The sequence below is a fragment of the Gavia stellata genome, chromosome 31 (assembly GCF_030936135.1).
Source record: "Gavia stellata isolate bGavSte3 chromosome 31, bGavSte3.hap2, whole genome shotgun sequence".
NCBI classification, from domain to species: Eukaryota; Metazoa; Chordata; class Aves; order Gaviiformes; family Gaviidae; genus Gavia; species Gavia stellata.
The window spans coordinates 1146742-1215491 of record NC_082624.1 but is presented as its reverse complement, the minus strand read 5'-3'; the positions used below and the strand labels follow the sequence as shown (position 1 = coordinate 1215491).

Genomic DNA, 68750 nt, shown 5'->3' with positions numbered 1-68750 from the left:
CAAATCGCTGCTGAGAAAATATGAACAAGGAGTTAGAAACTCAAGTTTCCTCTTGCTACATCACCATGGGACCAGCGATAGGCCTTGCTCTTCTCCCCAACCTCCATCAGCATAAGTACAGGGAGAACCTCAGAGAGAATGATCAACAGTGATGCCAAGAAACATAGGTACCACATGGAAAGTTGCTGCCTGGAGTACATACACCCCCTTTTCCAAGATCAGAATGCAGGGCCTGCAGCTGCTTCCCTGTAGAGGGAATGACATCTCTTTACAAGGTTCTTTGTATGGACAGATGCAAAATCAGAAGCCTGTAAGGAACACAACACTGCTGGCTCTGCAAACCTTAAAAACAAAGAATTGAGAGACCGGGATAGGGTGATAAGCCCTTCAGGGCTGTGGCTTCACTTAGACCTGGGGCTCACACAGTCTCCAGGCTGGTGAAACTCCTCGTCACTCCATCACATCAAGCAACTTACAGAAGCACAATTTTTGCCTCTTCAAGGGTTTATTAGAACCATTTGCACAATGCTTTGGATAATTCTGGCTTTTCCTATTGCTCCTTTCCACTGCTAAGTTTATCTCCATCCCTCCTATTTTTGCCATACGATACAGAGAGCCCCTTTCAGGCAGGCATCCTTCCATAGGATCTCCCAAAAGGGGCATTAGCCATGATATTAGAGATGCAAGCATCATATCCAATGCTGCTACAAACCCTCCAGTGCCTGAGTTAGCAGAGACCATTGCATTGCTTTCAGCAGCTTCTCTGGGTGTGAAGCCTCTGCTGGAAGCCCACTGAGGTTCCTCAGCCAGTGACTCCTTAGCTCTACACTCGAATGTCACCACTTGATACGAGTCTGCTGCCTGACTTCCCTTCTCAAGGGAAAGTGGCTGGGGGAAGTGTTAGAAAATTGCCACATGGTGGCCACACATGGTGGCATCTTTGAGCCAGGAGCCACTGGTGGCCATCTCTCTCTCTCAGCTGGTGGCATTCACACCAACAGTGGTAAGGAGCCTCCTGGAGAGGAACAGGCCCCATTCTGCCTCAGGGAGCATGATGTGCTATTAACAATGAGCCATTGCAAGTGAGGAGCAGAGAAAGAGCCATTTTGGATCTAGCATCACTTTCCAGGGCTTGTAGTTAATGTCCGCAGCTACCCAAGACTGTCTCCACTGCTACCTTGATTGTTCCCCCAACTTTATTCACCTAGATGTTTCAAACAGCTTGTCTACATAAGGGAAGTTTCCTCTGATGTGATGATGCTTGGGAACTTTCATTAGCTTTGTTCACTCCAGACAGTCAAAAAAATAAAACCAAGATATTTACTTAAAATGAGTCTTTGCTTTTATAAATAAAACATTGGGGGAATTTCTCTGGGACTGCTGGTAGCTCAGGCCAGAGGACTCTAGAATGTCAAATGTCTTTCCAGCAACTTTATGCTATTAAGTACATAATCGCATAAATACACCATACAACAGCAGAACATCACCAATGATACATGAATTCAAGCACTCCTAAACTAGAGAAAAGCCTAAAATCTGAGTGCCTGTTCTTTTTCCAGAGCTTCTGTGCATAATACCGCCCCATCAAGCTATATAAATGCCGACTATTTTTTTCTCTGAGACAGCTGCCTTGCCGAATGCCCAGAACGGATGATGCTCAATAAAGGAAATAGCTATTCGGTATTATCCTCATTTATCAGTGTTCAGCCAGTGCCTCATTTGTCATTCAAGCCCTGCTCTAGAACCAGAAACTTCTTCACAGGCATTTTCCTATTACCCTCACCACTGTAGTGAGTCAGTCAGTTCTCCCCAAACCCACAACACCCGTGATTTTACAGAAGGGGAACTGATGAGCAGGGCCATTAACTGCAGGAGCTGGCAGCAGCATCTGGCACCTGGGGGCAAAGGAAGGATACAGCTACACATTCAGGGAGTTCGGGAAAGGCAGCAAAGGAGCCAAGCCAGCCGTGCAAATCATGCATGCAGGTCCACGGCATGGCAGGAGTGGGAGGAAAATTAAAAAAGATCCTGTTGTGGTGTATCAGCACAGAGGCACCGAAACAACAGCGCATGGGCAACAGCCCCATTTGGGAGGAAAGCTTCATCCTTATGTAATGCTTTAACAAATAAAAGAGCTGACAGCACCGATTACACTCAAACACCACTGCTGCGGTATGGACCAGGCTCATAAACAGTATTTGCAGTAAAATTTTCTGATCTCGAAATAATTGTGAACTCATGCTATTTTGCAAGAGAAAATTGAACCCTGGCTATTAGCTACGCTACAGCTAGACAATTAGACATCTGAACATCTAGAGACTTATACTCTAGAGGAAAACCATACTTAGAATGCAATCTGTCAACTCAAGAATGAAGTTGTCTGGATCTACATTTTTCCAGCAGTCAACATACCTTTTTTCTTTCTTGGAAGCGTCCCCTTTTTTCCAAATTAGATATAAAACAATCCTTGTAGAGAGGAAAATTTCCCTGTGGCCATCCCTTGTAACAGACAGCCCTGTGAGCATTAGGACAGGGACTGTTCTTATTTATACACTGTGCTGCCTGAAGACTTTGCTTCCGTTAAATAAAAATACATTAATTAATTGCCTTTCCTCCATAAATGTCAGCATGTTCTTCTCCTGTCCCCTACATTTACTTATCCTTCTTAGTCAACCCAGGCGTCCCAACTTTCTGCATCTTATCAGCCCCACTTGAAAGCATTTTCTCCCTCCCCCTTTTCTTTTTCCATCTAAACTTCCCTTCCACTTCCTCTCCCCTTTCCCAAAACCCAAACAAACCCACATTCTTATCCCCTAATAGAGGCTGATTCATGGTTTTGCGTCAGCAGCCACTCTCCTGGCCAGACCCAGCTTTAATTGACACATTTCAGCTGCTGCCAAGCAGTACGTGACAACATCTGGGAAGCAGGGCTGCCATCGGCCCAGGGGCCAGCAGCGTCAGGAACGTGAGACAGGCAAGGGCTGGCGTGACGCAGCGGAGCAGGAGAGGACGTGCATAGTTGTTGCCTTCAGAGATGGAAAGGGAGATCCTGAATTCAATCAGTTATTCCTCAGAGTGCAACACTGGAGCACGCACAAACAAATTAACTCAAATGAGGGAAGAGATATAGGTTAAAAAAAGATCTTGGCTCACAGGCTTTGGGTTTAATCTAGAACATTGGAGGAGGGGAAAAAGCAGTTTTAACAGTACTTTCAGAGCAAGGCGTTCATCCAACACTCATCTCAACATCTCCATGGACCTGCTCTGCACCAACAGCGATCCCTGCCCCTCTTCCTTTCAAAAAACTTTCAGTCCACATGAGGCACACCTGACAATTCTGGAGTATCAGTACCAGCCTGCAAGCCATATTCAGACACTGCTCCTGTTACATTGCACAACAAAAGGAACTGGATATTTGGACCCTGAAACAAAGCAATTAGAAGTCTGGGCTCTTTGTACATTTAATAAGGACTGCGCATAAGGTTCAGAAAGTGAATCCTGACCTTCTGAAGAAGCACGTTTTCCTGCTGCACCCAGGGTACTCCAGATTGCTGCACTACGGAGGGTAATCCCAGGTCCCCAGCTCTGCCCCAAAGCCAGCCAAGGGTCCTGGAGAGCAGATGGAGCTGTTCCAAAGCCGCTGGCTCAGCAGAGCCTAATGCTGATTGCAGTGACTACATTAGCAATTGGAAGCAGTAGACAACAGCAGATTCAGCTAAAGCCTTAATCTGGTTGCCCAGAACAGTTTTTAGTGGACACTGAGATCTGTGAATGCGAAAAAGACAAGCTTAAGATTTGTACACAGAATATAATGAAGTTTATTCATATTAAATACATCTACTTGCATCACTACTTGTCACTACTTGTTCTCCAGGACATTGAGTTCATTCCCACTTCAGGAGACAGACATTTTTTACTTTACATAAAATAGAGCTACCAATCTGTTTTCCCTGAATAACATACCACTGAAGCTAGCAAAACAATACAACCAGGATTTATTCAGTACAAATTATACAGAGATTTTCTTTTTACTGGTTTAGGGAGTTATGCAGAAGGACAAAATGATTCCAAACATATATACAGAGAGCTGGAATTCAAGTGTCTCCAATATCCACACTAGTCAAAACCAAGGTTTTTGGTATTTAGACACTTGAGTTCTGGTCCAGATTCCAATTCTTCTCCCCATATCCATTCGGTTTGTTTAAAATAAGCAAAATCCAACAACAGTCCTTTTAAAGGATAAGCAGATTTTGCCCGAAGTAACAGTGGCATGGGAAACAGATTGCTTCTGAAGAATGCATTTGAGTAAATCAGCTTGGTCCATCTGACAAGAGGGGTTGTGTAGCAAATGCACGACGTGTAATTTGTTTCACGCAAGTACAGTTTTCACCCCTCTTGTACACATCTGACTTTCGTTCCTCCAGACAAGCACAGGACAAGTAGATTGGAAGCATTTCTGATGGACAGAGTGCAAAAGGAGAATTTAACTATTGTGTTTGTCTGCAAAGGTAAACCCAATGATAACCACAATCTCACTGAAAACTAAAATAAACTGTTTTATAAACAGTTAGAAAAACCAAGTATCTTTGCTGCTGAAACTGGTTCATCTATTTTTGGAAAATTACTAGAATTGCCTTACCCAAGAAGAACTTCTTACAAGCAACCAGCATTATGTAACCAAAACAGGAAAAATACAGTAAATCACATGTTCTTCCCACCTAATGTTGCAATCCTTTTGGTCAATTCTGTATCCAAGCCCTCACCCCTCAACTAAAAAACCTGCAACACCTCAAAACCGGGTATATACTTCATCTACAATCTTACAGGCTCCCCTCATATCCAGGGTAACTAACAGCTCTTACCGCCAACCTAATTATAAACGCGATTAAATACACTGTTCAATCATCGAAATCCGGGATATCATCGTAGGAATAGCCCCGGTAGCCTTTGGAAGCGTAGTATGCAATGCGCAGGTGGTAGAAGCCCGGGAGAAACACAAGGATCCCAATGATGAGCACAGGGATAGCACGGTCTGTTCCCTGCAGAGAAGAGAGATGCAAGTGCAGTAAGAAGAGATCTGTATGAGGAGGAGCTTTCCTTTTTCTTAAGTCCTGCCTCAACTAAGGTCTGGCTAGCTGACAAAAAATAAACATTCATCTTAAATTAGAAATATCTCAGTTTTCTTCAGGCTGAGCTCTAAGTCACCTCCCTGGCATCTCCTCCTTCCTACAGGAAACCTTCAACTGAACTTCTCTGTCGGACAGGAGGAGTGGCTCTTGTAACACTAATCACATTACAAAACTGCTGGCCACAGGCTGGGTGCTGCCTGCTTGGCTGAGAGCTTGCTTCCTTATCTGTGCCCCGACTGCTCCTGATACAGCCAAAACAGCCTGTTTCCACAACGATAAGCAGCAGCTGCCAACCATAAAGCAATTCCGTGCTGCACAAGGTAAAAGGAGAAGTGTGCCACAGAGGAGCACCAAGTCAGCTACGAACAACAGATCCCCTTTCAATGGACCATAAATGCAGAGAGATGAGACAAGTGGCGCTGTGTCCTATATAGCTGTCTGGTATCTCCTATGGAAGGTACCAGAAGATCTTTACCAGATGATCCCAGCATGAAGTTTTTCCATAACAGCAAGCTGACCGCCTACAGGGACATAGGATTAAAATGAAACTGTACCCCAGGTAGGACAGAGAAACTCAGCCCTCCCTGGCAGACCTCCAATCCCGCTATGAACCTGCTCCAAACTTGCTAACTGCAGACATCAGAGGGCTCCGCTGCCAGAGAACCAGGGCTGTCAAACACCAGCAAGGCAGTGGAGGGGATTACTTTCTTGCTTACAGGTCTTTTGCTCCGAATTTTTACACGGAACATGATGGTTCATGGCAGGCTTTGAGAAATGGGCAAGCAATGCAAAACTCGTAACAGAAGTGTAATCAAGCCACTTACGCCTTTGCTAATGTATCCTGCCAAGAGGAGGGCTCCTATGATAATAAGGAAGGTCCCAATCATGAAGAGCACGATAGCCAATGCAATTGCCTTGTAGGGGATTTTTGGCGGGCTTTTCTTGAACTGGATGGAAAAAAACAAATATTAAACAGCTTAACTCAGCACAGCTCCCCTCCCACCATGGCAGAGATACGAATCCTACAGCTGGCAGAGATGACATGGGACAAACTTGCAGCAGCTCTGCTGCAGGGCTCTAACAGCCCTTCTGCAAGGAATCCTGCCCATGGAGACAGAATCACACAGAATCATTAAGGCTGGAAAAGACCTGTAAGATCATCATGTCCAACTATCAACCCAACACCGCCATGCCCACTAAACCATGTCCTGCAGTGCCACATCTACACGCTTTTTGAACACTTAACCTGCTGTCTGAGCAAGCGGTTACACCCATTGCTTCCAGATCTGCTCTGATTTTTCACCTCCCTCCAAAGAAATGCATCTGATCCCATTAAGCAAGTAATCTTACTTCCAGTGAAGCTCTACGGGCTTTCTGGAGGAGAAGGGCTGAAGCGGTGGCTTGCAGCTAGTTTTGTACCTTTCTGAGCTGAGACTGCTCTGCTGGAGATGAACAAAAAAGCAGCCTCTCGTGCACATGCAAAGCTATAGCAGCCTCTCCTAGGAGTTTACAGTTAGAGGAGCAGCAGTAAGATGTTTTCTGCCCCACTTTTTACCTGCAGGTCAATATATCCATCATCAGTGCTGGAGAGCTTGGAATATTTAACTTTGCTACTGGGAATCCCAGCAGTCAGATTTGTACGTGACGGCATCATTACAGGGAAGACTGGGCATCAGCTAGAACCTGGAAAACAAAGAGAAGAGCAAAAAAAAAAAAAAAAAATCAGACCAAACTAGATGATAGAGTCTGAGACACGGATCAAGTTTAAGAGAAATAAAAGTGTCAAGCTTGTACTAACCAAAAGGCTTTTTCATCTTTTCAAACAAAGCTTTGTATTTAAGCCTAAAATACAAAAGTATGGATATGGCTGCAACAGGGTTTGCCAATATTTAAAAGCAGTCAAACTAAGGTAGAACTTGTGTTTAAAACAAGATAGCAATTCTAGAATAATATACAATGTATAAACCAGCTCTCATTTCGCAAGGAGATCACACTTCCAGCAGGGAGATGTCTGAGGTCCAGCTATTTCTAAACAGGGACACCAACACATAAACCCAAACCAGAACTAAACAAAGCAGCTTTTCAACCAGACGGATATTTTGCAATAGATCCATTTTGAAAAAAAAAAAACAAAACAAAAAACCCCAACTCACTGGAAACTAGAACGAAACAGAGCTGTCATTCCCAAGACAGCTCGAGTCATGACTCAGAGGAAGGAGCATGACAAGGGGATGGAGTGGTTAGTGGATGAGGTAACGAGAAAACCAGCAAGGAGCTAAAAAGGGTTGGTCACTTGTCTGTCTAGCTGCAAGGGAGGCAGTGTTCAGGGTAGAGCTTTATTTAGTTACACCAGAGCCGTACCCTGCAATTTCACCACGCTGTGAAGCCAAGCCCTGTGGTTTTGCTGCCAGCAGTGACAGTCCCAGGGAGAGGGGCAGAGCCAGTTTGCTTCTGCGCCTTGAAGCCCAGCTTCTCAGGAGTTGAAGCCTGGATCCGGCTTGCCAACACATCCCTAACTCACTGCAGAGCCATTTAACAGGGCCTGACAACTCCTCCCAGCAGCACCTATGCGTTGGGTGTCTGCTCACCCCCAGCCTTGAACCTGCGCTGCAGCCCAGAGCTACGATTCCCAGAAGCGAGGCAGAAAATAGGCTTCCCACACTTCCCAATTTCAATAGCTTTTTTATTTGCTGAGAAAGTATGGAATAAAGAAAATGAAAGTGCATATCCCAACTGTTCCAACAGGAAGGGACAAAGATGCTTTTTCCATAACACTACTTGGCATATAAGGTAATAGCATCGCCTCAAAATATTTAGTCTCCACTTGAACTGAAATCCTTTGTCTCCCTCTTGCTCATTGCTGGCACATTCCCCTGCCATGAGGCTTGTTCCTCCTGTAGTAGATTTGACTTTTACAAAAAACCCAACACCCTTTGGTCTTAAACCCCCACAGCTGTACCTTTAACTTGAACTTTTCTGCTTTTTCTGTAGCAAAAACCAAGCACAGACAAAACATTTCTAACCCCATCGATAATGGAAATAGCACCCACCTACAGGGTGGTAGCACTTGCAACCTCAGCTCCTTACACATCCGTGTTTTTCAGGTCACAGTACTCAAATACCCCCAAGGCCTCTCACATGCTCAGGGGGTAGATGTGCAAGAAGGAAAGAAGTCAAAAAAAATCAGCACATCCAAAGTGTGTCAGATTTCCTGACTCTGCCCCATTTTACTCTCAAGTACCACAGGACTTCTTACTGGCTGCCCCATTATTTACCAGGCTATTCCTAGTGGCTTCCTAGGAATTATTTCCAGTTTTCGCTTGCATAAATTGTCCTGCCCTTCCCATTACCTGCTTATCAACAAGAAAGCAGCTATTAAGGACAAACATAAAAATAAATACTCAGACCTCATCTTTAAGGGCCAAGTTCAAGTCCATAAGCTTCACCCTCCTTGTGCTCTACACTGGTTCAAGATCAGAAACGAGCTCATTGCCGTGCTTTTTAAAAGGCAAATAAATGGTGAATCACGCTTGTAATTCAAGTTTTTAATATGATGCGCTACAGTCATGTTTTAAACAGTCGGAACTCGCAGTGCCTGGGAGAAGGCTCGGCAGAGCGCACTTCAAACCCAAATCCTGTTTATCCACTAAATAAGAGCAATATATTTTTCTACCCTCTCTGTCCAGGGATACGGGAGGAAGGGAGTGTTATTTCTTGCCTTTTCAGGAGCTCAAACCTCACGCCTAATGCAATAAACACCCGACTCCCCTCCTCCAGCCCCAAAATGGTTTCTCTGCTGCTCAACAGGAAGTTCCCAACACGGCTGGGAACTCCCCCCAAACTGCAGGCTGCACACCCTGCCTCACGCAGCTTCAAAACATTAAGAAAAACACATAAAGACAGTTACCTACTGTTTGCGTTGCTGGTCAAATCCATCTCTCCCGCTGCCGCTTCTCTTCCGCGCTGCCCCGGCCGCAGAACTACCCAGGAAGTTTATTCCTGATGACAGTCATTTCCTTCCAGGTTATTGCAGCGGCCTCTTGCTGGCTCAGCTCCGCTGGGTCATTTTCAGCCTCACACTCCAGATTGGCAGCTGGAATCGCAGCGTCCTTGGGCAGGCTGGAACAGAACAGAACAATGTCCTGGGAGAAGGCTTGGCAGAGCACAGGCTCACAAGGGGAGCTTGCCAGTAAATGCAAACACGGCACTTCAAACCCAAATCCTGTTTATCCACTAAATAAGAGCCATCTATTTTTCTACCCTCTCTGTCCAGGGATAAGGGAAGAAGGGAATGTCATTTCTTGCCTTTTCAGAAGCTCAAACCTCACACCTAATGCAATAAGCAGTCAACCCAGGCCCACGTCACGCGAGACCCACCGGAGCTAACCTGTCATTTCAGGGCTGCCTTTTAGATGGTTTCTGAAAGAGTACATTCATACGTATCACTCCTACACATACTTTAAATTAAGTTGATTTTCTAAAGGAAGATCTGGACATAATTAAACTGTCAGACACAGCACAGCCCTCCATTAGCTTGTCTGTCACATAGTTAGCCCTATTGCCAGAAAATTATTTCTAGGACCTGAAACAATATTAGCCCATGCAATGAAATAGCTGGGGATCTACTTCCTCCAACTGCTCCAGACAAGGGAACTGCAGGGATTACCATGGTTCCAGTTCCTCTAAGTTAATAAACTATGCACTTGATTTAGAGCCTGAAAAGCCTATTCTCCTTAAGTTTCAAGGAATTCTCCCTCCCCATTTCTTATTTCTTTTCTCCTTGGTAAGAAAAATGTAAGTATTTAAAGATACAAACTTCAAAAGCTTACTCAAACATGGAGAACCACACAGAGCTTTTACAACCTCCCCAGTTTGTTGGTTTTTTTTTAAAGGAGCATCTTTATTTTGATTATTTGGGAATGGCAACGGCAAAGCAAACATCCAGCCTCTTTAAGGATTTATCCAGAACACAGACAGCACGCAAGTTGAAACACAGGTGTGTAGCTACTTATGTTAAAGGATGTTTCTTACATGAGGCTGCTCCATTTGGTCATCACAGCTGTAAAAATAAGCCTTATTAAACCATTTGGCTTATCTTTATAGTGTGTTTATGGGTAGAATGGCACAAATAAGATGTTGGTAATCCCCCCCTACAACAGGAGGTTGCACCAAGAAGAGTTTGCTTCAATCACTACCCCAGCTTTATGTACATCATTAAAACCAGCATCCTTCCTTATATCAACATCAGGAATCTGATTCTTCGCCGAAGCATGTATTTACTCACTGTACTTGTGGGTACAACAGCCGTCCAACCTGAGAAGCATCAGATTTAGAGTGAAAAAAAGCCTCCTGGTTATCTAAGGTATCCACTACTACTGTTCTGGGCAATTTTGCCAAGGGCAGCAACTCAGCAAATGGCTGAAAAACTGTAGGGCAGCTGAAGATCTTGCTTTTGAGATGTCTTCTTACAGGTATGAATTCATCAGCAAGCTAAGTTCAACAGAATAAACAGGGCATGCTCTGCAGACATGAGACAAAGCTCAGTAACAGAGCTGAAAACCATGCAGGGAGCTATCTGCATCACAGCAGAAGAAAACCACAGTCTAAACCATCTCTACTAATAGAGCAGCACTGCTACTGATGAAGAATCAAAGGCAAGGGCATTAAGAAATCCTGTCCCCCAGCTTTGAGCAGGGACAAGTATCTATCACAATGGTAGCCATACCATTCTGACACAGCAGAATTTGTTTTAGTCAGTACTGCCACCTTGTGAAATTCTTCTGCCCAATCAGTTGGGTTGTCAAGTTTGCAGGCAGTTTATGCTCAGAATCCTGTTGTATTGCTGACTGGTGGGAAGTACACAGCCTCCTAAAAAAATCAGCATACCCACAGCACTTAAGAGCCTGTAAGTACACTTACCACACAGCACTGATCAAGCCAGCTGAATTGCTTTTCAGTGTTTCTTCATTTGTGACACAGGTTCCAGATGGAGGGTAAGGATTTATGGCTAGCTGGTGGCAATACAGTAAGCAAAAAAATCCAGTAGCTGCCTGAAACTGTTTTCAAATCCTGTTTTTATCAAACCTTCAGGGTGAAACATGCTATAAACCTCTCATGTTCATCGAGAAGAAAGATGATCACAAATATTCTCAAGAGAGGAATTGCTGGTGGCACAGGTAAGTTACTATATGTGTCAACAGAAGCATTGAAGGTGTGGGATGAAGGCACCCAACGAACACAGCATGCACAGATCTGTTAGGAGTAGCTTAACATCATTAAGCTGGAAAAAGTAGAGCCCAAACCAGGAAGGGTTTGCACAGCTTGCTGCCAGACCACCCAACTTTCAGTCACTACTACACCACAGCATGTGCCTCCACACTCTGACTCCACCAAGAGCCAGGGACAGCTACAGGAACAGCCCCTGCCAGAGGCAGCTCCAATATCAGCCAAAGCTAATGCATGTTAAGCACAACCCGCTTCACAAACCTCCTCTGCTTTTAAGGAAACTATTTCCTTTAGGAAACAGCATCATGGAGCTATTTGTTATTCACACTGTAACCACACCTCTCCATTTCAACACATCCAAACGATCAAAGCAGAATCTGGTAACACCAGTGTAAAAAAAGCACAAGCTTGCCTGTTGCAGTTTCTTTGAACAAGGGCCAAGGATATGTTAGCACAGTTTGACAAAGCATGATTCATCCATCCACATTTAAACAGGATAAAACCCATGAAATTGTATTCTTTATTTCCATTTTCCAAGTTTCAGTCAGAATACCAGCTTCAAAAATAAATGAAGTAAGGCCAAATAATAGTTGAACAGCAAGCCTAGTCAACTACAGTTCCACAGGTGAAACTCTAGGAAGCATCATCTTTACTCAAGTTAAATATTGCACCCCTTCTCTAACACCAGTTGAGAAGAGTAAGATATTTCACCTTAAGACAGCATCTAAGAGATTATTGGAAGTACAGGAACAGACTAGAAAAAACACAGAATTTCCTATTTCCAACGACACCAGTATAGCAAAATAGTCAGTTGAAAAATATTTACAAAGGTATCTACACAACATGCCTAACAGTGCTCATACGATGCTCCAATGCACTGAGATTGCTAATAACACCATTTCCTCCTCAAAGTCAGTGTCCTCTCTAAAGAGCTGACCAGATCTCCCCCTCAGTCCTACTCCAATTAAGAGCCTTCTTGTTGGTCTTCAATCTTTGGAGCCAGGTAGTATTTTAAGTGTCCCATATCAGCAATCTTGTACTCCACAACTGCAAAAAAGAAAAAACAGTATTCAGAAGGATCTTCAGAAAAGCCATTCGATCAAGAGTTCTTACTGCAGTTCTAGGGTGGCAGCATTCTACAAGGGTATTTTCAAGGAGAGCTGCTTGTACTTACCAAGAGGAACATCTGCAGACATGCTGAGTGTTACTGTAGGTGACAGGGGAGTGGCTTTGGTAAAAAAATTCAAGTACCTCAGAGCAAAGGTCAATTGGACTGGCTCATTCATCTCTATTGTAACCTAGAAAACCAGCAGCCAGGTTAGACCTCAATAAATGCAACAAGTCTCAAATAATTCAGATGCCTCACGCAAAGGCAGCCAGTGCTACTCCCCGCGGGTAAGGACCTAAAGTTAGCACCAATTTGCTGACTCTAATCTGCAAACCGGAGAAATACACCCAGCTTTAGCCTCCAACAGGTCAGAGAATCAATCATATTAGTAGAAACCTCAACAGTGAAGACACCACAGTAACTATGACAGCTTAACTTACAGCTTCTTCCTCTTTATCCACGTTACTGGTCTGTGACAGCTTGATGTTTCCATTGCCCAGCTCTCCATTAGCTGAAAATTTCACACCATCTTTTGCACAGGAGATGACAACTGCATCGCCGATGTGGCTGAGATCTCTACAGATGCGTGCGAACTCAGCGGAAGGCATTTTCACTACACAACTATATTCTTGTTCCTGTGAAGGAAAATGTCACAACTAAACTTCTATCAAGAAGCTTGGTGTAGTCACCACACTCGAGTTTTGTCTAGTCTCTCCAAAGGAAGTTATGTTACAAGCTCAAACTCCAAGTCTGATGTGAACACGGAAGAACACCCCTTTCTAAGAGACAATGTAGTCAGTCATTTGAGCCACTACTTACTGGAATTCCAAGCTGCTCCACATCAAGATCCATTAGCTTCATCTCATAGTCAGAAACTTTTTCCTGATCTAAAGAAACAAAGCACAGTTTGACCAAGTGTTTCCAAGAAGTTATCATCCTGAGTTTTCCCTCCCCCAAGTAAAAACACCTCAATTATGACATTAAGATCCACCTTGTTTAATTAGAGTTAGAAATCTGAAAGCAACCCAAACAGCCTTTCGTAGGACAGCAACCCACCAAGAGCATCTGTATGTGGTCTAAAGAAAAGTCTCTCTTACAAAGAAAATATTGGTCAAGTTGACTAAGCTTACATCTCCAGATCGTTTCAAGAGTTTAAGTATCAGGTGACCCTTCCCATTTCTGAAGTATTTATCGTCATTTCCTCCTCCCCCTGCATCTGAGTGCTTTATGGAGACTAGCTAAAAAGTATCACGGTAGCAAATTAGCTCCCAAATTAACACTCACTCGGTGCTTCAAACACTAGAGCCAACGTATCTGCATTGTCTTCTGCTCGGAGAGTTATGATGTCTTCGTTCCCAGCACATTTCAGTATTTTGGACATGCTGGGAGGGGAAAGATAGGTCACTCACAGGATTTTAAGCAGAGCAAGCACGAACACCAGCCCATCGCCTACTACCGACTGTGAGAACAAGGCTAGCAAGAAGCAGTCAGCACCCTCAGACGCAGCGTAGGGAGCAGTGCAGAAGGAGCAGAGCTCGAGCTCGTCCCCCCGCCACATCTCCCTCCCAGGGCGGCGGAGCGAGGGCCGGGGCGGCCGGCTCGGCGCCATGGCGGGCAGCGCTCGGCCTCCCCTGCTCCCCGCCAGGCTTTCCCGCCACAGCGCGCCGCGCGCTCGGCGCCGGCAGTGACGTCACCGCCGCTGACGGGCCCCGCGCGCGCCGCAAAAAACGGCGCGAGAGCGCTGAGGAGAATGGGGGAAGGGCCGAGAAGGGCTCCGAACGGCCCCCACGCGCCCCGGCAGCCGCTCCCCAGGGACGGCGAGGGCAAAGGCGCCCATTCGCCCCGCATCTTCCCCTCACACACCCCCTCCCCAAGGCCCGGCGGCCCCCCCTTCCCCTCAGGGCCGGGCCCACTCCCCCATCCCCGCGCCCGGGGAGGCCCCGCCGCCGCCACCACCTGGAGAGGTTGACGCCCATGGCGATGTTGCGGTCGCAGCGGTAGGTGTCGAAGCCCTCGGAGCGCAGCGTGAGCTGCACCAGGGAGACGTGCGACGAGTCCATGCTCTGCAGGCTGATGCCGCCCGAGCCCAGGTCCCAGCAGGCCTCGGTGATGAGGTCCTTGAGGGCCTCCAGCACCCGCTTGAGCACCGAGCCCTGCACCAGCCGCGCCTCGAACATCCTCGCAGCAGCAGCGAACGACCACACACACCAAACCTGGGAGCGCCACTGGCCGCCAAAAGCCACTGCCCGCCAAGCACCCCTTTTATACCGGCCCTGCGCCCCGCCCACCGCCGTACCTCAGCCAATCACCAGCGGCCCTGCCCTCCCTCAGCGAAACCCTATCTACGCTCACATGACAGGTGCCCCCCGCTCTCTGGCCAATCCAGGCGCCGCTCCTCCCCTTAATCTTGCCCCCTCGCCCAGCGGGAGCCAATCATCACGCTGCTTACGCGCCCCACCCCGCTCCGGGGCGCGAGCCCGCGTCCCGCCTCGCCGTGCAGCGATGGCCGGCGGGGCCTAGGGGAGGCGGCGGGCTCGGGAGGCCCCGCTCACCCCGCGCCCCGGCTGAGGGGGGGACTCTCTGATCCCTGCAGCCCATCCTCCGCCTGCACCGCAGGGTCAGTGCCACACGCAGGGCCTGTCTGTAGGGACAGCTCAGCGCGCTCTCCTCAGACACCAGGCAGGCCTGAGTGAAAAGCAGCGGCAATCTCCTCTTTAAGACAAATGCGTCACGAATCTTCCAGCGCCCGTGAACTTCCCGCGCGCGGGACTTCCCCGATCGCGATGCGACGCGGCCGCCCGCCCTCCCCCCGGCGGCAGCTACGCACTTGCGCCCACCCATCATGGCGCCGGGGGAGACCGCACATCCGGGTACACCTGGGCGGAGCCAAGCTTGGGCCACCCCCGCCCCCGCATCCATCCCGCGCCGCCGATTGGCCGGCGGCGGCGCGCTGCCCTCGCCCGCCCCCTGGTGGCCTCGGAGGGGCGCAGCAGCGTCGGCGGCGGAGCGGCGCGGAGCGGCCGCGGGCGCGGGGCCGGCATGAGCGAGCTGCGGCAGCGGCTCGGCCGGGAGCCCGGCGGGGCGCGGGAGCCCGAGGAGAAGGTGGGGTGCGGGCCGGGGAGCGGTGGGGGGAGGCCGGGGAGCGGGGCGGCGGCGCGGCGCGGGGATCGGCGCGGGGGGCGCGGGGCCGGCGGCGGGCGCGGCCTGCAGATCGCGGGGGGACCCTCCGCCTCCTCTCGCCGCTGCTGCGACCCCCGTCCTGCCCCGCACCCTGCGCCTCTGCCGGTGCTCTTGCAGCGCCTCGGGGGCCCGTCGCTTGGGTTATTTACCCCCCCGACAGCCCCAAAACCGGCCCCGAACGAGCGAAGCCCGGCCCCGGGGGGATTTTCTGCCGGCGGCTGGAGAACCGGCCCCGGATCCCGCCTTCTGGGAGCGCGGAGATCTGGGCGTAAACTGCTTTTATGGGGTCTCTGAAGTGGGGGTTACAAAACCCCGCAGGTTCCCGTAGGGGAGACTTTGATACCTCCTCAGCCATCCCTAAGTGAGTCCCCTTCCCCGCGGTGGGATGCGTGGTCTCCATCGATACCTTAATGAGGTTTAACGGTTGCGTTTCTCCGAAGAGGAGCCGTGAAAAGAAAACCCGATTCTGTTTTCCTGTAACGTCTCTTCTCTTCCAAACCCAAGCCCAGTTGGATGCTCCGAGCTTGGCAGTCGCTCCGTGAGTCATGTCGTCGCCCTTGTCATCTTTACTCCTGCCTCTCCCCAAAGAGGAAAGGAACAAGAGGAATAAGCGGTCAAGAAAAACTTTGTAAATAATATTTGCAGGGTCACGGAGAGCAAAAACTGGAGGGAAAAGCAGTTCTTCACTGCGTTGCTGTTTAATGTGCATATCTTGGGAGCGACTCCGTACTCGTCCATTTGCCCTTAGTAGCAGCATATTGATGTTTCCTCTGCTAATGCGTGAAGTACGCAATTCAGAGAAGCGTGAAATCATCAGGCAAAATACCTTTTGCCATTTAAACGTCACATTTCATGCTGTTTTGAATGCCAGTCTGACATCTGCTAGGAATTGTACAGTCAGGTTTGAGGAAGCTTTATTGTTCTGATGTGATTAGAGAGGGATCTGGGACAGAAAGCGCTGACAGCGTTCAGAATGGGTTGCCTTGATGTAGATCTGAAGTTTCTGCCTTTTTCGTAGCTTACATGAAGCTGTCTAACATCCAGATTTACTGACCTCTATAAGATGGCTCCTATTTTGTTGTTGTGGTGCATAGGGCAAAGCTGTTATCCTCTAGATAAGTACGTTTGTCTCAGTTGGAATTTACTTTGCAGCAGAAAATCTTCAGGGACTTTTATATTCCAGAACTTTTGTGGGAGTTGGAAGACGTCCCTCAGCAGCCTGGAAGGACTAGTACTGCTTAACCGGTACGCAAACAAACTCCCTCGGCCACGCTGCGATCTTGCTTTAGCTACTTGTGATGCCTTCCTAAAGAAGGTCAGAGGGCCGCTATTTTGAGTGCAATCTTGTTATCTCCAGGCAAGTATGCTTTTTACATATAATGAGCCTTCTGAAGGGCTCCTCTAATATTATCTTTGAATTGATGACTTGAAGCGTCCTTACTAGAGAGAGGGAACATTTATGTCGTACTGCCCATCCTACAGCAGCTCAAATGAGTTGCAAGAGAGGAAAAAAAAAAGAAAAGAAAAAAAGAAAAAAAAAAAAGAAAACGAAAAGATGTTTCCAAGCAGTGAAGAACAGCTCCTCTGAGGTGCTGAAGGCGACGTCTCTTAACAGTAGAAAGTAGGTATGGCAGGCAGAGAGTCTCCCAAAACTGTTAAAATCAAGCCTGGTAGGAGGTTACCTGGTAACAGTAATCCTGCCGTTAGTAAAACCCTACAGCGTCGTGCTTTCCGTGGCAGTAGACCTCAGTGGCAGATTTTTCTTTCCTCCCCTGAGATCAAGCCGTTGTGTTTTTAGTGCTCGGGAAATGCCTGGCGGAGCCTGGGAATAACAGCAGTATAAAGCCACCGCGGCAAAATTGCTCGTGCGCGTCCTATTTATCGGTGGTCTTGGCCTGCCCAGCGCGTTGCCTGTAGGTGTATTGCTGTCGAGAGGGGAGATTCACGTTTCTGCTTTGTTATTCAGTTTGCCTTGCCAAGAAAAATAATTTAGCACTGCATACTGTATTCTACAGAAACCCTTGTGTCTTCTGAAAAGAGCTCTCGGCATATTAAAAGAAATGAGTTAAAATGAGATGTAAACATCAAGGCTGCTTTTAAGATTAGACCCGGAAAATTGTGTTTTGTACATGTTCCCACTTTGCTGTTTTGATAATGGAAAGAGAGAGGTTGGTTTCACTTTCTGGTCCTCTAACCCTTGCACAGTGTCGCAGCTTTGATGTCTTCCTCCCCGCTGGCACAGGGCAATGCTTATGGCTGAAACTGTGCTGCTTCAGTTGAGACCGTTGTGCCAGAACATTTTAAAATCGATTTTTGTTAAAACTGTTGTGCAACACGCAATCTTCGTCTCAAAGGGAACAAGGCAACATGTGTTTGCTCTGATCAGTGAACTCCCTCTGAACTCTCCAGTGAAAAAACAGAGAAACTTGCCCTGATGTTATTTGTGCTTGGTACCCATTTTCTTAGCCCAAAGGACTTAGATGCTGCTAACTGTTGCTGTTAGTGGATGCATGGATATCTGAGATTAGATGATTGAAATGAGTTCTCATTTCTCGTTACCTTACAGATCCCATTCTCCCTTGGTCTTTGTAGACTCGTTCCTTTACTTTGTAGACTCATTATCTAAAACCAGAGGTCAATGCCTTCTCTCCTGTGTTGTGTGCATCCCATTAAACCACATTTTCAGCTTCCAAAGAGGAAAAGTGCAAAAGAAAATTGTTTCACGATGCATGCAGAGCTCCTGAATGCTTCTGCTGGTTTAACGGGATTTTAAGATCGTTTCTCAGTAGCGGCTTGTACTTCGTGTGGCTCGACAGTGAGGACAGAGGGTTTTTTCCTTTCCCGTCCTTCTTTTGCTAGGACCTTGCACTAGTTGCCTGAAATCCAGGGGGAGTCTCGGAGATCCCATGGCCTAGTCCCATGGAAGGGGAGGAGGGCAGGTCTATTTAGAGGCTTATCTGGGCTGTGGATCACACCCCTACATCACTTGTGGCTTTGTTTACCGACCCCTTTGTCACTGGCAATCAGTGTCTTGCTGGAAAATGCTGTCCCTTTTAAGAGAGGTGGCATCTGCAGGAGCAAATGGAAGCGTTCCTTGCAGCCACTGTGCTGGCAGGCGTTTTTGTGCAATGGCCCATGCAGGTGAATTTTTCCACCGTGCAGCGTTTGGCACCTCGTTGCACCCACAGCAGCTGGGGATGCTCATTTCTTACGGGAAAAGGGGTGACGGTGATTGCAGGAGCATTGCTTCGCTGATACGAGGCCTTGAAGAGCAGGCGTGCAGTGTGCAAGGGTGAAAGGTTTCTGTACTTACGAAGAGTTCGATGATGAGGACTCATTCTTTCCAGTCTGGTTTTGCAGTGGACTGACCATGCGACTTTTTATCTGGCTAGATCCGTACCATGTGGTACAAAACGTGAAAGACTCTGGCTTCGAAGCCTCATGATTTCTTGTGCTTCCAGGCATTTTGTAAGACTCCCCTAGTGATCTAAAGCGCTTTGAAGATGCTGAGCTAAGTAAATGCCGGGTGTTTGAACACTGGTGCTGAGTGGTAACAGTCCCTTAGGTCTGCTTGGGTGGGTGAAGGGTAGATGTGAGCGGCTGCCTGGTGCGTGCTGGAAAGGGTGCAGCGGCTCCGGTTTTGGTGTTCGGCTTGGGAGAGGGTGCAGGACATAGAGAAATAACAGTGCAGGCGCTATGAAGGTTTGGGCAATTTCAATCCTGTTACTTCCCTGGTCACAGGAGAGCTCCTAGTAGTTGGGAGTTTGGGATAACAAGATGAGGTTCTTGTATGACCAAAACCAATAAACCACCACAGTGATGCCTCTCTTCATCTTCATCCATAATTAAGAGCGGCGGAAGTACAAGTCTGCTTTCAGACCCACCCCAAAGGCTTTTTTTGTTTCATAGCTCTTAACATTATTTTAGGCTTGATACCAAGCATCAGTTTGCTCGGCTTCTGCTGAAGCATGAGCCTCATTTATTCCTGAGAGATGGTAGCAATCTCAGGTCCGATGTGAGAATACATTTCAGCCTTCCTTGCTGTTTGATGCTCAGCTTTATGTGTGCCTGCCAACAGGAGTGCATTGTTACCTGTTAGTGTTATTTGTGGCAATGAGAAATTGGACCGATTGCATTTCTAATGGAGCTCATTATAACCGGCTGTCACATTTATTACCTTCGCCAGCTTCTGGCCTGCCCTGGGGCCGATGAAAGGCTGCTCATCATTTCCTTTGGATGGTGTTTGGCTTGACCCCTACTCCTTTTTGCAAAACGCGCAGGCTCTCCTTTGAACGGCCCGCTTCCTTGCTCATTTGTGGCAATGCCAGAGAAGTTTGATCCCAGGAAGATTTTGTCATTTTAAGGGTTAGATGACTCCACCTTGGGCTGTGAGGAGGTCCTTTCCTTCCCAGAGTGCACGGAGCTGCATGTAGCACTCATGCATGATAGAGCAAGCACGGAGACGCTCAATGCTCACGTTAAACCCCCGCCAAATGCACATTGCTTTTCTCTTACTCAGCCCTTTAGATAGTTCAGAGCTGGCTTCTGTTTCCTATCCTTATTTAATGACTAGATGATTTATTTCTGTCTGATCTGGAGGGCTATATTCCCTAAGCCTGTGTCTCTCTTGGCAGTATCTGAAAAGTCGCCGTTACCTCCAGGCAGATGGCTGACCTGCTTTCTGAAGTGTTCCCGCTGGGTCTTGGTGGATCTGGGAGCTTCTTACTGAGTTCCCTCTTGCCGCTCCAGCGGTCTGTCCTCGCTCCCCACCGCGTCTTGTTATTGTGTACAGTAAGGTCGGTATAGCGCAGGGTGATGGAGGGAGGCCACGGCACATCCACGGTTCCCGACGGATATTCGTGCTGTCTTTAACCCCCCCGTTGCAGGTCAAGGTCAGGGCTCTTGCTCAGCACTCCAACGAGCTGTTTTGTACGTGAACGGTATCTCTGCTTGCACGTCTGAAGCCGTGTGCTTGCAGTGATATGCTGGGGGCAATTCTTGCGAATGGAGGGATGTTTGGAGCCGAGAAGAGGGAAGTGGTGATGAGATGTTTGCGTTTCTCTTCCCAACGGGGAGAAAACGGAGGACTGATTTCACTGTCTGTCAACCGCATACCACACATTAGGTGTCAAGAAAACCATTTTATCCTCCTGCCTGCTTTTAGTGAGCAGTGATGTGCACCAGAGGTAGACTAGCCTTGGAGATAAAACCCTTAGGAAACCAACTTATGTGAAGATGCAGTGTTCCCAAGCAAATCCATATTTCCTTTCTGAAAGAAAAGAATACTGCCACTTTTCTTTGTGTTGGCCAGGACACATCTGCAGGAATTTGGGATAGCAAATTATTACTGTGCCTGTCAATAGCTCTATTGTTTTCCCCCAAAATGTGGTCTGTGTTAGCATGTGTCCCTCCTGGTGATCTGCTTCACTTGAGTTTTCTCTGATTTATGTTTTCCAGGATGATAAAGGACCGTGACAATTCATAGATTTCTCTTTAGAACAAGTCGTGTGATAGTCTGTAGTTTTATGATGATAGCTGTGACTTCAGAAAACTACTGATTTGGGTTCCTCAGGATTACATCTAAACATCCTCAGCCAAGTCCTGCATGGCTCCTTTCCTTGATAAGTTCAAATAAAGCCAATGGGATTGACTGGTAGAGAAATATGAACAAGATTGTGGTACCACCTTATAGTCAGCCAATTAAATAGACCAGTAAGATTTTTCTTCCGATTAGGTTTTGGAAAAACATGTGTAACTGTGGAGGAATTGAGGGTCAGAAGCCATTGGCCTTGGCATGATGCAACCTCTCATTTCGGAGGACAAAAATAGACTTTTCCTGCACTAACCTTCCAACGCGAATAGTGTACCCATCGCTGCAGAGCTGTTTGTTCTCCCTCTTGTTTCTCACAGCTCTTCCAAATAACAACAGATCGAAATGTCTGTGCAGAATCGCGCAGACGCAGCTCCAAGCTGGGGCAGCCTCTTTGCGACACCGATTCCAAGAGGCGCTTAGGAGCTTTGCTTTCTTGTTTCTGTATGTGTTTCTCTGACTCTGCAGGGACAGCAAAGTCTGTCGGTTCGGTAAATGCCACGATAGCAGAGGGATGCCAGTTAGATCCAGGAGAACCCAGCACTGAAGCCTATCTCCAAAACATCTCCATCACGTGTTTCAGAGGGGGAGGCAGGTTCCTTTCTCAGCGTAGGAAATTCTGGGGGAATGCCAGAACCAGCAACCTATTTTTGTGCTCTTTTGTGTACAATAGCTTCTCAAAAGGACTTGGAGCCTGATGCATTTACCTTCTTGATTTCCTGGAATAAACAGACCCCGGAGTGGGTGCTGTGTTGGGGGCCAGGCAGAGGATTAGCTTGTGCCGAGTGAGTCACAGGAATATGCGACTCGCATGAATCATATTTGCTGACACTGAGATCAGGCTCTTGTATCACACTGTTGTGCTGCTAAATGCGAACTGTGCATACCTCCGATCACATCCCACTGGCGAGCTGAGCTTGCTTGTGTTCAAAACAAAGCGGGCGGCTTCGGGAACATGAGGTGGCCATGAGAGTTTTCCTAGTTATTTCAGCCACTATGCAAACATTCCTGTTTTTTGTGATGTTATCAGCTAATGGTCTCCATTTTTAGGCATGCCCTAATTTCTGTGCATGCGTTCAACTGGAATATGTTTTTCTGGGATGGGGAAGGGACCCCCATATCAACATAAATGAAACCTGAGCTTTGTTGATTTTTTTGAGACAACAAATCAAGCAGTCACCACTAGATGCCAGCTTGGTGGGACATCTTGATGGAGGGACATGAGAAACTTGAACTTAATTGCCCTGCAGATAACTTCACAGCCCAAGAAGTTCAAGCACTTTCCACTAGACCAGTACCCGGACATGAGCTACTTTCTGCCCACTTGCAAAAAGCCAGTGCTTTTTGGGGACCATAGTACAGATCAAGCCTGGATGCTTGTTTGCTTCTTCCTTCTAGTGTTAATGGTCTCCAAACTTCTCTCTCTTGTTTCACCCTTCTGAGCTTGTAAACCTCTAGAAGAGAATATCCAATAATTAGGGAGGATTTTTTGCCTTGATGTCACCTTGAGGACGGAGGTCTTGGTGGATCTGCCGAGGTGGGTTTCGCTGCGGCACGGCAGCCGTTGGAGATGGGCAGGTGCCGTGTAGGTAAAGCGGCGAAGAAGGGGAGAGGGGAACGGAGCAGACCATTTTTCCGGACGTAGGCAGTAAAACCACTTTTGGAAAACATTGAGATTTTCATAACTGAGGCTGCTGGGTTTGTATCCATTAGACTAATTATATTGGCCTTGATCCTGCAAATGTGCTTAGAGGTGAGAATAGTAGAGGCTTTAGTACAGTTGGTCCCTGTTGTTCTAACTGTCCATTTTATTGCCTGAAAAAGCGACTATATTTTTCTCTTTAGCAGTATATTAGCATTTTCCGTCACTGCTTTTTGTTAAAATCTGGCAGAAAGTCTAAATAAAACAGCACCTTGCTTCAAGAAAGGTGCACAAATAATGGGATTTCTTGAACTAATTTAGTCTGCCAGCATTGAGTACTGAACTGTATCTCTGTATTGGGCAGAAAATTTTTGGCAGGGAGATAGCTGACTTGTTTCCATGACAACTGAGATCATGTCATGGATACTTGGGCAAAAAACCCGAGCGCTCACAGCTTCTGCTGCGAGAAAGCCATTTAAAATGTGAGCACAGATTTCTTACCGTGTGCTTGCAGGAGTTAAGTTGTTTAAAGAAAGCTAAGACAACTCATTTCTCCCTGTGTCTTTCTTTAAGGTGATAAAATATTTTTTCACAAGTGTTGCTTAGATCTACTGATTTCACAGATATAACAAGCAAGCAGGTATCTGGCTTTTTTCCACTGTCTGCTCTGGTTCACCAGTTAGGAGAAACAGCCCTCGAAGAGATTGGTGGGTTTTACTCCTTCTCATCACGACTTGGGTAGAAATGAATGAGTTAGGATAAAATGTACGTTGCTGTCTTGATTTTATCCCTGCATTACTTATTCCCTTGATTCTTTGAGAAGCCTTCAATATTGACATGATAAATTGAAGAAGGAACGCTGGGCTTGCCTACGGTGCTGGACAGATTTGCACAAAAAAGAGCCCTTCGATTTAATAACTCCATGTTGGCAACAAAAGCCAGTAAAAGCTACTGCATCTGATTGTGTTTTAATAGTCTTAATGCTCACCCTGTAAAAGAAACAGAAAAATAAAGCCAGATTCCAAGGTAACTGGAGGGAAGGTTTGCTTTGCTCTTACTAATGGGTTTTAATTGTTTCCCGGCTCTGCGTCATACACGCAGATTTCTAATGTTCTGGCACACATTTGCGCAGAGTGCTTTGCCCTTCTTCTGCCTGGGAGGAGAGAGGCAGAGGGAATATTGACGACTGAACTACCAGGAAAAAATGGTGAGGGAGAGGTGTAGTAAGAGAATATGGAATAAATACAGCTGGAGACAGCTATGTCCCAGCGCAGGACCACCAGTGGGAAGTGGTGGGATTGCTGAAAGGTAACGCGGCTGCCTTTTCATTTATCTGGGTGGCATCTGGTTCAGTGAGGCCCTGGTGCAAGATTGAAGCTTTTAGGTACCAGCGTCGTGGTGTGTTAGTTGCTGCCTCAAAGTCATAGTTGGTTCAGGCGTGATCAGATGGATGTGAGGATCAGCCTGTGGCTAAATAGCTTCCATTTTAGGAAGAACCTAAGCAACAACCAAAAAAAGGCAGAAAAAAGGTCCATGGAAGGGTAAAGGAGAGAGTATGGTCCAGTGGCTGCGAAAGGAGACAAGTCATGATTGCTGGGTCAACTTGCTGCAAGTCTGAGTCTCTCCAGGCTTTTGTTTCAAGGGCAGAAATAGGAGAAACAGCACAGAAGAGGCATCAGAAACCTGGTGTTTCATAGGGGAGCAGCAGAATTGGTGACAGAATACCATGTATTAGACCCAGCTTCCCTGAAACGCTGTTTGTACTGGCATTGTGGGACGCTCTGTTCGCAGTCTGTGGCTTAAGACAGCCCAAACCTGTCCCTTGCAGTCACAAGCTCTTTGCAGAAGAACTGACTCTGTAATGAGCTTAATTTTTCACCGGCGGTAGGCCTGGGCGAGCGGCACTCACTGTCGTCTGTGCCGTTTGCCCTCTTTGCTTGCTGCTGCAAGCTGCTTTGCGGAGAGCGTTGCTCTCTGATGATTATCCTTCGGGGACGGGGGTCTGTCTGGCTCGGCTGGAGGACGAGCGAGATAGCGGTGGAGACGTGCGGGAGGGTGGTACCAGGGCAATGCCACAGCTGGATTAAGTAGCCCAGACCAGGGTGAATCACGCTCAGGCTTAAACAAGTTATTTAGCACCCCGCTCAGCTGCTTAAACTGGTGATTTGTAGGCTGATGGCTGCAATTTGCATAAAAGGTATAAAAATAGTGTCAATTACTGAGTCCCCTCCATAGCCTATATCTGGCACAATGTCCTATATAATCTCAACACTCCGTTTCAGAGAGAGATCTAAGTAGGGAGAAGAGCCGATTCCCAACGCTGCTCAGTTGTTTTCAAAACGAAAATGTTAAAATGTATGTTAGCCCTCACTTTGGCGATTTCTTCCATCAGGGAAAATGTTTCCTTCCACCTCCCATCAGGCTTAAATTGAGCAAGCAAGACATGTGGCAGGAAGGAGTCCTACATTTAGTGTTGAACCCTAACAACATCTCTTTATCTTGACAAACTTCTTGATTGCCTTCTTTGTACTCTCTGGAAATAACATGGCAATGTTTGTTGGAGCTGTGGGTATTGCATGTCCATTGCACAACCTCTCCTATTCCCACTGCTGAGGATGAAGTGGGGAACAGCAGGATGCGTGCGCCGTTGGACTGATCCAGTGAGGCTTTGCTCCTGCTCTTGGAGACCAAAACGCTTTGCAGCACGAGGTTTACTTTGGCATTGCACTGAAATCGGTGGATCAGGTAACTGGCGATGTGATTTACATCATTTTAGCTGCAACGTCGGTGTCAGGGCAAGAAATCATCGGCGGGGGGTATGGCAGAGATGGGGACTGCCCGTTCCAGCAGCTGTTAGATTAGCTCGGTTGCAACATCAAATTTGTCTGTCTCTTGAGCGATGCACTTGCTTTCATCCTTCATGTTCTTGGCCAGGAGCGGAAGGGAGGAAGGCATCAGTGCTCTTTCCCTTTCTTTTGGTCTCGAGCGCTTTGCGAAACTTCTGATCCTCTGGGCTACAGGCAAGGAATAATTTGCCTGCTTTGCACTTAGCCCTGCAACGTTGGTGCTCTGGGGAATAAAAAAATGCAGGGATGCTGGCTTGGATCTGCTTCGTTTCAATGCTTAGGCCTTTTATTGCATGGCTGGCAAGCCTGGGACTTGCATGAGATGATGGATACTTGGATTGCATTCGAAATCTTGCTTAAGGTTTTTGTGTTTAGCCTATACCGATGATGGTGGTTGCCCTAAGTACTGAAGCGCTTTCTTGCCCATTTGATTTGAATCAGTCACATTAATTTTTCTTTTTTAGAAATGTGCAACAAGAGAAGGAAAGCTTTCTTTTCCTAAACGTAATCTAGAAGGCCAGAAGGAGAAACTGAGTTTGGTCAGGCTGGAGCTGAAGCTTTTCTCTGTTATTTAGATGGCTCACAGGGGAATTCTGCGGAGAATCCTTTTCTTGGAGGAAGCGTAGAGAAAGCATTGCTATGGGAAACAAGACTGTAGCTAAATACAGCGCACCGATTTCCCAAAACCTGCTCAAGAACAGGGTCCCTGACCTGTGCTGTGCTATAGGAATGCCAAACTCACGGTCTTCAGGGAGTTTTATCCTTTCCAGTCTTTTTGCCTGCTGCCATTTGCAGCTGCCTTATTGATTTGATCTTTTGTGTGTTCCCAGCTAAATGGCACTAAATCTCTCTGAAGTCCGAGGGACGAGTGGATTTTACAGGTCAGTTAAAAAACAGCTGAAGAAAAAGCCAAGTTGCGTTTCTTTACCAGTTCTCCAAACCCAGGTGAGCGCTGGCAGAGGTGTTTGGTTTTGCTTTCCTCCTTCCCAGTCGAAGGGAATGGAAAGAAGCATGCACGGAGCAAGGCGAGGAAGAGGCGACACTGGGTGCGACTGGTGCGATGGCCGGTGCTTCGCTCGTCCCCGGAAGACCTCTCCAACAACACTCTCATATTTTTTGCTGCCTCCACCTGACGGTATCTAGCTGTCCTTGACTGTTTTAAGAACCTGGCCTGCAGCCATTGATACGTCACAGCTTGGGGAGTAATTATCTTTTCCTGCCTTAAATAAGGGAGCTACTCAAGTCTTACTGCTCCAGTGAACTACAAATGCCCCTCGATTTGGTTACGCCAAACCGGTCCCAGCGGATGCTTGTTTTGGTGGGTGCCCCCCCTCTCTGAGCACGGGGCAGAGCTGCTTGGGAGCCCAAAGGGATGAAGTCGCTTTGTTTGCAGAGCTCCCAGCGTTTGTCAGCCTGGCACCCTCCTTGCTTTTCCTGCAAACACGCTCTCTTTTCCGGGAGTTTTAAAATAGCCCATGGTCTGAGGCCAAATGCATGGTCTCTGCCTTGTCTGATGCATGATCGCTCCCCAGGGAGCGGTGTTTTCCTTCCTTGTTTCAAGGATCGAGGAGCAGGATGAAGCCATGCCGCTGAAATGAGAGGCAAAACATGGAAGTTTGGATTCATTCTCTATTCAGGAGCTGGATCGGAGGAAAAACTGCCACTGGGGAGAGGGCATGGGAGTGCCTGGGAGCCAGGAGGTCGTTTGTAATCCCTTTTCCAGCACCGGCCTGTTGCAGAGCCTTCAGTAACCTCCTGCCTCGCCTGTATTTATTTACCCCCTAAACACAGGACTTTGCTCTGAGCTAAGTGCTGGAGCTGTACAAGGGGCGGGGAAAGCACGTGTATTTCTTTCCAGTACATCAGGTTTCTTCTGTGGCCTGAGAGGATGGTTGGGCCTGAGCGATAAGCCGTGCTCTTCCTCTTCAGCTATTTGAGGATGAGCATGGTGTTATTTTTAGTGCCCGCAAGTAAAGTCAGCAGTTGAGAAGTCTGTCTGGAAGCCTTGAGCCTGTCTGCTTGGAGGCCTTTCTTTCTGTCTAATTTGGGCAGTGTTGCATACTTGGAGATGTGCCTGTGGATCTGGAGACCTTGTAAAAATTCCTGCTAACAAGCCTGTGTCCCTTAAGCACTTGCTGCACTTGGAGATACTTAAGTGTTCAGAAGAAACAGATCCTTTTCTGTGGCTGCTGCTGAGACTGATGGAGAGTGAAACCCATCAAGTGTGTCATCTAAAACACTTGATGTTGTTTCTCATGGGTATAACCCCATGTAATACCCAGAATATTTTCTTCTCTTTCTCTCATGCAGAAGCAGAGTGGTGGTAGGTGTTACACCAGTGGGCTGGTCTGAGGCTCTTCAAAGAGTGCCAGCACTGTGTCTAGTAAAGCTCTTTGTCTCTCTTTAACTTGCAGGAGTCCGAGTCTGAGAACAAGCTGGATGGAGAGACAGCATCAGACAGCGAAAGCAAATCCGAATTTGGAGGATCGCCCCCGGTGCCGACATCTGATGACACTCCAGAGGTCCTGAACAGAGCTCTCTCCAACCTGTCCTCAAGGTAGCACCCGCTGAGCATGGTTCCCCTCTGCTGCCAGGGCCCGTGCGTCTTCACTGCAGCTTTCCTAGCCCCAGCAGTGGCTGCTGGAAGCTGAATAAGCAGCTCTCGGAAGCGCTGCACTCTCCCTCCCTGGCCTGCAAGCAGGAAGGTGCCCCCGAGGCCACAGGAAACAAGACAGCAGTGTTGCTAGTGGGGAGAGCAGAGTGCAGCGCTCAGGGTTCCCGTGCGTGGGAGAGGACCGGTGGCAGAGGAGTGCTGCGGGAGGGCCGCCTCGCTGCACGCTTGGTCTTGGCAGGTGAAAAGAGGCCTGGGTGGGGCAGAAGGCAGTTGTGTTTAGCTTTGACAGCACTCTCAGCAAAGACTTCAACTGTGGTGATTTTTAACCACTAGTGTGACCTACTTCTGCAGGAATGCGTGAGAAAAGCATGCTGAGAAGGATGAGATTTAAGAGCAAACTGGGAATGTTCTCTACAGCCTGCTTTGGGGAAGAAGCATCTTATCATGGGAGAAAGTGTTTCTCCTGGGTGTGCTGTGAGGATGGGAGAGGCTCAAGGCAGGATCTGTTGGAGAGTAGCAAGGGTACAACATGCCAGGGCCCATGTCTCTGCTTGAAAAGGAGTGTAGAGACAGGTAATGGTCCCCATTTTATTGGAACTTATCATGCACCTTGACCAAGTTGTGGGAAACCTGTAGCTGAACAGGAACAGACACTCTCCTGTCCCGTTTTAGTGCCCTTGGAGATGCTCTGCAGCTGGCTAATGCTTTCTGCGTTCAGTGAGGTTCATAGCAGGGAAGACTGAGCTGAGCTGTAGCCTTGCATCTGCTGTAACCAGGCCTTCATCAGTGGATCGAGATCTCTCTGCAGCAGTGAAAGGGAACTTGGGGTTTCCAGGGCTCGGTTTCCTTCCTGTGATGTGCAGAGACCAGAAGTGCTGTCCTGCTTCCTTGCTTTGTTTTGACTTTCTCTAACTTCTTTCCTTCTCTATGGCCTAGATGGAAGAATTGGTGGGTAAGAGGCATCCTCACGCTGGCAATGATCACCTTCTTCTTCATCATCATCTACTTGGGACCCATGGTCTTAATGACAATAGTAAGTGCTCCAGAGAGGTGCCCTGATGTTCACAGCGGCAGGGGGAAGGTTGCTGGGACCATTGCTGGGGTGGGCAGCTCAGGGCCTCATATTTTAGAGGTCCTTATTCAGCTTGCTGGATTTCTCTCTCCATGGAGGAAACCGGGAAGGAATCTGTGACTGCCTGCCCTGATGGTCACCATTTGGCTGCAACTGAAACTGATACAAGGGGATCTTAGAAACCTCCTGCAGAGGAAAGGGGAGGGAAAACCAACATAGACTGCGAAGACTGAGAGCGACTGCTGAAGTATCTTTTGCTCTGCCCATGCATGTTTTTTATCTCCTTGAGGAAAGAGATGTTTAACCAACATGGATTACAGCTTCCGGATGTCTTTTTGTGCAGGTGATGTGTGTCCAGATCAAATGTTTCCACGAGATTATCACTATTGGCTATAACGTGTACCACTCATATGACCTGCCCTGGTTCAGGACGCTCAGCTGGTGAGTAAGGGGGCTGCTCCCCTCCGCAGGCTTGTGTGCAGCAGTAACGCTTCAGCTCATTGCAGACAGGCAGCAAGGGGATCATCTGGCTACCTCCAAACCAGAGACCATGGGATTGCTGTGTGTGACCAGTGTCAGGTGTTTGCAGCTCTTGTAAAGGAAAAGGCCCCGCAAATCTTGATAGATCATTATCTTGAAAGAGCCCGTATTGATAAAGTGTGTCCTGTTGTTAATGAAGCGCAGAGATTTGAATCTCGTGATCTGTGCAAGGGACAGCATTGACAGGCGTCACTGCTTAAGAGATGGACATGGTTGCTTGGGTGGGATTGGAGTTTTTAGGTGGTTGTGAAACAGGGCTGAACATTGGGACATAAGGGCTGGGGAGAGGGCAGGAGCAGTGCTTTCAGAAGGCGCAGAGCAGGTGCTTTTAGGATGCACAAGCTCGCAGAGGCCTGTTGAGGAGTGCCACCTAAAGGCGGAAAGTCTTTGTACATCAGAAGGCCAAAACCAAACCCCACAGGTGTGATCCATCGCAAAGTGGAGCTGAGTGATGCAGCCGCTAGTTTAAATGCAGGTGACATTTCTAAACTGGGGGAAATAAAGTTCTGGCTGTCACTTGGAGATAGCCCGTTTGCAGTGTACCAGAGCAATGTAGAGACCTTAGGGATCAGTCACTTTTTGTGTTTCTCCAGAAGCCTTTTAGGGTTCCTGCTAACGAACGTCTGCATCCTTCACAGGTACTTCCTGCTCTGCGTAAACTACTTTTTCTACGGCGAGACTGTGACGGATTATTTCTTCACCCTGGTTCAGAGAGAGGAGCCCCTGAGAATTCTCAGCAAATACCACCGCTTCATTTCTTTCGCCCTATACTTAACAGGTAGAGACCACGTTTTCTGTTGGTTAATCTTGTCTGGGCTGGAAGGAAGAAGTCTCCTTGAACTACTCTTGTCCTGAGTATTGTGTCCAATGCAGTATCCATAGCAAATTATCTCTGCTCTTCAAGTGATGCTGTAACTTGGCTGCATGGTGAGAGCAGTGGTAGCAAATCTCTTACATGAGGCTCTGTAGAAGAAAACTCCGTAATCTGTATGGGACAGCCAGGCCTGATTGTTCATCTGTCCCAAGTGTTACTTGTAGGCAATGGTATTTTGTGATTTCCAAAGTAGTGTGTTTTCCCACCCTGCATTGCTGTTTTACTCAAGCAAAATCCTAAGGAGCTGTGCAATATCATGGTAAAAAAGTATTTCTTACTGCTGAAGATACATTCCCACCATGTACTTTTCTTCTGTCTCTCATCAGGTTTCTGCATGTTTGTCTTGAGTCTCGTGAAGAAACACTATCGCCTCCAATTCTACATGGTAAGGTTAAACGCAGGGCCTGGCTGCCCCCCTGTTGGAGGCAGAAGAAGGAATAATGTAGGCTGCTTGAAAATGTTGTGTAGAGGACTACGTGTCAGTAGATGCTTCTGTGCCGGTTGTGCATTGTAATGCCGCCTGGAAGAAAAGTTACTGTGAGCGGATTGTATTTTTAGGAAGCTGGCTCTGACTGAATTTCCCTGCAAACATGTATTCTCTTCTCTCTGCATTTGTTGATGCTATTAAGAAAGTTTCTGCAAGCTGAGAGGACTGCACAAGGCTACTTGACTCTTGTACTGAGGGTAGATCGTAACCAGGGTTAATTGGCTTTTTCCCATTTTCCCAAACATCAGTAAGGCATTGCTCGTGTTTGACTGTTGATGCAGCTAGTTTTGCTTTCCAGTATATTCAGCACAGAGGGATACGGCTTGGATACGTATCAGTCTTCTCCTCTTCTTACATAGTCAGAAGGCTGAGTGAGATGTATGGGATAGGGGTGGGCTAAAGAGCATTTGGTCTGGCAGAAGTCTTCCCAATGAGGGTCACCTCTGGGCTTGAGCTGAAGAACGTGCCCATAAATTACTACGGGTGACTGTTCCCTGCTCTTCGTGACTCTTGGTGTTTGTCGTGGTGAAGGTGCATGCTAGAAATGCACATGTGCATGAGCCATTCTCTCTCTGAGAGGTAGCTAACAGCATCTGATTTCTGCCAGCGATGCGTATGGGCACTGTCTCTAGGCAGGCTGGACTGCATGCTGTCTTCTCTTCCAGTTTGGATGGACCCATGTGACGTTGCTAATTGTTGTTACCCAGTCGCACCTCATCATTCACAACCTGTTTGAAGGAATGATATGGTGAGTTGCTGTGCGTTCTGAGTTGCTTTGATTTCTGCAGCCTGAAATGAGTGACCGTGCTTTGAGTTAAAACTGTTCTTTTAAAAAGACAGATGGCCAAGGAGAAGGTGCATCCTGTGAGGGACCAACCTGTTCAGAATAGAAGAGCAAAAGATTGAGTGATATCTTAGCGACTTAGGACTTGCTTTGTGCTACTTGAGCAGTATGGAGAGTTGTTGTAAAGAAGCAGCTGAAAATTGCTGCAGACCCCGCTGCAGGGAGGTGTCAGGCCTGTGTAGATGCTTTCTCTTTATACCCACATCTAGCAAATGGATGGGAAAGTGCTGCTAGGCACTTGATTTGGGGCAGTGCTGTCAGCATCATGTTAAAAGCAGCACTGTGAAAGGAAGGAGATTGCAACCTGCCGCCTTACTCCTGCTGCTGTGCAGAGGGGAAGCCCCTTTGGTGGTCTTCCCAAAACCAGGGGGGCCAGGAACTAATTTTGGCCGCTTTAAGATTGCATGTTCATCTGCGCGTCACAACCAGCCCAGAATGCTTTGGGAGCCGCGGGCGTACAGCTAAAATGCAGCCTCTCCGGGGGGAAAGGAGGCGACTGTCTAACAGCATGTCACGTGGGGCGAAAGAAAATGTGCGTAAAACAGGCCATTCTGGGTACCTGCTTTTTAGTCCAGGGCACTAGAGTAACCCCTCAGGTTTCCCTAGGAGCTTCAAGTGGTTGCTCCTTGCATTGCATTGGAGGGGGAGATGTTGATGTGATGGCACTGCAAAGCATCTTATGAAGCAACTGCTTATTTAGTTAAGTCTTGGAGTTGTCTGATCTTGGCACTTTCCAATGATTTGATTCTACTCCCATCTAGGTTCATTGTCCCAATTTCCTGTGTGATCTGCAATGACATCATGGCGTACATGTTCGGGTTCTTCTTCGGCCGCACACCGCTCATCAAGGTTTGTAACACTTTGGTGGACAAAACACGCATTTTGGCTTCTTTGGGTCTTAGTCCTGTGTTCCCTCATCTCCACTTTTGTGGCTTGTTGTGCGTCTGAAGCAAGCCTCCAAATTAAACTTGGTGTGCATCCCAGTCTTTGAGGCTGTAAAGTTAAATGAACCGTTTCAGACCAAAATGTTAGTGTCAGCTTCTGACCAAACTCTTATTTGTTGCTTGTTGGCACCAATTTGTATTTGCCTCAGCAATTCGTAAGTGAGGAAGAGCTGCACAGGTGTGTGGAGGTGTGCAGAGATGTGCAATTTGTAATTACCCCCTTCTCCGTCTCTCTGGCAGCTCTCCCCAAAGAAGACCTGGGAGGGTTTTATTGGAGGATTTTTTGCCACCGTTTTGTTTGGATTGCTGGTAAGTAGCAATCATGGTGCTTATTTCATTGGTCTTTTCCCTTCGTAGAGTGACAGTGCTTTGTCTAAAAAATGCAGGCAAGCTTTAAGCTCTCCCAGCTCTTGTCAAAGACTTCACATTTTCCTTACTGGCTTTGAACTGGTCCATGGCTGTGCTTTCTGCTGTGTGCAGGTACTGCGGATGGAGCAGGGTACTGGAGGAAGTTTTTAGTCCCTGTTGGACCCTGTGACATGTTCATTACAATAATTATCCTTGAAATTTTCTCTCTGCTGCTGTTGGATGAATGCTGTGCATCATTTCAAGGGCTGTGTGGGGAATTCGGCGCTCTTGGAATATTCTTATCTGGTTTTATCATGATCTCTGTGTCTGCTTGTTTCTATCCTCTCAGCCAAGTGGGGCAGCCTGTCTCAGCCTGCTTGTACAGGGCTCTGATCACTGCTTGCTGAACAGATGCACTCACTAAACGGAAATGCTTACTCTGCCTTTAGCCAATTACTGCTTCTCAGGAGAGTAATCTTCTTAACGAAGCTGGGAGTGTGGCTCCCTCCTCGCCGTGTCTCCTTGAGTGGCCTTTTCCCTTGAGATCGGCTCTGCCGCATTGCTCAGGAAATTATTAATCCTGTTTTCTCTTTTCACGTCTCTTTTTCTCTCTCCTTGAAGCTGTCCTACGTGATGTCTGGGTACCGGTGCTTCACCTGTCCGGTAGAGTTCAACAACGACACCAACAGCTTCACAGTGGACTGTGAGCCGTCCGAGCTGTTCCAGCTACAGGAGTACAACATCCCCTTGGTGCTGCAGTCCGTGGTGGGCTGGGTAGGACTCTCTCTGTTTATTGGATCTTACTTATTCGGTAGGAACACCAAGAGAAGAGATCAGGGCTTTATTTTGATCGTCTTCGAAGGAATGTGACAGGGCATGATGGTCCATCCAGAAAAAGGGGGAATTTAGTGGTGCTCCATGTTGGTTGAGGGCCCAAAGGAGGTGTCCCAAATCTGGTGGGACATTAACCTCCTTGAAAACCAACTGGTCTAAAGCCTGGAGAGCACAGAAAGAGGGGCAAGCAGTGGACAGTGCTATTCTTGTTGAAAATCCTTCTCTGACGTGTTTTTCTTTCTGCAGAAGACGGTCCGGATGTACCCCTTCCAAATCCACAGCATCGCACTGTCTACTTTCGCCTCCCTCATTGGGCCGTTCGGAGGCTTCTTTGCTAGTGGATTTAAGAGGGCCTTCAAAATCAAGGTGAGGATGGTCAGGGTAATTTACATTTTGGAAAGGAAAGACTAAATGGTTGCTACCACTCCAAACAGTCCCGTGCTCCAAGGAGTGGCAGGCTGTGAGCTTTGGGAAGGGAGAGAAGGTTTCTTCAGTCACAGATAAAATGCTGGAGCAGGATCTAGTTTTTTAGACTGAATGGGGAGAAACCTTAAAACTTCCAACTGTGATATTCTAAACCCTGCTTTGGTGCAGAACTTGAGGTAGAGGAAGAAAGACCCAGTCAGGAAATTTTGCAATCTGAGGCTTCCCTTGATGTCTTGCAGGCTGCTTTTACGTATAAAGAGTTCGTGTTCGGTTAAGATGCCTTGAAAGGCAAGACAGCGTTGCAGGAGAGAAACATTAGCCTTCTTTGACCTTTGAGTGACAGGTCTGAGTTAAGCCTTGATGCCCCTCAGGCACCGGTAGTCTTCATAAAGAAGAAACTTCTAAAACCAGCGAGAGATTCAACAAAATGTCTTCTTAGTCTGTTTTTACCTTCTGGGAAGAATTAGAGCAAGGGTATGAGCGTCATGCGTAGAGGTACCTAAGCAAGGACAGGTAATGGACATTTCACACTGCTAAATACAATCCCTTCTGCTGTGCACAGGACTTTGCCAACACAATCCCAGGGCACGGAGGTATCATGGACCGCTTTGACTGTCAGTACCTGATGGCTACCTTTGTTAACGTGTACATCGCAAGCTTTATCAGGTATTTATTGCTTTGCAGTAAAGTTCGAGGGCCCTGTCAAACTCAAGTGACGTACAGGCTTGTAATAAGAGACAGTTGTTATCGCCGTTAGATTAACATCTAAAAATACAAGACAAAGACAGAGAGGAAATGGAGGCGTGAAGAAGGGAAGCATCTTTTAGCAGGGTCATGCAGAGCTGGAAACACAGTGCCCATTTCCCAAAGTCTGTTATCCCAGCCCCTCTGAAACTCCTCCATGTCCCTTCTGCATCCCTGTGAATCTTGAGCAGGGTTTCCAGAGTCAAACGAGCAGAAAGGTCTAATTTTGTAGCATTAACAAGTATTCTGTAGCCAAGCATAGAAGAAAGCCTGTAGGTGCATAAAAGATGTACTGAAGGAGTTGAAGAGCTGTCTTTATGTGGCTGCTTTGATTTTTGAGGGGGAGCATCTGCTGAGAAGGGAAGATGCACAACCCTCTTGAAACAGATTGGGTTTGGGTGGGGTTTTTTCATTTACAGTTCAGCATCCTGTGCCTTTTGAATCGATTTGCACATCTCAAATGGAGTTAAGCTCCCTGGGTAGAACTGGTGAAGGAATGGGCAACATGACTGTTACTTTAAGCCTACTATTTTGATGAACTTGCACTTGGGTTCCCAGATCATTGAGATTTAGCAACGTGACTCATTGATAATTATGCTTTTGTGTTTCAGAGGTCCTAACCCGAGCAAACTGATCCAGCAGTTCTTAACCTTGCGGCCAGACCAGCAGCTCCACATCTTCAACACGTTAAAAGCACACCTTGTTGACAAGGGTATGTTAGGGAGTTTGGAGGACGCATAGATAGCCAGGCGATTGGAACGGGACTGAAAACGAACAAGCCTCTTCGAGGAAATTCCTGGCTTGCCTGATTTAAGACAATAACAAGGCCTCATTTCACTGTAACTTTTCTTCCTTTCTTGGTAAATGTTTGCATTTGTGGGTTTTTTTAATAATATATTTATATAGCTTTGGTTCAAATGAGCAAATCTTGGATTTGTAGCTGAAAAGGAGTTAAGGCTTGGAAGGACTGTTGGGTGAAGTAGGAGGGTATGACTGTCCTCATGGTCTGTTCTTAACCTTCGATGCATGTGGGCAGAGCTGAACTTTTCCTGTGAGCGTGTTTTTGCAGGGAATACGCAAAGCGTTGTCCATACAACCGCCTCTGCGCCTGGGAGCCGGCAGGGAAGGGGAAGCCGTGCAGCTCCCGTGGCCATTGTGCCAGGCTGCGTTCACGATGGCAGCTCTGGGGACCATCATTTTCTCCGGTGGTAACTGTGAATGCAATATTAATTTTCCCAGAAAGCCACGTTTACGCCTGCGTGCAGCCTCCTTGCAGACTGCACGGTGAGCACAAGGCTCTGTTAATTGGAAGAGGATCTTGTATCCAGTCATGTTTCCTCTGCCCAGCCAGGCATGTGCATCTATTTTCACTTGCTGGTTTTTGCAGTGCCTCTCACATTCCCCCCTTATGGCTGATATTTTGGCAAATAAGATTTTTATAACTGATTAAACCAGAAATAGACTGGGGACAAGGAGTCAAGAAACTGGTGGTTGCTTGTGGGAATGTGGGAGGTTCAAATTGCTTCAAAACGGAATCAAGTAAATAGGTTTGAAAGAACATTGAAGTTTCATTGAATAATTCCTGCCAAGTAAGAACAACCCTTTAAATAACTTGGTTCATTTTCCCCCCATCAAATAACCTTTAAGAAACACCGAACCACACGTTTTCATTTCTCGGTGGTTGGAAACCCCGCACTGGGATATTTTAACTAATTTGGAGGGCAGGTTCCAACTTGGTTTTTTTTCTGAAGTTTGCTGGCTGGGGCTCCAGCACCCCGCTGGTGCTGTCAGCTGGGTATTTTGTTTTTCTTTCAGGGATCATGTCTATCACTTGTTTGTTACTTGAGTTCTAGATGTCGTGCTGCTGAGTTTATCACGGTCTGTGTTGCATTTCAGTCTGGATTCATTTACCTGCAGGCTTCTGTCCTGCTTCGCTTACTAAATCTTGTCATAAGTAGTTTGTACTTAAGAGTTGCAAGTTTTATCTAAGTACTTTCCTTTGTTTTGTCATACTTTTTTATTATTTAAAAATGAGAGCCCTAAAGATTGTAAAACTTTCTTTTTGTGATCACATAGTGAAAATACCCCTGGTTTACACCTTATGCCATGTTCCCAAACAACAAGGTGACTCTGATTTTACTTCTTTCCATAGTTTGTGCATGGGAGAGAGAAACTTTACCTTATTTTAACCTGGGGAACGAGTGACGGGGAAAGATAATACAGAAGTACACTGCTGTTTTCATAGAGTTGCTGACATAAACCTTATACACAGACACCCCCCATATGGAGTCATGTACACGCTGCAAGCTAGCTAAGCATCAACGGAAAATAAAACACCTGAAAATACTTCGTAGTTCATACTCCATATTCTGATTCTGCCATTGCTTTCGTTTACCCCGAGTGAGCGAGCGAGCGTGTGTAAGTACATTAACAGATGCCAACCTCTCTCTTACATTACTGTAGGACTCCTTCTGTGTGGCAAGCTCTGCTTCATCTCCCTAAACAGGAACCGCCGGGCAGAAGTCCGTGCCCGTTGTACTGCAGATACAGGTATTTGCTCGAAAGCGCAGATTGCAGAGAAGGGTCTGTTTCCACAAAGTATTTTCAGCATGGTGCTGGCAAAGTTGCTGGTTTCTGGCAGGAGGCAGGACTGCTACGACGGAGCCAGTTCAGGATTGCATTTGGATAATGCCAGTGGTGTACGCAGCGGCTTTTCTGGACTAGTTGTGGAGACTGTTCCCTTCCAGCTTGAATTAGGCAGGGATTTATTTTCTGTTGACTTAGAGGATATTGCTCCAAGCCCCTAATTTGAAAATTGGAGGGGGGGATTAAGGTGCTTCCATCTTGCTTTGCCCAGGGAGAATATTTGGTCTGCGTTTCATGACAATTTGGCTGAGTTTAGCTAGGCAAAGGGAGGGCACCTGCACGGAGTACCCGGGCTGGCAGTAGGTGTAGAAGCGACAGGGTTTTGTGTAGCCCCTGAAAAGTAGTTTGCCCTGTGGAATCAGACAAGCTGGTGCTTTTCCGGATTCTCCCTGCCTATTGCCAACATCTGCCAAAATCCCCTGTAGTGCACTGTTGGGCCGTCAGAAGAAGCTATAGTGTTGATAAATATTACAGAAGTGTACTGCTCTTTACATTCAGAATTTTTTCATATGGGTCTTCAGTCTCCTGCTCATCTTGCTTTAAACCTTTTGTACCTCTTCAGTTGTAATTAGTGGGGCAAAAATCGAACGCAAAGCTTTTCTGCATGCTTTTGATTTGAGGTAGCATTTGGGCCTTTCTGAAGGGTGCAGTGCTGGACGTGGACACTGGAGGGCAAAGCAGTTGCATTTAGTGGCTTCCTGGGGCTGGGAGAGAAGCGATAATGCGTGTGGGTGGCTTTCCTGATGAGCTCGCAGCTTTATTCGTGCTTCTTTCCCAGCGGTGTGGTTAAAGCGTGGACTTCCAAGCCTGTTTTGGTCCTGAAGTGTAAAGCTACGTGGAAAGAATTTAGCATCCTGCACTGGAGTTTAGTAAATGGAATGGGGACAGTGCATCCGTTTGAGAAATGGAGGAGGAAGGGAGGGAGGTGGGGGTTGTTAAGATTATTTGCAAGCTGTGCCGCTGATCTTGCTGAGAAATCCTGGTGAGCACCGTAGCATGTCCTCTGTCGGGCTGAGAGCTGTGGCTGGCAAACCCACTTCTACGCCGCTGGTATGAATATATGTGCTAGTACTACTCAGCTCTTAGCAACAGCGGGCTGTCTGGGGGAGCGTTTGATGGGTTTTCCCCATCAGCCCAGCCTGTGAGTGGCTTTAGTTTGCCATAGATATTTCAAGTTAGACTTAGAAAGTTAGAGGAAATGGAAAGTTGACATTACCAGCTCTGGTTGTCCCTAAAGGAGTTGGCTGTGATGCCGAGGGATGTGTAGCAAGACACGTTGCACCTCTTTTCATTGCATTAAGCCTTACAGGACCTTGGTCATGCTGCAGCTCTCACAAGGTTTTAGGTTTGGAGGGAGGCTGACGTAGCTAGTGCTGCTGGAGAGGCCAAACTGATACCGGCATGTCTAGGTAGGGCGATGCGGGGATGCTCACGTGAAGTTTCTCCAGCTGCAGGGCTCGAGCTCAGCATTGCACAATAGCTTTTGGTCGCAGTGGGCTCCACGACCGGAGATGTTCCTCCTGCTTGTGCCCAGCAAGAGGGAAATCACTGTGAGAGCAGACCAGCAAGGGGAGAGGTACTGTATCAGCCGGCGTGTCTGCTTGGGTCGGAAGGAAGAGAAAAGTAGGATTTGGCCAATGTGAAGCTTAACGAGGGTATGACTGCTGCCAGGCAGGGGATGGGCTGGTGTGGAAACCACCTCTTCACGAGCGGTCACTGCTTTTCCAGTTGGAGCAGAGGGACATGAACGTATTTAGTGAGCAAAGGGATGGTGTGTGGCTAGAAAGCTGCTTTTGCATAGCGTGAGAAGTTGGCTGTCCTGGTGAGGTGACTCTAAACGTTCGTGGCGTTTGTTTGCTGGTGGGTGATTTAGCGATATGGGTCGGACACTGGTTTGATCCACAGTCGTGAGCAGGCACGGCTAGGCTAGGTCTGTGTAGATGAGCACTTGGCATGCTCTGATAGGAATTGGCTTCTCCAAGCCTGGTTGTAGCCCAAATTAGTTTGCAGATTGAATGCACGGCCAGTCCGTGGCCTGCAGTGCTCAGCAAAACATCAAAACCTAGTTTCTGCGTACGGTGTCATGTCCTGTGCCGATCAGCATGTATTATTTAGATATTCTTCAGGGTGATGGGCTCAGAAGTCTGCTGACACTGATGTGAAGGGGCAGCGTTGCCTGGGGTTTATGGTACCTTATGCGGCTCATGAAGCTGAAAATCCCGCAGCATCAGGTAACGCTTGGCACCAGGTTGTGAAATGCCGGTATCTTCTATTCCAAGGTATGTCTCCAAGGTATGTCTCCTGTTTCCGATGTGTGCAGCGAGTTCCCCCGAGCATGGTTGCGGTGGGATCCTGACATCTCTTCCTTCCCCCGCCTCCTCTGACTGGCTTTGTACAGTACAAGGAGGGCAAAACTGTGTGGAAAGCAGCCCTACGGCCCATCCAGACCCTCCTGGGGACAGGCGTTTGTCACAAAAAGCATTGCGTGAAAGCTCCCGTGGTTCCTGCCCTCTGTAACCAGCCCCGGAGTTGCATTTTGTACTACTGTAATCTTTGTGTGCTCCTGTTCTCCAGACCTGATGTGTTTCCTCCATCTGCTTCTTTCTCTGTGCATTGTTCTTTTGATTAATGTTTTAGCTACACATGTAGAGTTGCCTTTCTTTGACCGAATGTCTGAATGTGATATATTGTATATTTTAAAGTATTTACCCTATTTATATACTATATGTTACTGTTAAATAAATATAAGTTCCATTATCTGTAGTGGAGTTCTAGTCAGCGCTGTCAGCAGGTGGGGGAGACGCTGAAAACCTCTTTTCCGTGCTCTGTAAAGCAGATCGGTCTGTTTTAAACTCAGATTCCCCCATTCCTCACCCCATAGCTTTCCTTCCTTAGGGTTCTTCCTAAGAGCAGACCCGGTTGCGGCAAAGACGCACGTGGAGACTGCAGATGGGCTGAGCACGCAGGCAGCATTGGACCGTCCGTGTCCTGCACGAGGGACACAAATGGCTGCGTTTCCAGGGTGGTTTGTAGTGGAAGCTGCGATCGGATCGTACAGGCCGATGTTAATCAAAGATGAGGGAAGTGTTGGCACCGCTGCACCCTGCAAATGAGCTCATTTTGCGCGAAAGGTTTCATTTGCAATGTGAAAAACTGCTGGAATTCCACTTAGCATAAATTACTGCTTCATTTCAGCCATTTCACTTGACTTCCCTGGGGTTAGGAGAGCAGAATCCTTCTGTTTACCCGGTAAAACATACTATTTTTAGCTCTCGTGTTATTTTGACTGGTTTTGACTTATCAGCTAAGCCAAACCAACCCATCAGCAGCTCTCTTTTTGCTTCCTGTCACACTGTTTGGGCATTTTCAGACAAATTAATCCTCCAACAACAACAAAACATGATGCCCTCTCTTTCACTAGAACAACCTTGCAAAATGACTCTAAAGCCCCAAATCTCACGTTACAACACATCGTCCTCGGAGGAGTCGGCCAGTTAAGCAGAAAATTGCTGAGCAGCACCACGCGATGTTCAGCAGGCCGGTGAAGAAATTAGATGCCATTACTGCGAGGTCTTGAGAGATGCCTCGGTGTTAAATCTTTTGGAAAACAGACTATGAAATCTCTTAGCAAGCTGCCGAGCCGGCCGACGGCAGGGCAGTGTGCGTGCCCGCGCCTTGCGGTGAGTCAGACACATCAGCTGACGGCCGCAGCGGCCGGCATATCTGCATTGCTGCTCGCATTTCAGCTGTTCAGCTGAAGATCCCTCCTTGTTTCTCCCCAATCCTGTGCCGATGTCATTAAATCAAACATCGAAAATTGCAAATTCCCGGGGGAAATCCTGGTGCTGGCTGTGCTCCGTACCCAGAAAGACAGTAAGCATCAAACCAAGGCTGCCTCTGTGCGAGCAGGTCTCATGCAGCCCTCTGCCCAGACACATTTTCCACGAGATCCTGATAAAAGAGGGATGCAAAACCAAACCAAACAACTTTATGGGCTGAAATTTGCCCTTTTTAAGTTCCCCTGGGGCATTCGGTTCAGGAACAGGCTGACTGCTTTGATGGCTGATTAAAAAACCCCCCAATCTTGTGATGTCCTTTCCCAAATCCGGAGGCAGCCACCAGGTCCCTGCAAGCAGGAGGCAGCCGAAACAGCTCTCTGGCCACTTGCGAAGGGCTGTTTTGGGGTGCCAGAGAGGGCTGAGCTGCTGCGGTGTAGCCACGCAGCGTTGGGCTGAACTGCACGATTTTGGGCTAAAACGCTTGTTGTTTCCTTTCTAGAGGAGGGGAAAGTGCCGCGTGACATCCTGTTCGCGCAGGCAGGTGGGGAAAGGCGGCTGTTCACAAGCGGCTGCCGGGCTTTTGTCAAAAAAAAACAGGTTGAAGAGAAAAAGGATCAAAACGCATGACCCCCTAGAGCTCCTATAGCTTTCTGCTATAGGGTATTGTTATAGGATTATTGTATAGGATATCTGCAGATATTATTAAGAAGAGGAAAAAATGATGCTTAATTCAGGGCTCATTCGGGGCCCTCTGCTCGGGATATGGCAGAAACGGAGTTAATGCAGCCGGTTTGGGTCCAAAGCAGGATATTGGGGTTAATCTAGTTCAGGCTCCGGTACGTGCTGGGCTGCTCCGTTGCGATAGCACTGCTTTCCACGCCGTCGTGTTCTCTGGACTTTCAGCAGTGGAATATGTGAGCTGGGACTCTCTGAGCTGGCTCCAGTCACTGCTCAAAGCAACAAATTCATTTTTCAGCTGTGATTAACCCAAATTAGCCCACCAGAGCCCACCCTGGCTGTGCTGTGACCGGGCAGCCAGCGCAGGCTCCAGCTCCTTCCGAGAGGCACATCTGCTACGGCACTAAAACCAAAAAGTCTTTGCAAGTGGCTCGCTGCATCCCGGGCATGACGGCCGGGCTGCAAATCCGAATGGGAACTGGTGGCCGCATCTTTTTGGGGCCGGTCTTGTTTAATGTATTTATCAATGATCTCGATGAGAGGATTGAGTACTCCCTCAGCAAGTTTGCAGATGACACCAAGTTGGGCAGGAGTGTTGATCCGCTCGAGGGTCGGAAGGCTCTGCAGAGGGATCTGGACAGGCTGGATCGATGGGCCGAGGCCAATTGTATGAGGTTCAACACGGCCAAGTGCCGGATCCTGCACTTGGGTCACAACAACCCCATGCAACGCTCCAGGCTTGGGGACGAGTGGCTGGAAAGCTGCCTGGTGGAAAAGGACCTGGGGGTGTTGGTCGACAGCCGGAATATGAGCCGGCAGTGTGCCCAGGTGGCCAAGAAGGCCAACGCCATCCTGGCCTGTATCAGAAATGGTGTGGGCAGTGGGAGTAGGGAGGGGATCGTGCCCCTGTACTCGGCGCTGGTGAGGCCGCACCTCGAATGCTGTGTTCAGTTTTGGGCCACTCACTCCCAGAAGGACATTGAGGTGCTGGAGCGTGTCCAGAGAAGGGCGACGGAGCTGGTGAGGGGTCTGGAGCACAAGTCTTATGAGGAGCGGCTGAGGGAGCTGGGGGTGTTCAGTCTGGAGAAGAGGAGGTGAGGGGAGACCTCATCGCTCTCTACAACTACCTGAAAGGGGGTTGTGGGGAGGGGGGTGTTGGTCTCTTCTCCCATGTCACTAGTGACAGGACAAGAGGGAATGGCCTCAAGTTGTGCCAGGGGAGGTTCAGGCTGGATATTGGGGAAAATTCCTTTCCTGAGAGAGCGGTGAAGCACTGGCAGAGGCTGCCCAGGGAGGTGGTGGAGTCACCATCCCTGGAGGGGTTCAAGGACCGTGTGGACGTGGCACTGCGGGACATGGTTTAGTGGCCATGGTGGGGTTGGGGTGGTGGTTGGGCTGGATGATCCCACAGGGCTTTTCCAACCTTTGTGATTCTGTGATCTTCTTTCAGGCCCCCGTGCTTCCCGTGTCGCTGTTTCTGCTTCTGTTCAGGGCAACTTCCCTCTCCGCAAGGCTTGGGCTTTCCCAGTACGGGGGGGAAACAGGGGCTGGAGCCCTCCATTAGGCCTTCGGGGCACGCTGCCATGTCTTGCAGCCATCCTCGCTGCTTTTTGCTCCATTTGGGTGTTTGTGAATGCAACAACTCTCCCTTGTATTTATCCTGCGTCTGAAGAGCTGCATCTCAGTCTAATTGCATTGCAGTCGGCTTTGCGGATGCACAGCCGTTTCTTTTGTGGAAAACAAGTGTTTAGTGACATGAAACAGGATACACTCGCTCTTGTGGGCTTTGCTTGATCTGGCGGTCCTGCTGGGGTCTGTGCCCACATCCCCTGGCCCTCACTGCTCTGATACCCACAGCCTTTCCTCCAAGAGCAGCCTCATTTCATCCCCATTTTGCTCGTACCGCTGTTACAAAGCGGGTGTAAAAGCCTTAAATCAGCTGTGGGGACTATACAGCAGTTGCGATAAGAAAATGCAAAAGACATCCATGTCGTCCGGGCCGCGCGCACGGGGATGCATTAGGACATTCAGAGCCACCATCCTGCGGCGTTTGCTCGTGGCCACCTGAGCCACAGCCCGCTCCGCTTCGCTGCTGAGCAAAACGTTTCCCGAAACTCCGTGCTGGGCCGTGTCCTTCGGCGAGCAATTTTCTAGCGCACCAACGGCGCTGAGAAGGACAGCCACTTCCTCAAATACGACGAGCGGTGCGCAGAGAGCAACCCCGAGCAGTCACGTTGCGGTGCGGGCTGGGGCCCGGCTGCTGCGTCTCCGCATCAGCCGAAGGGGGTAGCAAAAAGGGGAGCGAAAAAGGCGGCATCACCTCGGTGTCGTCGGGGAAGCAAGACGAGAGCTTTGCAAGAAAGCAGGGCAGGAAAGTACTTTTATGGGGTTGTTCACAGCCACTCGCAGAGGAGGGAGGAGGAAGTACGTTGGCAAATCAACCCTTGCCGAGCCTTCGCTCTTCGTGGGGGGGATCGCACCCCAGGCGCAGGATCCCCACGGGACTATCAGAGCTTCGTTTGAGCCCTTCTCCTAAGCAAGCCCTCCCCCTTGAAAAAAAAATAGCACCTCCTGACCCAAAATGTCCCTCAAGCTGCCACGGAACTGGGATTTCAACCTGAAGATGGATGCTGCAAAAATAGGTACCGTGACTCTTTCTTTATGCCCTTCTGTTTCTGCTTCAGCCTTTCAGGTGCAAGTCGGGTCTGCCGGCGGGGCCGGTGGCCAAGCCCAGCTGCGATTTTGGCTACGGCCCAGACCCGAACCCGCTTCTGGCCGCGGCGGGGGGACCTGGCCCCCAGCTCCTGCTTTCGAGACAGCAGATGGTTTGCAAATGGTTTGCAAGATGTGATTTGCAAAGTTGTCGGCGAGGGATGCTGTGGGAGCACGGCCGGGGCTGTGGCGCTGGGGCTGGAGCAGCGGCTGGTGCGGTGGGGTGGGGAAGGGGGGGACCTGGCAGCGTGGGGCTGCTGCCCACCCAAAATCCAGGTTTGGGGGGGGGGATTTAAACCACATGGGTTCATTCTGCTGGGACAAGCCTTGCAGGAGGTGAAGTGCAGGCCAAGAGGCAGCCGGAGCGGTGCAGGCTGGAGGAAGCAATCTCGCTCTTGCTTAGGTTTCTTCGCCCACCCGGACGTCATTGGTTTCCTCTCACCGGTGGCAAAGAGCCCTCTGACGCCCATGCCGGGCTCTGTGCCGTGGGATGGCTTTGCTGTCTGATTTCCCAACTTATCTCCTGCCTCTGCCCAGGCTTTGCACGGCTCTCCTCTGCTGTGGGATCCATCTCCAGCACGAAACCGCTTGAGAACGCCTTTGGGAAGGAGTGAGGGATCCCTACGGTGGGCTCTGTGGCCAAAATATCGCGGCGGAGCCAATGCCTGCCTTTGGGTCAAGCAACCAGGGAGGGGATTTGGGGGCGCGGATGCTGCGGGCGAGGAAGGGGTGCACAAGCCCAGCCTTGTGCACGCACTGAGGCAAAGACCCTCCATGGTCCTGGCACTGGTGCCAAGACACGGTCAAGGCACACGTTGGCACCTCAATTTCTCCCTGCAGCAAAGAGAATCGACCAAGCCGGTCTCTGCGGTGCTGAGCTCTTCCTCCCCACACCTTGCGTCAGCTTGCGAGGTTGTCCTGGCTGGTTTTTCTCGCAAAGGCAATTTGGACTTCTGGCTGAAGCTGCTTTTGTTGGGGTGGCCAAAGCGTTCGCTTCACACAAGGCCCCAAACGAAGCACCGCCGGTCCCCGGCGGCCGCCACCGTGGCTGGGCTCAGCGATGCACAGCGACGTGCAGGATGAGAGCCCGGGTGGTCCAGAAGCTTGCAGGCGGACAGAGGAAGCAATGCCATCACCTGCGCTCATCCGTTTGCAGGACAGCGGTGGAAAAATCCTCACGTGGTTCTCATAGAAGCATTCTGGATTTCTGCATTGCTCATTCTTAGGAGAATTAATATTTTTTTGCACAGAGGCTGCGGGGCAGCGGGTAAATTCAATCGGTAGCTCAGAAAAAAAGGCCAGGGGACACTGAGCCCGCTGGCTGCTGGGAAGCAGAAAGGGTGGAAATGGGACACAGACTTGAACCTGTGTTGTTACCAGGAATTACTTTTCTTCAAGAAAATCGGCTTGTGATGAAATTCTGGGTGCTTTTTGCAGCTTGCAGCTGCTGCGAGCCCGTGAGATGAAGGATGTGTGTGTGTGCAGAGACCTGAGCATTGGGGTGCAGCTCAGTGCATCAGCTCTTCTCATGCTTTGGGGTTTCTGGCTGCGGGGAGCAGCCGCTGCCGTCCTCAGGGGTGCAGCAGGGATGTGACTTGCTTGTGGAAAATAATTGCAAATTAGTCACCACCGCCCTTGCTGGCTCCTCCCGGCTTTGGGACACTTCCCCCTCCTCGTCCCCAGCCGTGGCTGTGGCACAAGCAGCTTCTGTAAGCCCCAGGACAGCGCGCTGGCTCCTGCGTGCTTCCTCACCCCGAGAAAAATGCTATTTATTTCCATGAAGGCGAAAACTGCATTCGCAATTTTCATTGCGAAACCTAACGCGGCACTTTTGCTTTTACTGTCTTTTATGGCAAGTACCCAACACCCCCTCTGCGGGGCAGGAGCAAAGGGGATGGCAGGGAGGGCTCTTACCCAAGACAAGGATTTGGGACAGGAGCCAGTGACGATGCGGACACCACAGTGGCACCCAATGCAATTTCTCCTGCAAGTCACACTTTGGCAGGGCTCCTCTTTTCCGGGAGCAGGCAGCAGGACACGGGTATTCTGCTACGGCTGGTCCCCAGCGCTGGAGGAAGAGTGAGGATGTTTTGGAGGAAATATTTGACTTCAGAGGCGGTTACCGCAGGAAATGCTTTGGGGGCACCGCATTTGCTGTTAGCGGCTCTTTCCTGCCTTATGAGAGTGACAAGGAGGAGCGGGGCCAAGTGCGGCAGGGATGTATTGGTGAAGGAGGAGATGATTGCAAGTGCTGGACCACCCTGGTGAGAGTCAGGGAAAAAGCTTCGCCCCAGTGCTGCATAAAAGGGAAGGACATTGAGGTGCTGGAGCGTGTCCAGAGAAGGGCGACGGAGCTGGTGAGGGGTCTGGAGCACAAGTCTGATGAGGAGCGGCTGAGGGAGCTGGGGGTGTTCAGTCTGGAGAAGAGGGGGCTGAGGGGAGACCTCATCGCTCTCTGCAACTGCCTGAAAGGGGGTTGTGGGGAGGGGGGTGTTGGTCTCTTCTCCCATGTCACTAGCGACAGGACGAGAGGGAATGGCCTCAAGTTGTGCCAGGGGAGGTTTAGGCTGGATATTAGGGAAAACTTCTTCACTGAAAGGGCTGTCAGACACTGGCAGAGGCTGCCCAGGGAGGTGGTGGAGTCACCATCCCTGGAGGGGTTCAAGGACTGTGTGGACGTGGCACTGCGGGACATGGTTTAGTGGCCATGGTGGGGTTGGGGTGGTGGTTGGGCTGGATGATCCCACAGGGCTTTTCCAACCTTAGTGATTCTGTGATTCTGTGAAAATTTTCAGCTGGTTATCGCAGGTGAGCTGGGCAGAGCGTAGAAAACTTTCCACTGGGCAAAAATAGCCTCGCTGCCTGCAAAGCCAAGCTCCCCACAGCAGTTCCCTCCCCACGCCTCCGCACGAGCCCTGCGGTGGGGATGGTGGTTGGCGAGTGCTCGCACCGTGGGTAAGAAGGTTCCTGCAAACTGTTATTTTGGCCTTAAATGAGCCCAAAGTACAGGGAGAGCTGTCTCGTGCAGAGGGAAAATACATCTGCATGTTCACACTAGTGCATTTGTATGTGCACAAACATGGCTAAGCTATCGCTAAGCACAAGCCTCTGGTCGCGCCTTGAGTCCGGCGTTTCGGAAGGGTTGATCCTAAAGGGGACCCAAGTGTAACCCTCTGAATGCACATTCCTTACGCACCTGGGAAAGGCTGCAAAGAGGGAGAAAATAAACCTTATTTCCAGCAAGGACCTGGGTAGCAGTGCCTGCCGGGTCGCTTCCTTTCCATAGTGCAGAGCCCTGATGCAGCCATGATGGGCTCAGAGGGAGATTAATATCGTTGATAAAAGGTAGCAAAACATTGTATTTTTCATAAAAGACACAATTTGTCCTTCCAAGTCTTGTGCTGCTGGAATATTAGTGCTGCTGGGCTGAGCTGAGCTCTTTGGGGAAGGCTGAAAACGGAGCTGATGGATGGAGATGCATCCCTGAGTTCCACCCATTTGGGTGTGAGTACGGACCCTGCGAGCTGCGTTACAACAGCTTCGCTTCAGATTAAGCCCTTGTGGTCATCGGTGCTTGGTACGGAGACAGAATCACAGAATCACTAAGGTTGGAAAAGCCCTGTGGGATCATCCAGCCCAACCACCACCCCAACCCCACCACGGCCACTCAACCATGTCCCGCAGGGCCATGTCCATATGTTCCTTGAACACCTCCAGTGCCGGTGACTCCACCACCTCCCTGGGCAGCCTCTTCCAGTGCTCCACTCTCTCAGTGAAGAAATTTTCCCTAATATCCAGCCTGAACCTCCCCTGGTGCAACTTGAGGCCATTTCTTCTCGTTCTATCGCTAGTGACATGGGAGAAGACCTCACTCTGCAAATGTTAGTGCTAATTAAACAGAGCGAATATCATCATCTCTGTTTCATCGAGGGGGAGATGAGGTCCTACGAGCTGACAGGAGAACACGCAGCAAAATTCGGGAAGGCGTCTGAGTGCTGGCTCGTGGGAGTGCTGCTTTCTGCAGAATGGGGCTCGTTTGGAGCCAGCCCACTTGGGATTTGTTCTTGGGCAATGGGCTGTGGTTTCCGCAGAGCAAAGTGTTCGCGGGAGGCAGGCAGCACCCTGCACCCTGTAGTCTCCATGCTCCCGGCAGCTGCTCCACCCCTGCGGATCATTCCCCAAAAATCCTGACCCCCGAGGAGTCGGTGGCAGCCGCAAGACATGCAGTAACACAATTTTGGGAGAGGAGCAATGTTGCTTGTGAGCAGTTTGCTGAGAATCATATTAATATTTATGAGATTTGAGTAATGCAGATGTTTTGGCAAAGAAGCTACCCGGAGCTTGAGATGCAATTTGGAAACCCCACGTTGGTTTTTGCACCAGGGTAATCCGCGGCACCAGCATTTTTCAGGGGAGCTGGCGGGCAAATCCCTTTCGAAGGTCCTTGCTTATAACCACATCCTCTGCAGGAGGCATCCCACGCCAGCACGCACTGAGATACAAGCAGCACCCTCACCGTCTTTCGAAGGCTGATTTTTTGGATTCACAATCCTTTTTGATTTTTGGAAAGGGATGTGCAATCCTCTGACGGGTTTGCAGCGGAGAGGTGGGCTCAGAGTGCCCTGCCCAAGCCTGGCTCCGAAGGATGAAGGCAAAACGCAGCGCGGTTTCTTGCTCCAGGGGATTTCGGAGGGGGAAGCTGTGCACACTCTTGAGCTGCAGCACCCCTGACCTCTGAAGCGACTGCTGACTGCTCGGCACCGAGTGCAAAATGTTCTGTAGGCTCACGCTCCCTGTGGGTGTCTGTGCAGTGGGAGCACCCACTCAGGCGTGAGATGCCCCCGGTCCCAAACATCACAAGGCAGCAGCGGGTGATTTTTCATTTTCTCCTCTTTTTAAGCTTGTCCTGTGCTCTCAGGTCCACGCCAGGATTCATTGACGCTCATATCTAATGCGGCTTTTGCAGCTCTCTGCCCCGCTGACCAGCACGGGTGAAAAGGGGGCATCTGGGGGCAGAGATATGGGGCCGCCGCAGCTTCCCCCACCCCACGGCATTGCACAACGCCTCCCTCACCGCCCCGGCTCGGCGTGAATGCCCTCTGCCAGCAAACACCGCCGGGCTCAGGGGCCCGAATCCTGCACCGCCCTCGCCCGCAGGACCCAGCCAGGTGCCATCAGTTTTAGCAGGGGAGACATAAGAGCTCAGGAAATCACTGCATGCAGAGACCAGTGAAGCTGAATTCCCCTGGAGTCCTATAATTATTTTTGCCCTGCGACCACAAATGCTAACTCTACCCGGCCGGGTTGGCACGGGGGTCCTGCAGCGGCCAGTCCAGAGGCAAAAATCAAAGTATCCCTCCTGGAAGCGATCCCTGCCAAGGTATTTACTGTCACAGAAGCATTTAGAGATGCCACAGGGCCATGCTGCCGGTCCCTGGCACAGGTCAGTGGCACCCATGGGACTTGTCTATGCGATGCAAACAGGAGACAGGGGACACTGCTCTGCCCAGTCGGTAAATCCACATCGGCACTTTTTCCTCCCTTGGAGACTTTTTCCTCCCTTGTGCGAGAACTGCCCCATTGGGAACACCAGGCAACGCTTTCCCAGAGCAAAGCTGCAACTTCCAAACAGGTTTTTTTCGAGCCAGGCTGGGTCATTCTGCTATCGCTGCTGCAGGCTGTTTGGGGTGGGTATAAAAAAAACACACACTCCCATTAAAAAAAAAAAAAGCTAATGATTTTCTTCTCACTTGCAAGACAATTACTCCCACGCAGGAAAAAGGAAACACATACTGACAGATACTGCAGCCACTTCCTTTAAAAACTCTAGCCAGTTTGCTCAGCACAGGCAGAGGGGCAGAGAGCTGCTCTCGCTGGTGTAGCTTCCATCGGCCCTGGGGACGCGGGACTGCTGGAAGCTCAACCCCGTGCATCCCTGCCAGCCCGTCCCTCTCTTTCCTTGGCAGCCCGCTCCAAGAGCGTGATGAGCGGCGAGCCAGCGGGCGCCCGGCCGGCCTCCCCCAACCCGCTGGAGCGGCCCCTGAAGATCGGCTGGCTGAAAAAGCAGCGCTCCATCGTCAAGAACTGGCAGCAGCGGTACTTTGTGCTTAAGGGCCAGCAGCTTTACTACTACAAGGACGAAGACGATGTCAAACCACAGGTAGGATGAGGCCGCTGGGCTTTGCCAGTCCTCAGTCTTCCCCTTCGTGCAGCTTTGTTGGTAGGGAAGTGGTTTGGGATGGGTCTGGACTAAGGTATTAAAGAGGTTTTCTGCCTCTGGGCAGTAACACAGATGAGATATCCTGATCAGGAGCATCTATGCATTTCAATCCTTAAAGTGCCTGCAAGCTCTGCAGGGGACTTGGTCCCTCCATGCCCAAGCAACAGAGTGCTGGAAAAAAAAGAACAGTTACCAACTAGGAAGTTGCTATCATTCTCCAAGACAACAGAAACAGGCTGGGGAGAAAAAGAGCTCGGTACGCCAGCGTTTCTGTGATGGCAAGTGCAGCAATGGGTGCACAAGATGATGGGAGCGTTGAGAGAGGTTTCAGCCATGTGCTTGGTGGGAAAGGCATCTTACAGGGTGCTTTTAGGAAAAAACAAGCAGGACTTTCAGCATAGCCTGGGTGTGAGGACCTGCCCAAGACAGACCTCCTGGCAGGGCTGTGGGCTGGACAGACGACAGCGAAGGGCAGCTCCTTCCCCTTCCTTAGGACCTTTGGTCGTGGGAGAGGGCAGCTGGAGGGATAAGCAAAGGAAATCTCTCTCCCCAGCCTCCGGCTTTGTATCCCGTCCTGCCCAGCCCCATCCTTCGCAGAAGGCTCAGTGGTGCGGATGCAGTTTGTGTTATTCGGCTGCCGCCCCGGGCCACCCCGAGCGGCCAGGGGAAACCTGCCCTGCTGCCTTTTCCTCTTAGGGGAAAAGCTTGAAATCTGCTGAACGCTCCGGTGCATGTCAGTTCTGATGCTTTCTGAGATCCCCAGGAGAGCACAACATGCACCCAACCCTCTGCACAAAACAGGAGCGTGATCACCCACTTGGGCATGATTTAAACGACTGCACCAGTGCCCGACGTCTGCAGCCCTCCGGCAGCATCATCACATCTTCAGCCCCTCCGGGTTGTAACAAGCCCTCTGTCTCACCAGTATAAACCATTTCTTGGCGTATGCATTGTAGTACACTTGCCAGGAAGAAATCAGGTTGTTTTCCCAATTTATATGGATGACTCTTTAGTTTTTCAACCATCTTCTCCATACCGTAACTTGTCTTTTGGATATCCACCACCTTTTCCTTGTTTTGAGAAATTTCAGGGGAAGGTCCTCCCCATTGCCAGAAAAGCCATTCTCTGTACAAATTGTTACTGGTGGCAAAACTAATCTCAAGATAGAAAACACCCATAAGGGAAAGGCGATCCATAGATCAGCGGGGTGAAAGCACAGGGCTGAGCCCGGCGGGATACAGGTCCTATTCTGCCTTTGCCCCGTTTCAGGGGTGACTGGGTAGGGCAGCCTCCCCGGTTGGAAATGGGATGTAGAAACAGAAAGTGCTGTAAAAAGCTTATTCCTATTCATGGTGCTTTTGGCAGCTCTCGCCGTGCCCTTGATGCACCATCCCGGGTCATTTCAAGCCTCTCTGATCCCATCAACGATTCCAACCGACACAGCTGCAATTCAGCCTTGGTCCTCACTGCTCGCAGGAGCCCGATGGCTTTCAGGAGGCTGAAATCACTGGGAAACTTCATTTCTGTGGCGCAGCCTCATTTCCTGCCCCGGGAGGCCTCCGGTGCTGACTCACACACCCGCTCGGCCCCCACATGCCTCGGCCGCTCCCCACCCGTCCCCCCCAGCGGGGACCGAGCCACCCCTGTTTGCCCCGACAGCTGGGGAAAGGAAGGTCCAAAAGAAAAGGCTGTTTTCCCACTTTGCTTTTTTATTTCCCCTCTTTTTTCCTTCTTTTTCTCTACTCCTGCAAACTTTGGGTTTGGTTGTTGGTTTTAAGTGATGCTGTGTTAAAGGAACGGTTTTCCTGCTCTGCTGCAGCAGAAACAGGGTGTGCCAGTGTTTTGCCAAGTCCCTTCTCCTTTGTACTTTCTTCTTCCGCTCCCAACAGAGGTTAAAAAACACATGGGAAGGGAGGAAAAAAAGCAAAATAACCAGTTTTCTTATTCTGAGAACCACTTCATCAGAAAAACTGGCATTTAAGAAGAGTCCCTTATTGTTTGAAAAGTCATTTTTTGCATATATATATATATATATATATAAAAATATATATATAAAAGAGGCCACCAGGTCCTGCAATCTGTTTGAAAGAAGGACTTGGATCCTCAGTGCTGACACAAGGTCGGGTCAGCCTCGCAGAGATGGGACGCGGGTATTTGCAGCTCCTGCTCTGCTTTGTCCTAGGGCTGCCTGTCTCTCCAGGGAAGCACCATCAAGGAGGTGGCCAGCAACCCAGAGGAAGGAGGGAAATTTATCTTTGAAATCATCCCAGGTGAGGATGCTTCACTCCCCTTCGTCGCACGCTTTCGGGCTGGACCGTTCACCCCAAATCATTTGGGCGAGTCGTTTTGCCAGTCCTTTTGCTCCCACTTCTTTTCGAGGTGCCCACATGCGCGTTGCACATGAAAACGAAACGTCTTGCTTTCAATATTCACACATCAGGGCTGGAGGAGGGCCCTGTGTCGGTGCCCATGTCCCGTGCTGCGAAGCCTCGCCAAGCTGCAACGTTAAGCAGTTTCTGTTCCTTTCTTGCAGACCTTGAGCGAGGGTGAAATGTAAGAGCGCTGGTTCATTTCACACATTAATGGGGAAATTTAGAGCCAAAAGCATTTAGCAAAGAAAACAACAAGAATGTGTCTTTTCTCCTCCAATCCTCTCTATAAATGATGCATAAATATATTTTTTGCAGGGGTCTCTGGAGACCAGAACCGGACGGGGCAGGACACCTGCGTGCTCATGGCTAATTCCCAGTCTGAGATGGAGGAATGGGTTAAAACCATCCGACGAGTGCTGGGGTCGACGTCAGGAGGTAAAGGGGAGCGGGGACAGCTCTTGGAGAGGCAATTTCCTACTATCTCACGTTCTGCAGTACTTTTCTGCGAGGATTTCAAAGCTGGACTCATAAATCCTTGAAACTGGAAACTGGAGCTGACTGTGACTGTACCGTGTAACGCCTTAGAAACCCACCCCTAGACTGGACCCTGCGGGGTTGGGTCTGCTGCAAACATGGGCAGTGTTAAGGAAATGGCAGCCAAGCATGAATGAAGATTTCTGGGCTGGTTTCAATGTCTTTTGCGAACTTCCTCATTGACTTATTGACCCCAGAAAACGTTGTTCTTGAAAACAACTCATATTCAGGGATGAAGCATTGAACAATCTTGCCGTTCACCTGCTAATTTCCTTGCTTTGCTTTTCTTCCAGCTTTTCTTGCTCAGCCCAGCCCTTCTGCTCCCATTTTCTCTGCAGAGTCTGCCTCGGCCCCGCGATCGCCCTCCCCACGCGCAGGCAAGGCTTGCGGCGACGGGATCCTTGCTTCCAGCCCCCTCGGCATGCATTCATGCCATTACAAAATTGCGGTCAGGGAAGTATTAAATGCGAACCCATCGGAAAAGAGCACACCGTAAATTTGCCGCCACAGGGGAAGCCCGCAAAGGAAGCGGCAAAGGTCACTCCATCCGCTTTTCCTATAAGGATGAACCATCCAGACTTTTCCTATGAGGATGAACTCCTATAAACAAGATCCACTGATGAAACAGGGCTGGGAGTCTCTTTAGCTCTCTCCCAAAAGAGCACTAAACTGGATGGTCATCCCGAGCCTCTCTTCCCTCCCTCTGGGCTTTGCCCTGACTATCTATATAATTTTTTTATAGGGTCCATGCCCCTCAGCTGTATAAGAAAAGCATGATGGAGTTCTGGTCTCCCATAGCTCCTGCGTTAATATAAAGCACAGCAGTTCAGAGGGAAGCAGGCGCTGCCAATTTGAGCTCTTTCCCCGTGACCCTGCCGTAGGCATAGATCAGCTTCGCCTAAACGACGACACAGCTGGTTTTTGTCTGCAGCCCTGGTGTTTTCTGCCTCTAAACTGAAACATGCCGTGCCCTGGGACAGGCAGCATTACTCATCTGAAATAAGGGTTGCATGAGCCAGAAATTTTCAGGGCATTGCCCCACCTGGCTTTAATATTTAATAACAACTCCACATCTGCTCCTTGCTTAAACTTAGGAGGCTGCCAGTTTCTTCCAGCTAGATAAAATGACCTTATATGATAGAAAACGTAAATTTATGGTAGTACAGAGAGCCCTGAGGATAGCAGAGAAGTCAGATGCTATGGAGCTGCATTTTATGTCAATCCACAGGTTAACGGACCCTGAAACTTTATGCTTTAGTTTTTTGGCTTCAACGCAAGCTGAGGCAACATGGGCTTTTTAAAGCAACCCACTGCACGGTGAAGGTTTTGGCAAGAGCCCACCTGGAAGCAGCCCCAGGTAACCCAGCTAGGCGCAGAATCACGGAATCACAGAATCACTAAGGTTGGAAAAGCCCTGTGGGATCATCCAGCCCAACCACCACCCCAACCCCACCATGGCCACTAAACCATGTCCCGCAGTGCCACGTCCACACAGTCCTTGAACCCCTCCAGGGATGGTGACTCCACCACCTCCCTGGGCAGCCTCTGCCAGTGCTTCACCACTCTCTCCATAAAGAAATTTTCCCTAATATCCAGCTTAAACCTCCCCTGGCACAACTTGAGGCCATTCCCTCTTGTCCTGTCGCTAGTGACATGGGAGAAGAGACCAACACCCCCCTCCCCACAACCCCCTTTCAGGCAGTTGCAGAGAGCGATGAGGTCTCCCCTCAGCCTCCTCTCATGAGCTTGTTGCACACCAAAAAGCAAAGCAGCTGCAAAGTGTGAAGCAAAAGCATCTCCAAAATCTTGGAGGGGTTTTGCAGGTCTGGCTGCCACCCTACAATGACAGCCGCCTGCCAGGTGGGCTGGCATGGGCATCGCATTGGCCCTGGGGAGGTGTCCCCAAATTAACACATCTGCCAGCTTGCAGTTAAATAAGCAATTCACTATCAGCTACCAAAGCAGAGGGGGGAAAAAAAAAAGCTATTTGCCTTTACTGTGCACAATGACAAGTTTATATTCATTCTTTAAAAGCGTGAGCAAGTCATAAATGAAAAACCTCCATGATCAGGCAGGTGCCGACAAGCCTCATGGTTCCAGATGAGAGGGTTTACTTGCATTTTCCTGGTCTGGAAGATACACACGAGTTATTTCAGCCTTTAGAGCACAAGGTGAACACATCGCAGGCACTGCCGGGGCAAAAATACGGTAGAGGACCATAGGACCCTTTGCCATTAATATCCCAGAGCCAGTTCGAGTTGGGATTTGTCTGCTCTTACCATGCCCCAGGCTCCACGGAGGAAGAGCTGGGATGCAGGCTGCTGCCTTCCCACTTTCGAGCTCTTCTTTTGCTGCGAGCTCAGGAGGAAAAAGCCATTGCTCCGAAGGAAAGGTACCACCCACTGCAAAATACTGCTGCTCTTTGCGCAGGGGAGTTTCTGGAGGGTGAGCGAAGAGGGGAGGGGGAAGAAAAGCAACTAAATCAGTAAGACTTCCATCCCCAAATCTCTGCAAGGCTGCTTTTCTTATTTCTTGGTGGTGTCCTGTGCTTTCTATATCCTTCAGGTTTGTGTAATGAGCTTGCCTTCTCCCCCTGAGCCCTCGCATTAACCTTTTTGCTGTTCCTGTCTCCCTCTGTATCAGCACCTTGCTCCAAGGCAGGCAGGTGGCACAGCAAAAAACAAGGCTCACTGCTTGGGTTTTATCATTTTGAGAACTGTTAATGATTTGGAGGAGGAACAAGGTTTCATTTTGCTATTATTTCTTTGGAAGAAGTTCTGCTTTCCCCCAGTTTGCAGACCTCTTGTAGCTCCCCCGCTATCAGAAAAGCAGGCACTGCTGTTATATTTGCCTGATGCACTTTGGCAGGTAATGTGCCTTTAGCAAAGCTTTCGGGCTCCTCTAACCTCTCTGTCCTTTCCCTAGCGGTCTTCGGCCAGCGCTTGGCAGAGACCATGGCCTATGAGCAGAAATTCGGGCAGCACCAGGTCCCCATCCTGGTGCAGAAGTGTGCCGAGTTCATCCGGGAGCACGGCGTGAGTGAGGAGGGCATCTTCCGCCTCCCCGGCCAGGACAACCTCGTGAAACAGCTCAGGGACGCGTTCGATGCTGGGGAAAGGCCATCATTTGACCGGTAATGCTGGATTCCCCCTTTCCTACTCAGCTAGGTCTCATACACCCCCAAATCCGGGGAAAAGCAGCCTGTTTAACCCCCCCCCCCAGACCCCAGCAGTGCCCTGCAAGAAACTTGGACCCTCCAGAAGGGCTTGACAAGGATTGAGGATTCAGCAGAAACCCCAAATGGAGGCAAAAGCAGAATCAGAGGGTGCGGAGACGAGACTCACGGAAATAAAGGAAAGCATTTAGGAAACCCCTGGCCCCCATGCAGCTCCTATCATTTGCAGGAGCAGCCAAGGAAGGAGGCAAAAGGAAGAGCCTACAGAGCCCATCAGCTGAGGGTAGAGGTTTATTGAAAGGAAAGCAAGCAGAGGATCACAAGCAACCTCAGAGAACACCCTAACGCACACACTAGAAGTTATTTCTTCCCCTGCCAGCCCATAGCCATGGTATTTTCCTCCTGTTGCTTTTCCCTACACCACCATATAGAGGTGAGAGAGAGATTTTGACTGCTACAAGGCTGCGTCCTCCTGACCCCCTTCCTCTGCAGGACTAGGAGGAAATGGCAAACTCCCTAACACTGAGAGAGCTGCCCGTAGGTCTCAGCGGGGCTTTGGAGAAAGACATTTGCTATCTCTGTTGCGCCCTATGCAAAATGAAAGGTAAACCCCTGGTGCATTGCATTATAGAGCCCGCCCTTGACATCTCACAGACTTGCTGCCCCTGCAGATGCCTCTTCATCTCTAAGGAGGTTTCCCACCCGTCCCCATCCCCAAGTCGGAGTTTAACCCCTTGCTTTTAGCCCCGGTTGCGTCAGGCATCGCCCAGCGTCCCCCGCTCACTCGTGCAGGCTGCGCGGGGGCTTTACTCGACCATTTGCACTGGTGAAAACAATGACCCCTGTGCTGGGATAAAGGAAAACTGCGTTCTGACTTTCCACGGCAGCTAAAGTGAGGCTTTTTGGGTTAATTCCTGCCCTGCCCACCATAACGGAGACAAGGAGTGCCCAGGCTGGTGCATGTGTATGAAGGTGTTTGCTACTAGCCATGGCAGTGCCCCATCTATGCAGGGCTGAGGAGGTTTGAGAGCTGCTGGCAAAGTCTGGGGTGCTTGTGGGAGGGGAGCACCCAAAACCAGGAGCTTCCCAGGACGGCAAAATCTGGGGTGCTTGTGGGAGGGGAGCACCTAAAACCAGGAGCATCCCGGGACGGCAAAATCTGGGGTGCTTGTGGGAGGGCAGCACCCAAAACCAGGAGCTTCCCGGGACGGCAAAATCTGGGGTGCTTGTGGGAGGGCAGCACCCAAAACCAGGAGCTTCCCGGGACGGCAAAATCTGGGGTGCTTGTGGGAGGGCAGCACCCAAAACCAGGAGCTTCCCGGGACGGCAAAATCTGGGGTGCTTGTGGGAGGGAAGCACCCAAAACCAGGAGCTTCCCGGGACGGCAAAATCTGGGGTGCTTGTGGGAGGGCAGCACCCAAAACCAGGAGCTTCCCGGGATGGCAAAATCTGGGGTGCTTGTGGGAGGGCAGCACCCAAAACCAGGAGCTTCCCGGGATGGCAAAATCTGGGGTGCTTGTGGGAGGGCAGCACCCAAAACCAGGAGCTTCCCAAGACGGCAAAATCTGGGGTGCTTGTGGGAGGGCAGCACCCAAAACCAGGAGCATCCCGGGACAGCAAAATCTGGGGTGCTTGTGGGAGGGCAGCACCCAAAACCAGGAGCTTCCCGGGATGGCACAATCTGGGGTGCTTGTGGGAGGGGAGCACCCAAAACCAGGAGCATCCCGGGACGGCAAAATCTGGGGTGCTTGTGGGAGGGGAGCACCTAAAACCAGGAGCTTCCCGGGATGGCACAATCTGGGGTGCTTGTGGGAGGGGAGCACCCAAAACCAGGAGCTTCCCGGGACTGCTTGTGCAAAACAGTTTGCCTGAGCGGAGTGCAGGGGCCTCGTTTCTGTATTGGCAGGGCTGTCCCTGACCGCAAAACTTTTCCGATTTTTATGTACCTTTATGCAGCTTTGTTCGGAAAAACCACAGCACTTTTACCTAAATAATCCCTGTGCTGCTCTGGGAGCGTTGCTATCCCCGCTGTTGGTTTTGCAGCTGAGTATTTCTTGCTTTCTGGGTGCCCGAGTCCTGCTGAGAGCTTTCCTGTTGGAACCTGTGTGGGGGTCATAGGAAGGTGAAGCCTTTTTTCTTTCCTTTTTTTTTTTTTTCCCCCAGAAATGTGTTTTGCAGCGGGGCATGGCGAGGGAGTTTGGCCCTTTTCCCAGTCGCCTGCGATGTTAACCCTGTGCTGCAGGGTTTGGTATGAGCATGTGGCGATCTCAGGGTGACTGCAACCCCCATGCACTTCAACCAAAACATTTTCTTAGCGAGGGGGAAGGTCAGTAATGGGGTTTCCAGTGACCTGAATGCTGCAGGATCCTGGCTCGACCTTCAGTGCCACCTTTGCAGCCTGTTTGGGTTTGCACAGGCACACTTGCATGCATAAGCACGGCGGGATTGAGTGGGGAGCGTTAGAAAGCTGCCGTTGCAGCCCAGGCATCCAGGATGCCTAATGGTGTGTATTTATAGGCCCTACAAAAATACAGCTCTGAAAAAATTCCTCTATGTTTGTTAAAAATAATAGTATTTTAAAAACCCCAACCAATCCTAAAAATAAATGACCTGGGGGATTTTTGCTAGAAGTTTATAACAGTTTAGCGACTTCAAGGTAGGTCAAATTAGAGGCTTATGATCTTGACAGTGTCCTTTTGACATAATGTAAACTACATGGTATGCAAAGCTGCAAACATCTGTCCCGGCAGAACATCTTCAGTAATTGCTGTTAATCTTAAAAACCCCAGGCAAGCTTCGCCAGCTCCGCGCAGAGCGCGGGGTGCCTGCCAAACATGTGAGCACCGGACAATAGTCGCATGCAAACACTCATGAGTCAAGCGGAGGCTGGGAGGGCTCAGCCCGGGTACGAAGGCTGGGGACCTGCCAGCCCCACGGTGGGGAAAATCTCCCCCGAGCATTTATTTCCCTGCCAGCTGGGGCCATTCCCCGGCTGGGGGTGCCCTATGGATTCCCCCAGCTTGCTTTGACCTCCCTATTTATAGCTCGCTGTCTCCTGCATCTATACACGGAGTTTAAATATAATCCCACCCTTCTGGAGCAGGGTAGGGTTTGCTCACCAGCTGGGTGCGAGTTTCAAGTGAGTGGCTCTTTGTGCGTTGCAGGGATACGGATGTGCACACCGTGGCCTCTCTGTTCAAACTCTACCTACGGGAGCTCCCCGAGCCAGTTGTGCCCTGGATGCAGTACGAGGATTTCCTGCTGTGTGGTCAGGCGCTGGATGCGGATGAGAAAAAGGTAGAGATGCATTCATTTCTCTCCTTCTGGCCTTAAAATTAGCTGTGTTTCAGTACCAAGGCTTTGTGAGCTGGAGATGCCAGGTGCATATATAGCTGTGCATTATAAGCTGTGTAATTACTGAGCTTTGAAATCTGGGGGAAAAAAAAGGAAAAAAAATAAAAAGAGAAAATCTCCCAAAGCCAGTGCAGTTTCCCAACTTGACAACATGGGTTGTCAAAACCATCTGGAGCAGATCTAAGAGCTTAGATCTGGAGCAGGTCTAAGAGCTGCTCAGCACCTCTTTTCGTTGAGCCCTTGCAGCAAACAGCGAGTGTGAAAACCAAGAGAGGAAGGAAACGACCTCCTGCAGCCTCCACCAGCCCCAGCTGAGAGCGGAGCTGGCGGAGGGCTCTGGGTGAGGCCGAGGAAGGAAGTGGGGATTTGGGAGAGGGAGAAGTGAGAAACAGATGGGAACTGTCTTCTCCTGACTATATATTTTGGCAGAAAAGAAGACCCCCCACTGCAAAAAACCCACTCACGGATGCTGTTCCTATACACAAAAACCCGAGGCAGATACCCTCGGCAGCACGAGCTCTGGGAACTGCAGTGTTCAGCCCTATATTTCAAGGGCACGTGTTTCTTGTAGGTTGTTTCACTGCAGGATCTTTGGGGTTAAAAATGTCCTATACACAAGAAATGCGAGGAGATTAGGCATGACCAGCTCTTTCCGAAGAGCTCATCACACACGTGCTGGGCTGGCGGGGATCCTGCTCTTTCCGTTACTGCCGTGGCAGCAGCGGTGCTGGGCAATGGGCTGCCTCTTCTTGCTGAGCACTGCGCAAAACCCTCTCCATGTCCATGCTTGGTCTGCCAGAGACATTGATTTCCAAGGCGAGCAAATACCAAGAGGTAAGACCATACAGGGATGGATGGAGTGACCAAGAGCTGCTCTTGAGTCCGTATACATCCGTAAATCTTTATAGAGATATTTCTTAACTTGCCTTTAGGGCCACCAGGAACTCCTGAAGCAACTGTCCCTCCTTCCCAGAGACAACTACAACCTCCTCAGCTATATCTGCAGGTCAGTCCTCTGCACAAGGTATAAACAGCTCAGATTTGGTGTTGGTGAGTAGATCATCCCAAAGGCTGAGGCTGGCTCCTCTAGAGAGAGCCCTCTTATGCCGTGTTTCGGTTCCCCTCGAGGCACCAGATCCTGACTTTTGTAAAGGGAGAATTTCAGCCATGGGAATAAACACCTTGACGATGTCTGAGCATAAATGCCTACCCTAAAACTCACTTATGAATCCCTGAGCATTAAAATCAAGTGTAGTTTTTCTAGACAAAGCCTTGTGCAACAAAACTGTTGGGTTTCACCCAGCCTGGGTGACTTTTCTCTGGTTATTAAATATTAGATGGGGGTTTTCCCTTCCTTTTTGACTTTTTTTTGGGTGAGCAGCTCATCAGATGGTGGTTTTTCTACTGATACCAGTAAGACCCAGTTCCAGTTCGCAGTTATAAGGCAACTATATGTTTCTGTCCTTGGGACGTAGAGGAAGAGCTGGATGAATTAATCAGGATTTTATACCAGTGGGTGTGTAAGGCTTATTGCAGTCTTCCTTCTCTGACTTGAAATATTTGCCCTTGGATTCTGGCAGGTTTCTACATGAAATACAGTTGAACTCTAGCGTCAACAAGATGAGTGTGGATAACCTGGCAACAGTCATTGGAGTGAACCTCATCCGACCCAAGATAGAGGATCCTGCAATTATTATGAGAGGTAAAAGGGACTCCTGGAATAATTGGCATAGGAGCACCCGATATGCTGAAATATTCAGTTGCATCCACAATCTTGAAATTAAAAAATTTTCTATGGTAGACCCATGGATATAAGCCAGACATGTGCACAGTAAGTACAGCAGGGTAGAGTACAGCCATGTGTTAGGCTATAAATGTGCTAATGGTGACAAAAACCCCTCAGGAGTTGCACTGTGTGTTCCCTCCATAGATTCCAAACCATCCAGGGATTTGGTGAAGTCGCCTCTCTTTTGCTTAGAGCAGGAAGGTATGAAATTCTTCTTAGAGAAACAAAGGAAACTCAAAGAAATTACTGTTTACCTGAGCCAAACTGTAATCCCGTGGGCAAGGACAGATGCAGCAGAACTAATAGAAGAAATATTTGAAGGCCAAAGACTGCTCTGCTCTACAGACATCAGATGCAAATGGTCATGATATTCATATGCTTGCTCGTATAACTGACACTTGTTGTTTGCTTGTCGAGCCAAAGAAGCACAATTTGTGCCTTGGTGCAGCTGAGCAGACTCCCGTCTTGGTTGGTCCATGGTCTACTACTGCTGTGCTGGAGTGATATAAAAATCTCTCCCTTTATTTGGTTTTATGATCGTGCTCCTTGTCTTCACCTGCTTTACTATGTACGCCTCCCTTTTGGACACCCGAAAGACCAACCAGAAAATCCAAGTGTGAGTGGAAGAAAGCCCATTGCATTGGGTTTGCTGCTGACGGATCTCTAATTTCTTCCAGGCACGCCACAGATCCAGAAAGTGATGACTGTGATGATAAGTGACCATGCAGACCTCTTTCCCCCGTCCAAGGATGTGCCACCCTCCCCACCTGCCCACAAAAACGACAAGAAGGCCCCCATCCCGCGCAGCTCCGTGGGCTGGGACGCTGCAGAGGACCCTGCGGTGCCCCAGGCGGAGAGCTTGATCCAAAGGCAAACGGTAAGGCCAGATCCTCAGAGAAATAATCAAACGCACATTTAACAAATGTGTGATTAATTCTTATGGGATCTAACAGGTTGGTGAGCCACTAAGAGCACTTACTATTAATAGGGTAAAGAGCTGTAACTGTCATCCCTGGAATATCTACATCAGGAAAATGATGTAGACAAATTTTCCACTTTCCGGTGGAAAACCTACTGTTCCGGGAAAAATGAAAACTCCTAAAGTTTTTTAGCCAAAAGGCAGAATAGATGAAACCTTTTCAGTTCATGCTGGTGAAGTGAAAACATTGAGGATTAAAGGCTTTTCTCAGAAAGAAAGAATCTCTGCAAAAAGTTCTTTTTAATGGAAAACACAGTGCAATCCAAAATAATTTTTTATGGAAAACTTGTGGCCATTCCTGTTAGCATGTTAAAATGTGCCTTTTGTAAATATTGCAGTCACAGCAGTGGCTGCAACCTGGCTCTGTTCACAAAGCGGGATGAGGCTGTCCTAATGCCACGGGTCTATTTTACAGAGAGACGACCCGAATTCCAGCAGTGCCCCCGGACCAGCTGCGAGCTCAAGTGCACCCAGAGAAGATAACAGGTCCAAAGATACCCTGGGAATGTGGAAAACGCAGTCAAGGAAAAGAACTCAGACTTTACCGAACAGGAAATCTTTCCTGACGGCTGCTTTGCCAGAGGAGAAAGGCAGCAATGACAAAAATGACATATTTGCCAGTGACTTTTGGAAAAGCTCCCCCAGGAGCAGCACGCGCTCCGTGGTCCCCGACGGACATAAGAGAACGTTGTCTCATGATCTTTTTAAGCTGCTCGACCTTCACCGGGCTTCGACCTACGATAACGTTCCTGCCTCCCAGGCAGAAAGCGGGGACGGCAGCGGCTCCAGCCCCAGCCCTTCGAGCAGCGGCTCTGATAAGGAATTTCTGCCCTGCCCCAGTCCCAGCCATCAGCCGAAGGAAATAGCCAGTCCCACCAGCAGCCCTGCCGAGGTCTCCAAGCCTGACCAGGAGAGCAGGGAGTTCCTGCAAAACATGATCCTGAAGCTGGAAAAAGAAATGGAGGTACAGAAAAACGACTACGAGGAACAAATTAAAAGGTAACACACTGCACAGTGCTGCTTTCTGGAGAGTACGAAGTCTTCAGCTCATGTTATCACAACACTAGTATTGCACAGATTTATTTAGCAGTAATACTCTACAGGATGTAATAGTAATGACTCAGGATATAATAGTAATGACTAATGATAAAATACAGTATTACAGTAGGCTACCTAAAAGCCAATGCTCATGTGCTGGACTCTCATGACATAGTTGCTAATGTTGTATTACTACAATATTAATACTCTATAGTTCTTATTACATCATTGTATGGCACTATAATCTTTCTGCAATAATTACACTGTCATAATTCTTGTTATTACTACAATATTGTACCATTATACTATCCAGAATTCAGTAGTTGTAACCATCACTGTTACTATAGCTTCACACATAGTTATCGTATTATTATATGTCACGTGTATCGATTTATTGCATCGTGTTACGTGGCTGTTGAGGGTCAGAGGATCAGGACAGAACCTCTGGCTTATTTTATTGCTTAATGACACAGAGGGCAGACTCCTTAAGAGCCAAACGATGACTTCCCGGCACTCTTCCGATCCAATCCTTTCACGCTCTGTTTCTCTTTGCAGTCTCGAGAAGGAAAACTATGAAGTCTGGGCCAAAGTGGTGAGGCTGAATCAGGACATTGAGAGGGAGAAGAAGAAGTCTGAGGAGCTGGAGCTGAAGTTGATGAACGTGGAGCGCTCACGGGAGGACATGGAGAAGAAAAACAAGATGCTTGAGGAAGAAATAAAAAACTTAGCTAAATCCACAAGCAAAACTGATGCCAAAACCAACTAGGAGAAGACACCCGGCTGTGCACAGACATAAAATGTAGCTGCATGAATCCACAGGAATTGCCAAGCAGGTTCAGAGCCAGGGACTTGTATCGTCTCGTGTTCTGCTACTGACCGCGGACTGGATCGGAGGAAGGAGCCCAGAAGTTAGAGGCTGGTTTATGCTCTGAAACAGGAAATTTCAAAAATATTCTTTAGCTTTTTTGGTGTGTTTTTTTCAGCTCCTCTTTCAGCTGCTCAAGTTACCTGTAGAACAGGCCAATACTTCTTGCTGCTCAGTCAGAATATCTTGCACTCAGGAGTTCAGGTTAAGGACACATTATGCCTTTATAAAAAAAAAACCAGCAAGCATCCCTCCTGCCAGCCGGCTGGCTCCTTGCTGGAGACACCCACAGTGCTTCTGAGTGGAAGAAAAAGTCCATAAATCCCAGATCCGGGGAGACGGAAAAGCCCCGAGGTCTGGGGTGGCACAGCCCATTACGCAGTGTGCCTGGATGGTGGGCTGCAAATGCTGTCAGCACCACGGTTGAGATGTTCACAATAACACATACAGCTGATTATTGCTCTTATAGAGCAAGAGAAGCCCAGACAGCCGGTTGGGGCCACTGAGAAGAGCTGCCCTACAGCATCACTCGCTGTGCTGTGCCAGACTCATCGATATCAAGACTCCAGGTATAAAATCACAATATCACAAAAACCTTTTTAGTTAAGTGGCTGTTCAGTTATTTTAAATCACTGTTCCTTATAGCCATGTGTATATAAATCCAGCACAGCCACTGGTGAGGCTTTGGAGAGCACTTCCACGCATCCATACACGGAGCTCTTTGTGCGGAAGGAATCCATCAGCAACTTTACCTGGTACAGAAAATGGGGCTTCTGCGTTTTCCCTGATGGACAGTTTTCAAAGAATAACAGATCTGGACTTATTTATCGCCTCCGCTTTTGTTTTTCATCATTTCATCAGCGCAGAACAGGATTTCCTCAGCCACCTTGGTGGAAACCTGGGTTTGCACCCCAACAATGATACGGGATCTCTCCCTGTCACTTGCTGCCATCAGCGTAAAGACTAACTGGACCCGAAGGTCTCATGGTGCCAGTGTGGCCATTTGTAAACTTGTCTGCTTGTTTTCCCACTGCCTGCCAGCAAGTCGCCCTGCCAGCAGTACCACGATGCTGCTGAAGCTTTTGCTGTAGGAAAGAAAATAACAGGACTCTGCAAGAAAACCTTTCACTCCTCATTTATGTTAAGAAGGGGGAACAACAACAACACAGCCTCAGCCCAGCCTAGAGCCTTCACGGGAACAGAAAAGGGAAAAACACGGAGAGCTACAGGGGTTTTCAAGCAAGATGTCTAGGACCAGATGCGTGCCTCTGTGCCAAGCATAGTGAAGTTAATGCAACAGCACTGGATTTCTGCCACTGAGGACTTGGCTTTGGTGATACAGAAGTTCAGCTCAAGACAGGCTGCAGACCTGCTTGGCAGAGCCTGCAAAGAAAACCGAACTGGTGAGAGAAAGGGACACGGAGGAAACGATGTGAAAAAAGGGGAGATGGGAGCGGGAAAATGTTGTCACAGAATAAAAGTCAGTATCAGGTATATAGCACTTGCTGCTACCAGCCTTGCGGGGGGGGGCTTGTCTAGCCCTAACACTGAGCCTAGACTCCTTAGTCTCAAACTTAGATTCACTTTGGTTTACTGAATCCACCTTTGCTCAGCTGTGGATATAAAGTATAGGTAAAGGAAGGGTTTGTGAAAGTTGAGCTGCATTTAAGAATCCGATCCATAAATAGCTCATTCGACCTATAGGCTCTGACTCCAGGTGGTTTTCCTTTCCGTAGGATCCCCACAGACTACACAGCTCCTCACTGTCCTGCCCACAAACCTTCACACCAGGGAATTAATTTTTTCCGCATGGGGTTACTGCATGGGGCTACTGCAAAATCACAGTGCCTTCCAGAGGACCCACAGCCAAGGTCCTCTGCTCTTGCAATGATCAAATCTGATTAAAATGTTTCAAATCTGAAACTTGGTAATTTGAAATCTCAGTGAGGATCACAGTACCCCTTTGCATTGGACCAGCGGGCCTGGACCTGCTGGTGCGGAGCTCCACAGCCCACAGCCTTGCAGAGGGATGGGGACCACCGAGAAAAGCCCCAAGGAGGGCAGCGTGGCCTCCACCAGCCTTAGCCACCTTCAAAGGTGAGCTATCCAAACCTCACCTTCCCCGTCACCTGCATGTCCCACACGCTACAGCATCCTGAGACGACACATTTCTTGTCTCCTGAAGTCTCTTTCAAGCACCACTAACACCATTGGTGCCGCAAGTCAATGTTCCCACCATGCACCTATGGGACCCACACCTTCCCGACACTCAAATCAAGAGGTTTCCAAAGTCCCTGCGAGGTGTGTTTTGCCTGCCATCATTTCAGAGCAACTGTTCCCATTCACGATTCTATTCTGTGATTTCAGATGACCTTGACTGAGCTGCTTCAGTGTTTATGTAACTTTTTACCTTTACAAGGAGCTCATTACTAATCTGGGCGTGAGGCTCAGGACTCATTTAGTAGAGAAACGTCTCCATCGGGTCTAGGAGAAACGTCGTGAACATCTGGGCTGGAAATGCCACATGCTCCTTTCTGCAAAGCTCAAAAGTGTGAAGAGGCAAATAATTCCTTCACAGCCCGCAGTAGACTGTAATGACGTGAAAAGGCTTGGCTGAGGCTCAGAAGTCTTTGTGATTAGGACAAGTGCACGTTATTTTAGTATAAACTGCGCGTTCCTCCACTTCCGCTGCAGATAGGCAAAACAACGTCTATCAGACCATGACTGTTTCTGAAGATCGGAATAACTTCTCTGAAGATATTCTGCCCATTAAAATTTGGAGTGTTTATAGTGGTCATATTTAAAAGATAGACTTTCCAGCAGAGGTCAGGTGGGCTGGAAATTCCTAAGTGCATGGGGGGAGTGAACAGCCCTGGGGAGCAACGTGGGCATCTTAGGAGCTGGTATTGCTGTTGGGTGCTGTAAGATAAGGAGCGTTTTCCTTTTTTAAAAAGTGAGCTTTTTCCAGAGACAGAAAAGCATGGATCTACCCATGCCAGACCTGTGGAAGCTTTGCATCCTTTTCAGCCCCGAGGGTATACCCTCTCGGCTCAGCCATGCAAAGCCCAGAGCCGCACCTGAATACTGGCAATGCCCAAATCCTACTCTGGATTTAATGTACTTCCAGATCTTCTGTTGGAGACACCAGAACGTGAGATCCCTGAA

General features: G+C 49.1%; 4 protein-coding genes across 6 annotated transcripts; 2 read left to right on the top strand and 2 right to left on the bottom strand.

The window, feature by feature from the left end:
* Window positions 1–3822: 3822 nt before the first annotated feature.
* TMEM230 (transmembrane protein 230) lies at window positions 3823–9078 on the bottom strand. Of its 3 annotated transcripts, XM_009820048.2 has the most exons (5): window positions 9037–9073; window positions 6685–6812; window positions 5954–6076; window positions 4863–5039; window positions 3823–4456 (listed from the first exon to the last, which is right to left on the bottom strand). In XM_009820048.2, the coding sequence occupies exons 2-4, from the start codon at window positions 6781–6783 to the stop codon at window positions 4899–4901; spliced, it is 363 nt and encodes a 120-aa protein (XP_009818350.1). In that variant the 5' UTR covers window positions 6784–6812; window positions 9037–9073; the 3' UTR covers window positions 3823–4456; window positions 4863–4898. The 3 variants fall into 3 exon arrangements, with proteins under 3 accessions (XP_009818350.1, XP_059687504.1, XP_059687503.1); XM_059831521.1 differs by having other exon boundaries at window positions 3823–5039; window positions 9041–9078; XM_059831520.1 differs by having other exon boundaries at window positions 3823–5039.
* A 2758-nt stretch (window positions 9079–11836) lies between these two features.
* Window positions 11837–14678, bottom strand: PCNA (proliferating cell nuclear antigen). The gene is made up of 6 exons (XM_059831522.1): window positions 14419–14678; window positions 13747–13844; window positions 13282–13349; window positions 12903–13097; window positions 12529–12652; window positions 11837–12401 (listed from the first exon to the last, which is right to left on the bottom strand). Exons 1-6 carry the CDS (start codon window positions 14637–14639, stop codon window positions 12319–12321), a joined length of 789 nt encoding a protein of 262 aa, XP_059687505.1. The 5' UTR covers window positions 14640–14678; the 3' UTR covers window positions 11837–12318.
* Window positions 14679–15501: 823 nt separating this feature from the next.
* CDS2 (CDP-diacylglycerol synthase 2) lies at window positions 15502–40798 on the top strand. Its single transcript, XM_059831381.1, has 14 exons — window positions 15502–15564; window positions 28135–28277; window positions 29271–29367; window positions 29750–29847; window positions 30585–30724; window positions 31147–31205; window positions 31973–32055; window positions 32913–33000; window positions 33336–33404; window positions 34065–34217; window positions 34524–34643; window positions 35266–35369; window positions 36059–36159; window positions 37911–40798. The coding sequence occupies exons 1-14, from the start codon at window positions 15502–15504 to the stop codon at window positions 38252–38254; spliced, it is 1662 nt and encodes a 553-aa protein (XP_059687364.1). The 3' UTR covers window positions 38255–40798.
* Window positions 40799–45131: 4333 nt separating this feature from the next.
* On the top strand, window positions 45132–65505 carry ARHGAP25 (Rho GTPase activating protein 25). Its single transcript, XM_059831560.1, has 11 exons — window positions 45132–45192; window positions 51229–51422; window positions 53665–53752; window positions 54170–54289; window positions 57314–57521; window positions 60728–60860; window positions 61850–61923; window positions 62498–62619; window positions 63381–63580; window positions 64098–64681; window positions 65276–65505. Exons 1-11 carry the CDS (start codon window positions 45132–45134, stop codon window positions 65484–65486), a joined length of 1995 nt encoding a protein of 664 aa, XP_059687543.1. The 3' UTR covers window positions 65487–65505.
* The last annotated feature ends 3245 nt before the right edge of the window (window positions 65506–68750 follow it).

Coding starts and splice junctions, on each gene's coding strand:
- TMEM230 (XM_059831521.1), bottom strand. CDS start 6,783: ATGATGCCGTCACGTACAAATCTGACTGCTGGGATTCCCAGTAGCAAA. Junction 6,077..6,684: donor ATGGATATATTGACCTGCAG/GTAAAAAGTGGG, acceptor TTTTCCATCCAG/TTCAAGAAAAGCCCGCCAAA. Junction 5,040..5,953: donor CAGGATACATTAGCAAAGGC/GTAAGTGGCTTG, acceptor TCTTCTCTGCAG/GGAACAGACCGTGCTATCCC.
- PCNA (XM_059831522.1), bottom strand. CDS start 14,639: ATGTTCGAGGCGCGGCTGGTGCAGGGCTCGGTGCTCAAGCGGGTGCTG. Junction 13,845..14,418: donor ATGGGCGTCAACCTCTCCAG/GTGGTGGCGGCG, acceptor TTCCCCTCCCAG/CATGTCCAAAATACTGAAAT. Junction 13,098..13,281: donor TGGAGCAGCTTGGAATTCCA/GTAAGTAGTGGC, acceptor TTTCCTTCACAG/GAACAAGAATATAGTTGTGT.
- CDS2 (XM_059831381.1), top strand. CDS start 15,502: ATGAGCGAGCTGCGGCAGCGGCTCGGCCGGGAGCCCGGCGGGGCGCGG. Junction 29,848..30,584: donor TGGTTCAGGACGCTCAGCTG/GTGAGTAAGGGG, acceptor CATCCTTCACAG/GTACTTCCTGCTCTGCGTAA. Junction 35,370..36,058: donor TACATCGCAAGCTTTATCAG/GTATTTATTGCT, acceptor TTTGTGTTTCAG/AGGTCCTAACCCGAGCAAAC.
- ARHGAP25 (XM_059831560.1), top strand. CDS start 45,132: ATGTCCCTCAAGCTGCCACGGAACTGGGATTTCAACCTGAAGATGGAT. Junction 54,290..57,313: donor GCTGGGGTCGACGTCAGGAG/GTAAAGGGGAGC, acceptor TCCTTTCCCTAG/CGGTCTTCGGCCAGCGCTTG. Junction 62,620..63,380: donor TCCTGCAATTATTATGAGAG/GTAAAAGGGACT, acceptor AATTTCTTCCAG/GCACGCCACAGATCCAGAAA.